The 72,089-nt window shown below is 42.9% G+C and overlaps 1 long non-coding RNA gene across 1 annotated transcript; it reads left to right on the plus strand.

Moving 5' to 3' along the window:
• The first annotated feature begins 28,637 nt into the window (after nucleotides 1–28,637).
• On the plus strand, nucleotides 28,638–52,097 carry LOC144584408 (uncharacterized). The gene is made up of 2 exons (XR_013538632.1): nucleotides 28,638–28,874; nucleotides 30,470–52,097. It is a non-coding gene; the product is annotated as an uncharacterized LOC144584408 (long non-coding RNA).
• The last annotated feature ends 19,992 nt before the right edge of the window (nucleotides 52,098–72,089 follow it).

Raw genomic sequence — 72,089 nt, forward strand, 5'->3', positions numbered from 1 at the left:
CAGACAGAAAACATGGTATGACCACAAAGCTAGAGAGAGGCACTTTGACCCAGGGGAGGAAGTGCTTTGGCTTAGGCCCTGCAGAGAGAATAAACTGCAGCTCAAATGGGCAGGACCATATAGGGTCATTTCCAAGATGTCAGACCTGAACTACCTTATAGAGCAGGAGGAGAACCAAGCAAGGAGGGTGGTTCATGTGAATGCCCTAAAACCCTACTACAGAGGGGAACAGAGGGTTTTATTTGCGATAAAAGCAGCTGAGAGTGAGGAAGCTGAATTACCCTTCTGGGAGGGTAGAGGGGAAGTAAAATACAACCCAGAGGAGGTAAAGATCAGTCCTGCACTCACCCAAGACCAGCAGCAAGAACTAAAAATGCTGCTTAGTAAATATCAACAGGTGTTTTCCAACAAGCCGGGGATAGTGAAGGGAGTGATGCATCGGATCCACACAGGGGATGCACCCCCGCAGGCAGTATCCCCATACCGAGTAACGGGACCCTATAGGGACAAGGTGCGGAAGGAGCTGGACGAGATGCTTAGGGAGAACATAATCGTCCCCTCTTCTAGTCCTTGGTCCTCTCCGATAGTCCTTGTGGACAAGCCTGATGGGAGCATTAGGTTTTGTGTCGATTACAGGAAATTAAACCGTGTAACCACTCCTGATGCCTACCCAATGCCCAGGCTAGACAACCTGATTGAAACCATAGGGGGTTGTCGGTTCATCTCATCATTGGACCTGGTAAAGGGATATTGGCAATTAAGAATTGATCCCAGGGATCAAGAAAAGACTGCCTTTTGCAGCCCTTTTGGTCTCTATGAGTTTCGAGTCCTGAGCTTTGGTCTCAGAAATGCACCAGCCACATTCCAAAGGCTGATGGACCAGACCTTGGCAGGGCTCAGTGACTTTACAGTGGCCTACATTGACGACATAGGGATCTTCAGTAATACCTGGGAAGATCACCTGATACACCTGGAGTTAGTGCTGCAGAGGTTAAGTGCAGCAGGGCTAACAGTAAAGGCCAGCAAGTGTCAGCTGGGTAGCCCAGAAATAAAATACTTGGGTCACGTGGTAGGGGGAGGAATGATAAAACCCCTAGAGGCCAAAATAGAAGCTGTTCGTGATTGGCCTAGACCCAACACCAAGAAAAAGGTCAAATCATTTCTTGGGTTGGTGGGCTACTACAGAAAGTTCATCCCGAGGTTTAGCGAGATTGCGGCTCCGCTGACCGATCTGACGAGGAAGAAGGCTGATGACCGCATCCCGTGGACCAGCGACTGTGAGGAGGCGTTCCAGAGGTTGAAGGAGGCGCTCGTCCAGTATCCAGTGCTGCGGGCTCCAGACTTCGACCGGGAGTTCATCATCTACACCGATGCGTCTAACAGCGGGGTAGGAGCAGTTCTGTGCCAGGAGGATGAGAATGGTGACCAGCATCCAGTGTCCTACCTGAGTAGGAAACTTCAAAAAGGTGAGAGACATTTGGCAACCGTGGAGAAGGAGTGTTTGGCCATAGTCTACGCGATCCAGAAGGCCAAGCCTTACATCTGGGGAAGACATTTTGTTCTGTGCACTGACCATTCACCACTGCAATGGTTAAAGACAAGGAAAACCCACAATAGCAAACTTATGAGGTGGGCTTTAAACTTGCAGGACTATGACTTTGAAGTGAAGGTGGTCAGAGGGTCAGTGAACTGTGTTGCTGACGCCTTGTCAAGAAGACCTGAAGAATGAAGACGGCGAAAGAAACATGGACTATGTATATATATTGATGACAAAAGTTAAATGTACCTATTTTTTGAACTTGGTTTGTATGAATAAAGGTAAATTGATGTAATGTATATGTTAAATGTTTAAATGCCTAATTGCTATGGTTAACTTAGAATGTAAGTATAAGTAAGTATGATATGGTATGTATAACTGTTGTTGTGTGTTTTATCCAGGTTGTTTTTTGGGAAAAAGCACCTTAGCTTTCCCCCTACAAAACAACTTATAAAGAGGGGAGGTGTTACATACAGCACTGATGTTACCTGTCTGTCATGGGTTTGGAGGGAAAGTTCCATCCTGTGGGGAGTGGAAGGCGGGACATCAGGAGGAGGGGCTGTACTATATATATATGTGATGCGTGTGTGGAGAAGAGGAGACGCTGGGATGTGAAGAAGCAGCAGCTGGGAAGAAGAAGCTGGTGTGGGAGTCTGTGTGTCAGACAGGGTACTACTGTGTGTCAGAGTACCAACCTGATAGGTTCAGGTGTCTGTTGGTTAGCCAGAACTGATAGGTTCAGGGTCTGTGCTTCAAGTTAAGGGTTCTGTGTGAACCAAACTGTATGCATGTATGAATGAGAATAAGCCACGTTACTTTATCTTATTCACCTGATCATTTTATTTTCCCTGTGTGTTGTATTTAAATAAACCTTATTCTTTTATTTGTTTGAAAATCCATCCCTGGTCTGTGTGACTTCTTACAGGGAATGGTTGGTGGCAGCTTAGTTAACGTGTGGCAGATCCCAGTAGGTCTGGGTTTGTCACAGCCCCAGCCTCTGTACAAGTTATCTCTTCTTTCTGTAGGGTCAGGTCTACCATAACAAGGTACAGTCAGCCAGCTATCTCATGTTATTTGCATTTTTTTACTGTGATGCATGGGTAGACATTTTGGTGGGAGTGTCCAGTTGGGCACTGGGGTCTATGAGCCTTGATCTGGGAGGGTGGGGGGGAGAGGTGTTCTCTGCTTCTCTGCTTCAGGCAGCAAAATATCTTGGGCCCGGTTTCTCTCTTTGATATAGTTTCTTGAGTCCAATTTATTCTTTCCCATTTTGTTTTTCACATCCCTGTTGACCCATGTCTTATGAGTCACACTCTGGCCTGCATTCAAAACCCAACATCCAGAATCCAAACAACCATCAGGCTTGACACGATGGGGGTCAACCGAAGAAGAAGCTACAGAAAGCTCTTTGAAAGCACTTTTGAAACACCCAAAAAAGTCATGCCGCCAGAGAAGAGTAAACGTCGCCTGCCACAAGAGAGCCTGATGATGAAAGCCACCAGCAATTAAAGAAATATTTAATACCAATTAACATGGCAAGTCTATAATATCTACTTATCTAAACTGCCTAGGAATTTTCTGCTTTTCACCCCCTCACCTACCCACTAATTTTCACCGAAAAACACAGGTCAGGATTCTGCTACCCCAATTAGACGTTTCGTCACTGCACAAAGGCGAAGCGGAGTGGTTATCACAAAAAATGAGAGAGGGGAAGAGAATGGGCAAATCTTAGACATTGTACGAAAACAACAGATTTTAGGGTATTTGATTTACCATTCAATTTGTTGCAGCTGCTGCTCGGGGGAAAGAGGAAACATGCCAAAGATGTGGGGATATTTAAACACACACACACACACACACACACACACAGAGTGGGGGGGGGAGAAGAGATGTGAGCAGATGAAGCTAGATTTTAAAGTGACGTTTTATAAAAATAAATCCATTGAGATCATTGTTCACCATTTCTCCCCTAGCTTTCACATACTGTACATACATGGTTAGGTCAGTCATCTATAGCACAACACAAACCAAAGAAGGGGATGAATGGCGGGGCCGGGGGGGGGGGAAGCTAGTTATGTTCCACTGTATGTAAGCTTCTTAAGCTGGCCACTTCCGTAGACTAACCCTTACTACCTCAGTCATTCTTAACCTGTTATTGGCCACGGCCATAAATGCAACGTAAAAGAAATACAGGCCCAATCAGGATTGTACAAATCGCATGGACCACCTTATAAGCTGGTGCGTGAAGTATTGTTTCCAGCCTGTGGGCCCCCTTCAAATGTGCCCAGGGTCCCTTAGAGGGCTGTATGGCCCCCATTGGGAATGGCTGAAGCTCATAGTTATTAAAGCTATCCTGGAAATTTTCATAGCGAGCGAGCGAGAGAGAGAGAAAGCAGGGCCACTGTGCGCTGCAAATTAGAACGAAGAGTACCACTACTAACGCTGAGCATGTAATGTCATAAAGGATCGTGTCTGATTATGCTGGAAAGGATGATTCACTGAGAGTGATCACCCTTTTGCTCCTTCCTGGCCCTAAGAAAGGGCCATTCCGTTGGACCAAAAAGATCTACCTTGGGCATGGAATACTGTGTGGCTGGCTTGCAATTTCCTGTATGTTGTTTGATAACCAGAGAATATCTCACACTGGGCCCTGCCCTTAATGGATCTAAAAAAAATGAGTTATATCTGTGTCTGAATGTACCCAGGATCCCATCCTGAACAAGAAGACTTCATGGCCCTTCCAGGTGATGGGGAGTCAATAGCCAGCCTCATGAATTTTAAGTGGCAGCTGGAGAAAGATGAATCCAGGGCATCCTTTATTACCTTCATCTCAGCAATGCACAACACATTTACCCTTGCATGGATTTCAACCAAATGCAAAAGTAGGAAGACTTTATGAATGCCAATGGCCAGAAACGAGTCAGAATTTCTCGTATCTAGAGGAAAACACATGGACATATGGAAGTTCACAAAACCAGAAATCCCTGAATTTGTAAATGCAAACTCATTTATTCTGACCATCTCCATTCTTTCCCAGAGTTTGGAAGCAGCCAATTACGTGCAAGAAGTGGCCAGCGATTCAGTCTATCATGCAACAGCTAAGGCATAACTAAAGTAGAGTATGAATAGTGTAGTGAGGCTTAGGTTTGCTTTTCTTCCTCATATAACTGTATCTTTTTTTAAAAAAAGTTGCTTTTATATTTAGGGGTGTAGGGCCTCACTAAACTGTGAAAGAAGTATATCATATGGTACATTTCTGGGCTCATGCTGGGCTTCGTAGTTGGCTGTCAATGTTTAAGGCCATGGGTTTTGAACCATAGACCAGATGATTGTAGCATCTTGGTTTCTGAAGTAGTTATTTGAATAACTTTTGATAACTAGTATAGTAATTTCTTGGCTAAGGTAAACCCTCCCTCCCCAAACAGAAGCAAGGGAACCATGTGGAAAGAGCTTTGTCGACTTCGCTATGGAAATGAAGGTACACTGTGTCTACTTACGGTAATCTGTGTTTTATGGCAGTTCCTGGCTGTCATAATGTCACAAGGAATCTGCTGGTAAGTACTAAGTCTTTGTTTTCAATTTGTCTCCAAGTTGTTGTCTAAATGAGGTGCCATGACGTCTCCACTGGCCTGCATGCTAAAGTCCCATCACTGAGGTTCCAACCTAGAATACTGGGTCCGCGCTTTCTTGGATAAGCTCTTGGCGATGTTGGAAGGGGAGAGACTGCTTTTCTTGATTACCAGATGCAAGCATGCAGCTTCCAGCCGTTGGAGCTGTCACCAGCCGGTCGGGCACCTGGGGCAAGCAGCACTATGTCCCACCTAGGCTTCCCTGAGGCATCATTTTGAGCCCTCATGAAAAAAAGAAGAGCAGAATGTAATATCTCCCCAAAAGAAAAAACTTCATGCTCTACACACAAACATGCACACACACGACAGACACACACACACATGGTGATAAGGGAGTAAATAGCACTGGGAAGTGTAGCCATTTATTTTTCATGAACTGGAGATGGGACTTTTTTTTTAAATGTGACCTACCAACATCTTTGGCTCTTCTGGAACCGATATGAAGACAAGAAGGTGGTTATCATTTTTGGGCACTTCACTTTTCCAAATTTTGAGGTGCAGTTCTTCAATCAATGTGTTAGGGTGAATAATGTACAAAAGGCATAGATGAAGAAAACTTGCTTGCAAAGTTGTAGACAGAAGGTGAAATATTATGCAAAAAGATACATTTGCATGCACAAAAATGCAGATAATTTTTTAATGCAGACTTAAAAATAATTCCGTGACTATAGAGAAGAAAGGGACATTGACTTCAATGGTACTTACTCTAAGTAGTAATAGAATGAAGAAATGTCTGAATAACTGACATTGCAATTCCAGGGGATGCCAGATTTGAAGCTAAAGAGATGGGGGGAAAATAACAAAATGGAGAGATTTGGAAATTGAAACGTCTTGCTTGTGGGTGAAACCTACCTTGGTGGTCCCCATCTTCACTGGAGCATTGGGAGCAACATTAAGAAATTTCACACAGTATTATAAGCAGTTTCAGATTCCAGAAATGACATCAACAAAGCTACAAAAATTGGTAATATTAGGAACAGCTTAGGCGCTACGTCAATATTCAACAGGCCCTTAGGTTTTTCGTTAGAACTCATATCTGTTATGTACTACCAGTCAATCTTTACTTTTGATTGACTGTGCTTGGTATTTTTAAATAAGATGAGTAAGAATAAGAACTCCTTTGCTGGTGAGAAGCTGGTAGGCCCACTCAGACCGCTCCACCTATATGCATGTATGAATGCACACACATGTGTGCAGGCAGGCAGACACACAGATGTGTTGTTGTTGTTGTTTAATCATGAAGTCGTGTCTGACTCTTCATAACCCCATGGACCAGAGCACGCCAGGCCCTCCTGTCTTCCACTTTCTCCTGGAGTTGGGTCAAATTCATGTTGGTCGCTTCAATGACCCTGTCCAACCATCTCATCCTCTGTCGTCCCCTTCTCCTCTTGCTTTCACACTTTCCCAACATCAGGGTCTTTTCCAGGGAGTATTCTCTTCTCATGAGATGGCCAAAGGATTGGAACCTCAGTTTCTGTCCTTCCAGTGAGCGCTCAGGCAGCGTAGATGTATAGGCAACCCATATAACTGTGGTAAGCTCTCTCTCTCTCTCTCTCTCTCTCTCTGTGTGTGTGTGTGTGTTTTGAAAGTTGTTTTTCCTGTAGCAAAAAAAAAACAACCCACACACACAGCAGAAGTATTGGGAAGACAGTAAATGGAAAAACTGGATAATTTATGTGACAGTATTATGAGGAGGCAAACTGGAAACAAAAATTTGACACTCAAGCACAGGAATGCTGCAGAAATTTAATTAGGTGGATACATTAGTCATCCTTGCATTAAAGAGTTCATACAGAACATACAAAAATGCATGCTGTGGCAGTAAAGAAATGTTTAAATCTTTCCTGTAAATACCACTTCGGTCATTACTGGGAAATTAAGTATCAGTGGGACCATTGGCCACGTCTGTGTATTTACAAAATACGGCTGATGTGAGATTAACAGGATTTACTAAGATTTTTATTCTTCCTTTCCTCACTGGGTTACCAAAGCCCATTTCAAAGGCAGAATGGTAAAAGGCATAAACATGGATTGCTGTGGTTGAGTGTCCAGCAACATTTAGAATTGATCAAAAATTAATCTAGAATTAATCATAGAGCCTTTGTCGTGCCACACAAAGAGATCTTGATTGGAATGGGACTGTGATCATTTTGAGAGGAGCAACAAAAATGACTTGGAAAGTAACTGCCCATGCAGATACAACACAATTGAATGTGCCTGATGGTGTACATTGATACAGATATGATTATAAGAACATAAGAACACATCAGGCCGAGGGCCCCTCTAGTCCACCTTCCTGTATCTCACAGCGGCCCCACCCAGAGGCCTCTGGGAGCCCACAAGACCTGTCTCCTGATACCCTTCCCCTGCATCTGGCATTTGGAGATACCTTCCTTCGAAGCCTGGAGATTGTACATAATGGGCCCCTCAGGTCGGAAGGCATCCAACATGTTATGGTTGGACAGGGTCACCGAAGCGACCAACATGACTTTGACCCAACTCCGGGAGGCAGTGGAAGACAGGAGGGCCTGGCGTGCTCTGGTCCATGGGGTCACGAAGAGTCGGACACGACTAAATGACTAAACAACAACAATCATGGCTTGTAACCTGCGATGGACTTTTCCTCCAAAAATCTGTCTAGTCCCCTTTTGAAGGCATCTAGACCAGATGCCCGCCCCCACATCCTGGTTTAGGTTTTCACTTGCATGCACAGGTAAGATTTAAACCTTCTATGGGCCCACAAAAGGTCCTGAAGGGTTCGCAATGAGCCTTTCACCTTTGCTTGAGCCACAGTAAACAACTGCCGTCAATCATCAACAGGAAGTGTTTGAAATGGTATTTGGGACTGATTTTAACTGGAGTCCTGGATTCCATTCCGTCTCTTTATTCTCATAAGCAACAACACAAGTGTGCAGGATCTGGGACACACCATGGGCAAGCCTCTGGTGGAACCCTTCATTGGGACATCCTGTGAGAAGATGCCCAAGGCTTTAAAAGAAGGGAAATTCCCCCTCCCATGCTCTTCGAGAGAACATGGTTTGTACCTCAGTACCTGAAGATGTAACATTTTCATGGCCATAAGGACACCTTAAATCAAGCATGTAGATACTTGTAAGAGCCTCGTGGCGCAGTAGTTAAAACGCTGTATTGCAGCTAAAACTGTGCTCACGACCTGGGGTTCAAATCCCAGGTAGCCGGCTCAAGGTTGACTCAGCCTTCCATCCTTCCGAGGTCGGTAAAATGAGTACCCAGCTTGCTGGGGGGGGGGGGGCAATGTGTAGCCTGTATAATTAAAAATTGTAAACCGCCCGGAGAGTGCTTGTAGCGCTATGGGGCGGTATATAAGTCCAATAAATAAATAAATAAATAAATAAATAAATAAATAAATAAATAAACTCATGCTAATTCCTTCCCCAGCAATGGTATGCATGCATTTTTCCTTCCCCACATCTCCTTATAATGTGTTTAGAGGTTTAAGTTACATTTTCTCCAAAGGTCCCAAGCAATCCTGACTCCACTGACTTCTCTTTGTAGACTTACCCTTTAGCCGTAAACTCAGTTTGTCCTTTTGCCAATCCTGCCATGTGTCGATGATTTACTGTTTCCTGACACACAAGACTCCACCAGATTCCAAAACTGCCCTTACTGTGTTTTGCTGACTTCTGTCCGGTTTGTTGACCCTTCTCAAACTGTTTCGCCTTCCCGAATGGAGGGCAACAGAAGCTTTGGTCTGCCAAGTCCAGCCTTTCTAGGCCAAAGCAGTTTGAAAATAATCTGGTCAGATTCAGAACCCCAGAAATTTGTAGTCTTCCAACAAAAACAGTATCGAAGCATCTGCGCATTATGTAATAGTGCCAATGCCAGTGAAATGAGGGAGCAACAAAGCTATTTCTGGCGCTGCCTTTTCCAATCAACTGCACACCCCCTTCCCAGGTTTCTCATATGTCTCCAAAACCCAGACATCGGGGTTTCTTCCCACCATTCTCTCCAACCCTTCCTTCTTCAGTGAAAAAAAAAATTGATCTGGAAACATGTGACTTCAGTTTGCTTCTAAAGAGTATTATCTAAATGCCCAGATGCTGTGCTATGTAGATGCACAGATTCCCTAGTACCTAAAATAATGCAAATATTTGAAAGCAAATGCTATTTAGATTTTTTAAATTGGAAATACTGTTTACTATCCCTGAAAAAAAATTTTTTTTTACACTTGTAGCCTGTGTAAAGGAGCATGATGTCTCTATTTATCTGTCAAGCCTTCTCCGTATACTGCACCTCCAGCAGCTGGATTGAGAAGAAGACTTACTTGAACACCATCGGTTCATCAACACACCTTCTTGTCCAGCTAATAATAATCAGGTCCCTTCAAGTCAATTCTGACTTACAGTCAGATTTTTCCAGGTTTTCCAGGTAAAGAATGTTCCGCAGTGGATTCCCATTTCCTTCTTCAGGGGGGCTACAGGAATAGAAAGAAAGTGCAACTGGAACAAGGTATCACTAATCACATTTGTCATATATGCCTGCTTAGCGTAAGACTGAAGTCCTTCCTTCGTTTCTGCATTGGTTGGACCTGCGCTATGCCTCGTTCTAAAACAAAAGTTCTCTGCTTATGCTACCAGGAAAGAGGAATGGCAAAATAGTCTTTTCACTGAACCTAATTGTGGAGAAACCATTATCCCTGAAAATAAGCACTCTTTCCACCTTGTATGACAGGGTGGGAAACCTTGGGAAAACTAGACACTTTGACTACAGTTTGCTGAAGACCTGGTTTGCTTTATTGACTCGGGAAACAAAGCGTCCGTCCCAATGCAGGCATGGGGAGTCCACATTCAGAGCTGACCCTTTGTAGGTCGAAATCTGGCAACAGAAAATGGCTTGATGGGGAAAAACACACACAGACACCATGCTGCTATTTTTGTGTGTGTTCTGTTTCCTCTGGAATCGGTGCCTCTGGAATCAGAACAGAGGAACTACCGAATGCGCCATTGGCTTTAGCAGTCGACGGTTACTGTTTTCAATGTGTGTTTAGGCCATCTGCATGCAAAGAGCATATTGTGCCCTGACACTGCTCTTGGACTGTACCCCATCAGGAGGCAGACAGAAGCACACCTGCGAATGCCTTATTCTCCAAAGGGTTAAATCCTGTACCTCTAGAATACTGTATGTACATTTATTTATTTATTTATTTATTTATTTATTTATTTATTTATTTATTTATTTATTTATTTATTTATTTATTTATTTATTCAGTACATGCAAGCAAGCAAGCAAGCAAGCAAGCAAGCAAGCAAGCAAGCAAGCATGCATGCATGCATGCATGCATACATACATACATACATACATACATACATACATACATACATACATACATACATACATACATACATACATACATACATACATACATACATAGGTAAAGGTCCCCCTTGACATTTAGTCCAGTCGTCTCTGATTCTAGGGCAAGGTGCTCATCCCCGTCTCCAAGCCATAGAGCCAACATTTGTCCGAAGACAGTTTCCGTGGTCACGTGGCCAGTGCGACTAGACACAGAATGCCGTTACCTTCCCACAAAGGTGGTCCCTATTTATCTACTCACATTTTTACATGCTTTTGAACTGCTAGGTTGGCAGGAGCTGGGACAAGTGACAGGAGCTCCCTCCGTTGCATGGATTCGATCTTACGACTGCTGGTCTTCTGACCTTGCAGCACAGAGGCTTCTGCAGTTTAACCCGCAGTACTACCATGTTTCCTCACCTACCTACCTACCTACCTACCTACCTACCTACCTACCTACCTACCTACCTACCTACCTACCTACCTACCTACCTACCTACCTACCTACCTACCTACCTACCTACCTACCTACCTACCTCTGGAAAATGGTTTCAAGTAATAAAAGAACACAATGAAAAAAGAAAGGAAGATCACATTTTTAAACAGAGCTACTTCTACCATTTTGTGGCAGCAAATTCTGGACATCCAGTCCACCATGCTGGCTGGGTGTGTGTGTGGATTCTGGGACCTGTAGTCTAAGATGTCCAAGGACTGAGAAGCGCTGGTACCTGATGCCACGTCTCCTGTTCTTTCCTGCTTTTAAGGGCTATGAAGGTTTTGAAAAGAGAGAGAGAGATGCTGCAGAGATCGAGATGGAACGAGAGAGACTTGGACAAGAACGAGCGGAGCTGCAGTTTTGCAGCAGCCCATTCAACTGCCTGCGATTAGCGCGCTGTGTAAACATCACTTAAAATGGTGTATCAGTGAGTAAGTGGTAATCCATTTGAAACAGACAACTATTTTACGCAGAGAAGAACGATTCCAGAGTCGTTTTAATGGCCCTGTCTGTAAACAATTTTCCGCTCTCTTCTGCGGGCTCCGGCTCTCCTTCCATCTCTCCCCCTTGGCACGTTGCCTCACCCTTCCCCACCAGCAGCTGCGCACACTTGAATAGTAAATCAAACACCCTCAAAACCATTGTCCTGAAATATTTCAGAGATTCCTCTCCCGGCTCATCCTGGATCCCGGCCAACAGGAAATGACACAGGAGCTGTAAAATTAGGAAAGCTGGCCTTCCCAACAACGGTGAGTGTGTCCCAAGGCCAAATATTATATATATTCTGCGCATGGTCCCCCCACCACCTCAGCATGCCGTTGTGTCAAACCAGGAGCATAACAAATCTGGATGCACTTTAATCTGTGCATCAACACATTGTTAATTTTCCTTTAGGATCCACAACATGTTCTCTTGCACAAGGGCTTGCCTTCGAAGCTGCAGATGATGGGCAGACTGTAATCTGGAACCAGGCAAATCTGTCTCAAGATGGGGAAAGAAATGGTCAGCTGTAAGTAAGATTTTAAGATTCCTGCCATCGTGGCAAGTTCAAACTACCTACCATTCGTCATCTCATCCACAGTAAGATAGATGTCTAAATTGTGGTTTCCTGTAATATTTGCTTGCACAGTTGCATGCTCATTGTGAAAGATGAAAGCGCCCAAGGGCTTAAGAGTAGAGCTTCTTTTCCTGGCCAAAAAAAAAAAAAAAAAAAAAGGATACTAAGGTCAATGTTTATGACCTGGAATAGATTCTTTAGCAACTGCAGCCTGGATGTCCTTAGGCCTAGGGTTCTTGGAAAATGGCCTGAACACTTTTCCTACCCTTGCTGTAGGTACATGGTGACCTCCACATAGCAAAAGAGTTGTATGCTATCCAGTGGGTATCTGAATATTGACCCTGCTCATTCATCCCTTAGCTGTGTGCACAGTAGCTATATAACAATATAACTGCATGTGAAGGAGTCATTCTGACTTATGGACACTCTTTCCAGGGGGTTCTAAGTATAGAGTACTCAGAAGTGGTTCATCATTTCCTTCGTTGGGGGATGCTGTGGGACTGTGCAACGTGCCCAATGTTACACAGGCTGGCTCTTCTCTTGGGACATACACACAGAATTAGATTCTTAGACTTTGGCTCTAACTCAGTGAGCTGTCTGGGAACCTTCAGTAAACAGAGAATCATACAACTGCAGACCTTGGAGGGACCCATAATGTCCAGAAGCCCTACTACCAGCAAAAGCAGGAAAAAAAAAACCACACCAGGGAGTAATAGGATTTCTGGATTTTCTGGACTAACAATACCATAGTTCTCCATTCTGGCAGTTCCACCTACAATCGTGCCCCGCTTAACGATTACCCTACATTATGACGAATCTGCTTCACGACGATGTTTTAAAATATATATATATATATATTTGCTTTGCAAAGATCGGTTCCCTGCTTCGGGAACCGATTCTTCGCATTATGACGATCAAAACAGCTGATCGTCGGGTTTTCAAAATGGCCACCGGGTGTTCAAAATGGCTCCCGCTGTGCTTAGGGATGGATTCCTCGCTATACAGGCACCGAAAATGGCTGCCGTATGGAGGATCTTTGCTGGACGGTGAGTTTTTAGCCCATTGGAATGCATTAACTGGGTTTTAATGCGTTTCAATAGGTTTTTTATTTTCGCTTCATGACGTTTTCGCTCTATAGCGATTTCGCTGGAATGAATTAACGTTGTTAAGTGAGGCACCACTGTATTTTGCAAACATCTGAATGTGATACACCTGGAGGACTGCATCAACTGGAAGGCTTGGAGCCTAGCCTAGTTCTGGTCAAGCATCCTGTTCTTGCCCCTGTACTACCTGGAAACTTCCCTTTCAAGCAGGAAGCTTGGGTGAAGCTAGGCCTAGCTCAGCCCCAAAGCCTTCTAGTCTAGGGCTTCTCTCAGGTGAGCCACGTTGAAATGTTCATAAGGCGTCTGTAAGAGAGGTGGAACTCACAGAATGGGAAATTATAGTATTTATAGTCCAGGAATTAAGAAAATCATATTCCTAACACCCCCTAGCAAAAGGATTTGTTTTTTTTTAGTTACAGCTCTCAGAATCTCCTAGTTAGAGGGGAGATTCTGGAAAATATAACACCAAAAGCAACTTTCTAGATTTTGACTGAAACTAACTGACCCTGATGTTAGGAAAGTGTGAAGGCAGGAGGAGAAGGGGACGACAGAGGACGAGATGGTTGTACAGTGTCATCGAAGCGACCAATGTGAATTTGACCAAACTCCAGGAGGCAGTGGAAGACTGGTGTGCTCTGGTCCATGGGGTCACAAAGAGTCGGACATGACTTAACAACTAAACAACACTAAAAAATGACATTTGGGTGCTTCTCTCTCTGACCTGTTTTCCTAAGTGGTGATTCTACATGGTCATTGAACATCTAGAGAAGAATCCTTATTGCTCATTTCAGTCACTCAGCAGACGGCCGCATAAGCAGAATGAAAATGGTAGAGCTTATGCTGGGAGGTACCGACTTCCTCCTTGGGGAAGCCCTTATTGTCATCATCAACAGTTGTGTTCATGATCCCTGGCTGTGTAATGGAGATTGGGAAAATATCTCCGTGCTCAGTGCTCCCTCCACCCTTGTGCAGCAACTAGAAGAAGATAACATGACTGTATTTGAATAAATGTAGATTGTTGTCTATGAAAAAAAATTAAAACGTCCCCTGAAAATAAGCCTTAATGCTTTTGACACTTTCTTTACAAAAACGTTACTTGTTACAGGTAGGTAAGGGGACGAGCGTATTGGTAAATATTACAAGAATTACTTTGGGATTAGGAAGATCAGTTTCATATTATTTTCTCTTGACCGCATGACATACAAGTCAATGTGGAAACAGCCCAGAGTCCACCCCTCCCTTCACTGAATTCTATAGTCGAGTGAGGAGCAAATGGCTAATCAGCAATTCTGATACACTCAAATCAGTACACTGTAATTCTTTGTGGCTTGCTAGGGTAGCTCTGCTGTAGCGGTGCCTCCTTCAAATCTGGACGGCCACAGCAAGAGATGCCTTAACAAGCTGCAAATAAGGACTCATTGCCAGTTTCTTCCTCTCTGTCTCTCTACTGACTCTTGTGTGGTCAGCTAAATGGAATTCACTGAGGGAAACCCGACTTCCTAGGTGTGAATTCACAGTGGATCAATTTATCTTTTATCTGCAGTGTGGTTGCACCCTAAATTATTTGTAACTCATTACTTCCTACCTTTGTCTCATTCCCCAAACAACCAGTGTAAAACTATGTTTTAGAACAGGTGTGTTCTGCATCTTCACCTGTACATATGCACCTGCTATGTACATATTCCTGAGATCCATCTGTGACACCATTGGTATACTAATATTAAAGACAGACTTGCGTGCAGAACTGTGTCTTGTCATGGCGCTGCAAGGTTAAAGTATATGGTCACTGAGTTCGTGAAAGCGTTGGTTTCTGCAAAAAGAAAACATTTCAACAACACTGGAAGCATTTTCTGAACGGAATGTGGAAACAGAGAAGAAATCACAAACAGTATGGACTCCATTTCATTCCCAGTGCAATTCATTATTCCGTTTTGCAAGATCTTTTTCATCCAAATGCATGGAAACCAGAACCGATCAATGCATGACAAGGAGTTTGAACTAGATTATCAGGTTACAAACTTTTCTCTCCAAAGCAAGGAGAGAGGGAGACAGGAAAGTCAGCGATCAAACTGGACCTTCGTAGTCTATGCAATAAATTACCGTATACAGCCTCATCAATCATTAACTCAGCTAAAACGTGTAAGTTTGTGACAAACAAAACCCAGACATTGTTGAGCGGTCCATTTACAATAAAAGGTTACATATTAAAACCCATGACAATCATAGGCTTTGACAAACAGCCTTTCCAAGAACGAAATCCAGCGGGTTTTGTCGTTCTCATAATATGTGCTGCCCATTTTCAGAAGAAATTGACACATTTAACAAGGACAGTGCCCGGGCTGTTATGAATGGGGTGGGCTTCTTATATGTGTGTCCCCAAAAAGAGTAGAACTTTGCTGGGTCTCATTGCACATCAGATGAGTCTACTCTTTCCTTTCAAAGCAGACACGAATCAAAAGAAAAGTAAAACCAATTGAAAGGGGAAATGTGGGCATTAATTTAACTGCTGGTAGGTTTTAGTACACTAACACAACACTAGTTGTGTGCCATCAAATTGATTCCAACTTATGGTGATCACCTGCAGGCTTTTCTAGGTATAGAGTACTCAGAAGTGATTTACCAATCCATTCCCTTCTTCTGGGGGAGCATCTGGGAGTACGAAGCTTGCCCAGGGCTACATTGGCTGGCTCTTTCAATCTCATAGAGCGACCCAGCCTTTAGTATGCTTGTTGTTGTTGCTGTTGTTTAGTCATTAAGTCATGTCCGACTCTTCGTGACCCCATGGACCACAGCACACCAGGCCCTCCTGTCTTCCACTGCCTCCCGGAGTTGGGTCAAATTCATGTTGGTAGCTTTGGTGACACTGTCCAACCATCTTGTCCTCTGTCATCCCCTTCTCCTCTTGCCTTCACTCTTTCCCAACATCAGGGTGTTTTCCAGGGAGTCTTCTCTTCTCATGAGACGGCCAAAGTATTGGAGCCTCAGCTTCAGGACAAACACTAAATAGATGAAGAAGGAAGTGGGATTATAGCCCTTGATGGTTGACCACAAAATTTTCTGCATGGTACAGTTCTCATGGTTCCAGCCTATGTCCCAAGGGTAATTGGCACATGATCTCAGAAGGGTGGGTTACACTATGGCCAGCACAAGGAACCAGTAGATTGTGCTCATCTCTAGTCATGTCTAACAGATGACACCTTCCAATAAAGAGCTATCTTCCAGTTTAGGAAAGAAACCTGCTCCTGGTAGAGATGAAAACAGGTTTGCCGATATGGATCACAGCTGCTTGCAGTTTTAGACTCTCCAGCTGGTGGTGCCTACAGGGACATCTACCATGAGCTTTTTAAAAAAATTTTCACAATTGTACACTGTAGTTGTAAACATCCTCCATATTCAGATAGTACAGTAGATAGCATGAATAATTTTCTTGGGAATTTTAATGTATACAGAAAACTTTGTTTATAACTGCTAAATTCAGAAGCAGATTGCAGAACGACAAACTTAGTAATGATTGTAATTCTCTGAAGTCAAATGAATTCTGCCTTATACAATACTTTTCAGGGTTTCCTAGGTATAAAGTACTAAGAGATTGTTTTCCATACTTTTCTTTTAAGAGTGCCACGGGGTTGTGCAGCTTACCCAAGGCTACATAGACTGGCTCTTCTTCTGGGACATCTAGCTCCCAACCTCTGGCTCTTCCAACTCATTGAGCTATCCAAGCAGATTAGAGCAACTCAAGTAGGAGTGAAGGAATGTTATCATCCAGAACCAGTGGAGACAGATGACTCTAATATCAGTGGGGTACTGAATCTGCCTGGGTTTTAGTTCATACTCTGAAGGAGCTGTTGAAAGTGGTACACCCTATCCTCAACATTGGGTTCAGCACCTAGAAATGTTTCACAGAGTAAAATCTGGAATGGATGCCCCATTGACTCCAGAGTCTCCAATCTCTACTATGACCAGAACCTAATTATTAATTATGAATTCAAAAACCTCTATGACACCTTCAAGGCATTAATCCATTTATTCCAGTAGCATCTCTTCTGATTTGCACTGCCTGTCCAACATCTCCACCGGGAAATCTTGCGCCTGCAATCTTTAATGGGAAATGATGTCAGGGATCGAACCCACCGCCATGAAAATCATGGACTTCAGCAGTGAGCCAAGGCCCTTTCCCAGAAGTACCATTCCTTGTAAGAACCATGTGCGTCCTAGCATCACAAATATGGTACTATCTTGTAACCCTTTTATGAACCAATCTACTTTTCCACAAGGCAGATTTCAGTTACAACAGATCTATCCATTTGCTGGGGACGAGACAGAAGAGCAAGAGATAAATATTATGGAGCTTTCAAGCACGGCTGTGCTCCCATGTATGGATGACTGAGCAATGGAAAACATGTGCCCATATGAAAAACATGGCAAGTACTTCCAGAGCACATCTGTTGAGCACCAGCTCTATCACAGATACCATACATATAAAAATCCTATAAATCCCATCCATTGCACATACGTTTTGTGATGTCCATCATCCTAAGATCAGACAGAAGAATTCCCAAATTGCTCATACCTAATGTGTTCAAGATGTAATGCCCGTGGGTTGTCTCATATTGCACATCATTTACCACGCATTTGTACAATTTTATTTACAGCATAACAGGCGAGTTATATAATGCATTTTTAAGACACAATGAATGGCTTGATGTACAGAAAGCACTGGTGGGGGAGAGTCAACATCATTGCGCTTTAACTTCCAGCACATGCCTCAGTTAGCTTTTCAGAGCAGAAGTAACAGAAATTTGTGGTTTGTTTTTTAGAACACGCATGAGTGAAAACGCCTAGGTAGAATGCTGCTGTAAAAATTAGATACCTTCTCCACTGACAGAGGGTGCAACTTGACAACCAATTAGTCCACTGTTTAGTCCTCTGTGGGTATGGACTGTTTTGCTCTTTTTCCTAGTGATCATATGATGTAATTGTTGGAGCAAACTAGCCTATCCCCAGAGTGTTCCTATCCATACATTTCTGGGTCCCTGTCAGGTTTTTTATTTTTACTTTTTTTGGTGGAGGAAATATTGCTTTATTTTGGTTTGTTTCCAACACATTCCATCACTGGAAATGAACTAAAGTGGAGCTTGCAGCTGTCAACTTTGAATTTCTCTGTATAGTGAATTGGCTTAAGAAGAAAGTCACTTCATGGTCTTGGGAAATCAAACACTTTCCCCTGCTCCTCCATAGAGGGACAAAGGAATTTAAACAAACAAACACGGTACACTGTATAATGCAGCACTGATGCACTTCATCACTTATAAAAAAATAAAAGAAGGTAGAGAACGACTGTGCTAGAGTTTCATTGGTTGTGGTTGTGACCCTTTCCTCCCCCATTTCCTATGAAGACTGTCATCACACAAAGGAGATGGCTGGAAAGTGTCACTGAAGTGACCAACATGAATTTGACCCAATTCCGGGAGGCAGTGGAAGACAGGAGGGCCTGGCGTGCTCTGGTCCATGGGGTCACCCATGACTCAACGACTAAACAACAACAATCACACAAACACCATGACTTTCTAAACATCAAGTCAGCTTGTCCCTCCACCCCCAGTCCTCATAGTTCTTTTCCTGACCAACTCATGAAATAGAAAAATAAAATTTAAAATTTTGTTGTTGTTGTTGTTGTTGACCTATTAGTTGGCCTGGTGGCTGGCTGGATACAGAAGTTGGGAGTTCAATTCTCCCACTGTGCCTCCTGAGGGAAGAGCCAGCCTGTGTAGCCTTGGGCATGCGGCACAGTTTGAGGATGCCTCCTAGAAGAAGGGAATGGGAAGCCACTTCTGAGTACTCTCTACCTGGAAAACCCCAAAAAGGGTGGCCGTAAGTCAGAATTGACTTAACGACACACGATTGGTTATTAGCCAGCCTAATAAAGATAATACAGTATATTAGTATTCGTTTTTGGGATATTCCTGTTTTACGTATTTCTCTGAAAGGAACTGGACTCTGCAGAGACAACTGGCAGGAAAACAGAAGTTAATGTCACCCTGCTGAGGAAATATTCATGTGATATTTCCAGCTTTCAAGGCCTGCCAAGCCGAGCTAAGTGGCAAACTGAAATGACTTAGAATTTTTTTCCCCTGCACAGTTTTACTTGAAACATTTATTCTCTTGATTAAGGAAAAACTAAATAGCAGTTAGGCTACAAATCCCCAGAGCGCCCATGGGTTTTTTCCTTTCTTTCTTTGGTCGTTTTTATTCTAAAAGCCCCAATATGACCTAATTTCCAAAACAAATAATTGCAAATAAGATTCTAAGTGTCACCCTTCCCACGGGGAATCTTATAAACATATGCAAGGATGTGTATGTTTTCATGATCAGACTGTGCCTGGAACTCGCTTTAGTTCATGCCGCTGAAAGGACAAGCAAACACAGGGGATAGTAAACACAGTTTAAATACCAAAAAAGAGAGAAAAGAATATAAGTTGCTTTGATCCCTGCTTTCCCCTCCACTTGTTGTTGTTCTCTCCTCAGCTCTCTCCTCAGCTTACTTCCGTGTATAAGATGACCCTCAATTTTTAGTCTAAATATTTTAGATAAAAGTATAGTCTTATACAGAGGGACGTGGTGGTGCTACGGGCTAAACCGCAGAAGCCTGTGCTGCAGGGTCAGAAGACCAAGCAGTCGTAAGATCGAATCCACGTGACGGAGGGAGCTCCCGTCGCTTGTCCCAGCTCCCGCCAACCTAGTGGTTTGAAAGCATGCAAATGCAAATAGATAAATAGGTACCACATCAGTCGGAAGGTCACAGCATTCCGTGTCTAAATCGCACTGGCCATGTGACCACGGAAGATTGTCTCCGGACAAAATGCTGGCTCTATGGCTTGGAAACGGGGATGAGGACCGCCCCCTAGAGTCGACCACGACTGGACAAAAATTGTCAAGGGGAACCTTTACCTTTACCTATAGTCTTATACAAGGAAAAAATACGGTAATTTCCTTTATAGGGCTTGGTCCCACTTCTGGAATAAACTAGGAAAGTGATTTTTAAAAAAATTGGTTTCAGGTCAAAGTCATGTCTGCCTTTCTGCCACTGTAGCTGGCTGGATAGCTCAGTGCGTTAGGTATGGTTGGGAGTTCAATTCCCTGCTTCACCTCCAGGGAGAAGAGCCAGCCTAGATGGCTTTGGGTAAGCTGTGAAGTCCCAAGATGCTCCCAGAAGAGGAGAATGGTAAACCACTTCTGAGTATTCCCTACCTGGAAAACCCTGAAAACGGTTGCCATAAGTCGGAACTGAATTGACAGGACATGTTAATTATTAGTTGGCGAGAGAGCTGAGTGAGAGACCTCACTGCCTGGAAATGTTTGGTCAGCATACAGTCAATCACCTCCAGGCAGCTTAAATAAAAATCTCCACACGCTGCTGGAAAGACGACAAAGAGGACATAAACTTTAGGTCCTTCAGAAGAGAATTCCAAACTCGGGCGCAGCCACCAAGGAGTCCTTGCTTGTTTCCTCACCATACAGACTTCTGATAGAAGTGGGAGCAAAAGAAGGCTATGGAAGACTTTGGATATTTTCCTTTCTTTTTCACATTCATCTCCTCTCTCGCACAAATGCCTTGGTCCGTCATCTTACTGGGCATCGCAAGACTCTTTTCATTGGCTCAGAAAGGCCAATTTGGATTTGATTAAAATAGTAAATCAGATCCTGTTCACCATGTCACTGGTGTCCATGTTTTCTTCTCTGCTGCTCATGGTTCTTGTTCCCTTTTTTTTCTGAAATTCACGGAGGGCAGGAGAATTGTACCATGACAAGTGTAATCTCTTGGGGAGGGTGGAATATGTATGTAGGGAGAAGAGGCCCACAATTTGTCTCTATGGATCCGCCAAGGGGCAATCAATCTCCTGCTTCCAGACTCCTCTCTCACCCAGCCCGGCTTGCCCAAATGTAAGGAAGGGAAATGCTATCAAGCCACCTCAATCGATGGAAACAAAATCCCGTAGTACCACCCTTAGAACTCTTCACTGCCCCCAGGAGTGGAGTGTACATGTCCTGATGTCTAATTTTGTGTTTGTATGTGTGTTGTACATTGCACTATTGAGTGTTTCTTGTCGTCATGGAAGGAACGTGCAATCAAAGTTGCCATGAGACAGTTGGTCTTGATTGTCATCAGCTGTAGCTCATTATTCTCTCAAGGATTCCTTGTGTCAATCGATAAGAAACAATGCGTAATCACTTGCCATTGATTGCAAATCAGTTTGCATAGACTGGCACAGGAGCCCTTGACAGGATAACGAGTGATGCCTTTTTGCCCGTTTTTAGGGCCCAAGTGGCCAATACACCACCACTTGACAATCCTTTCCCCTCCAGCTCAATACATGAAATGGAAAACATATGCTTCAAGAGAAGGAAGTGGTGTTCTATTGCAGAACTGGCAGTGGTACAGCAAGGCTGAGCCTGCCAGTTTTGGACCCAAAGATGTCTCCTTTGCTTTAAATTAATTGCTATTTGAAGGGGACATATTTGGCATAGCTTTCGATGCACCTGTCAAGCTGCTGTCTATCAAGCAGTCCTTCCATGTGTAAACATACCCCCTGGAGTTGAACCCGTTGGTGATGGTGGAGGAATCTAATGGTGCTTTTTAATATGGACAGGGTTTTCAGATTTTCTGAACTAAAATTTGATACGCCTCCATTCTAGGAGTTCTACCTAACTTAGAGGCACCTTGCAAATGCCTGACTGTGATATATCTGGGAGAAAAGGCTAAGTTAGAAGGCTTTGAGACTTAGCTAGGCCAAGCACCAGCCAAGGGTCCTGTTCCTGCCCCAGTGCTACCTGGGAGATATCGGGACACTTGAGCAGAGCTAGGCCTAGTTAAATCTTCTGATTGAGGCTTCCTCCCATGTGCATCTCATTCAGGTATTTGCAAGGTGCCTTTAAAGTAGGAAGAACTCCTAGCATGGAGAATTATGGTGCAGTGGTGCCTTGCTTAACGACATTAATTTGTTCCAGCGAATTCGCTGTAGAGTGAAAACATCGTAAAGCGAAATAAAAAAAGCCAATTGAAACGCATTGAAAACCGTTCAATGTGTTCCAATGGGCTGAAAAACTCACCGTCCAGCGAAGATCCTCCATAGGGGTGGCCATTTTCTGTGAATCCATCCAAAAACACAGCGGGGAGCCATTTTGAGCACCCAGTGGCCATTTTTAAAACCTGGCGATCAGCTGTTTTGATAGCTGTAATGCGAAGAATCGGTTCCGGAAGCAGGGGACCGATCTTCGCAAAGCGAAAAAACCCCATTTAAAACATTGTTTTTATTGTCATGAAGCGGATTTGTCATTAAACGGGGCACGACTGTATTGGTAGTTTAGAAATCCCAAATGGCCCATTGCTGCCCTTTATCCAGTTGTCATCCATTGATTTTCATTGTGGATTTTTTTTCACCATCACATCCCCTGTTGTTCTGTTCTGTTTTGTTCTCAAGTCAAACAGCACTGTCTTCTTTTGCTTCCCTGTGAGCTGCAGCAGGCACCAGAAGCACAGGCATCCATCCATCCATCCATCCATCCATCCATCCATCCATCCATCCATCCATCCATCCATCCATCCATCCATCCATCCATCCATCCATCCATCCATCCATCCATCCATCCATCCATCCATCTGATGCAAAGGGAGGGCAGTTTTGAAAGAGGGACTGATCTGGAGAGATATGAACCAGCAGCTACCTGAGGGGAGGAGATGTAGAGATTTAGGAAGCAATCTGACAGAGCCAATAGGGAGGGTCCTCGTTGGGAGGGTCCCTCATTGCTTTGACAACTCTCCACCCCCACTCCTGGTAGCACAATCACACCGGTCATCATACCTTTGTCATAAGAATCAGGAATTATTTTCAAGTAACTAGTTACTTCCAAATTCTGGCAAACATACCATTGAAACATGCCGGGAGCATCAGTCTTTACAAATGTTCAAGTTATGTGGGGAGTTTGCCTATTTTGGGGGGGGGGGTGTTTTGCCTAACTATTTGGCTCTAACTCCCAAATGCTTTGCACTAAATCCAGTGAAACACAAGCTTCATTTCAGGCTGCAGCTAAAAATAAAACTGAAGCCTAATATAATAATAAATCATTATATTAGGAATTCCGCCTCCCCCATAGCTAACCTTTATTCTGTGTTTCTGAGTGCCTTGGTCTAAAATGCCTCCCTTTTTTCCCCTGCTGTTGATCATGTCTCAATGTATTTAAGATAAATTGTATGTTTCATTCTTGCCGCAACCCCTTGTCTGCATTTTCCAAAAACAAAGGCAAGGAATAGGCCTCACATACATCTTAATGGCAATAATTTGTCCAAAGAAAACCAGTTTACATCTACTTCAGACTCTTTTTAATAGTACTCAACACAGAAGCATCATTAAGTACAAATACATCTCCCCAAATTAGTGGTAATCTTAATTCCTAGCTGCTTAATTGGACGAGTCTTCCCTGGAATTTGAGGAGGGGGGGAATACAAATTCTTGTTTCTTCCTCTAACGAGACATTTGCTCTCCATAATTTGGATTTGGATAAATTTGCTTTGGAATGCCAACTGAGACATATTGTGCTCTCACAGTGAATAACTGCTGGTGACATTGCTGTGAAATGTCACGGAAGCTTTTTCTTTCCTTTCAATGTTTCCAGTGTTCCTTCCTTCCTTTCCATTCAAGTTGTCCTTTCATTCTTCATGAGAAAAGCTGCTTGTGTCCTCACTTATTTATTCTTAAAATGTATAGTAATGACCATGCCGGGTAAAATCAATTTAAAACTAATGGTCATGTCAAGGAACAGCCAAAGTAGAAATCAGCAATGAAAGGCCGCGGCCAAATTTATATTGCAGAGCCCATATATAAACAAAATGGTGTTCTGCCCCCCAAAAATCACCTGCTAGCTGGTTAAGGGGCCATCACAGAATCATAGAATTATGATGTTGGAAGGGGCCTATAAGGTCATCAAGTCCAACCCCCTGCTTGATGTAGGAATACAAATCAAAGGATATCTGCCAGGTGGTAGCCTCCAATGTTGAAGTACGTGCTACCTCCTGAGATAATGGGTTCCATTGTCATGCTGCTCTAACAGTTAAGAAGTTTTTCCTGATATTCAGTTGAAATCTGGCTTCCGGCAACTTGAGCCCATTGTTGCACCTCCTGCACTCTGGGATGATTGAGAACAGATCCTGCCCCTCCTCTGTATGACCTTTCAAGTACTTGAAAAGTGTTATCATATCTCCCCTCAGTCTTCTTTTCTCAAGGCTAAACATGCCCAATTCTTTCAGTCTTTCCTCATAAGGCTTGGTTTCATAGACACATATTTATTTATTTATTTATTTATTTATTTATTTATTTATTTATTTATTTATTTGATTTTTACCCCGCCCCTCTAGACAACGTCTACTCGGGGCGGCTTACATCAGTTAAAACAAGTTAAAAAACATATAAAATGCCTTTATACTAATTAGTTCTAAACAAAAGGTTTCCAAGATGGTGGTATACAAAAGAAAGAAAAAAGTTAGAGAAAAAGAAAAGGAAAATGACTTAACTGACTTGGGGGTTAGGCCTGTTTAAACAACCAAGTTTTTAATTGGCTTTTGAAAACCCCCAGCGAGGGTGCCAGCCGGATTTCAGTGGGGAGTGTGTTCCACAGCCGAGGGGCGACCGCCGAGAAGACCCGGTTTCTAGTTTTTTCCTTCCGAGCCTCTCTCGGCGTCAGGCCCCTCAGCTGTCCCCGCTGGCTGTGTCGGGTGATTCGGGTAGATCTGGGCGGGAGGAGGCGATCTGCCAAATATTGACATTGACATAGACATTGAGAGAGGCTGCAACAGTTCCTTAGTTGTATTGTGGAGCATATCTGGACTACACCTTCATGTCAGTTTGATGGCAGCTCTTTGTCCTGATTCCACCCTAATGAATCCTGGGATTTTGTAGTCCACTGGGAGACTTAGAATTCTCTGCTTTAGTTAAGAGGAGGGCCCTGGAAGTCCTTCGCAGAGAGCTCCTTATGAGACAATACATCCCAGAGTACTGTAGGAAAACACCATGACATGAAACCATGACAGGAAATGGTATCAGGCGGGCATGCCTGTGCAGTGCGTCGTGCAGAGACATTGTTGTGTGCAATGCCATACCTTTCTACCAAATGTACCAAGAGACTGATTACATGAGCTTTTGATATGGGTATTTTAATGATGTCACGCCTGTCATGTGTAGCTTTGTTTACTGACGCTTAAATCAGATGGTCCCTAAGTATAATGAAATATAAAGAAGTCAAAGAAACCAACACAATGCCTCCATGAAAGGGTGACAGTTATAGATCTCAGCAGAGCAGTAGAATTTTCCATCGCTGGGCTCATTCTGCTGGCTTTACAGCTAAGGATGGAAATGAAAAGCGATGCCCTTGCATTGGGGTGGGGAAATATGAGCAGGGATCTCTCTCTCTTTCTTCCTCCCCTCAACACTGCTCCACAATAATAATAAAAAAGGAAAGGATGCAGCTAATAATTAAAGGTATTTGCTGGCTTTGTCAATTCTTCACTAGGTACGTCTATTAATGATACTCAGACAGTTAAAGAACAACCCGTTGTAATCAGTAATACTTGTATCAGCTCTTCTGCAAGTATCATTACAGAGCTGAAACATCCAGCTTGTGTATTGAATTTCTCAAGATTTTCTCCTACTAGTGGGAACAGGAAACAAGTGTGCCAGGAATTCATATCTGCTCCCCTTTCTCTTTGCTTTATTGACCGGAGGGATAGACAGAACGTTGCTTCTCCTAACCTGAGATCATAAATTTGTTTCAGTTTCTCCAAAGGAAAGCCTTTTTCCGTACAGATGTCCCTGAGTAAATCCACTCTTCCTTTAGGTGACAGTACATGGACTGGTTGCAGCAAATTCTGTGACCTTTAGTGGCCTTTCCATTACCATTCTCTTCATAAAAGTTACTTTCCAGGACTATTGCAAGTCTCAGAGTCCGTGGGAAACATGGCGCTGGCTGGCAGGCCAAACAACAAAATGTCTTGTTATACACATTTAGGATCAACGCTTTCAGTTTCATCAAGTTGCATGCCAAAGGGTGTTCGGCAATCCAGCAAAGTCCAAAGCCAAACAGAAGTTGTTCATGGAACCACAAGTCTCTCTTTTTGGTTCTGCTACAAAAAAAAACACACACAAAAAAAACCCCAACATAGTTAACTTCTTAAAACGTTTGGGCTTTTAAAAAGTAAGTAAAGTCAGTAAGTCAGTAAGAAAGAAAGAAATAACCACCCACCGACCCAACGAACGAATAAACGAACGAACAGAATGAATGGACAGATGGACAAACAAATGACCAAACAGATGTACGAACAAATGAACAAATGAACGAATGAACGAAAGAACGAAAGAAAATGTAACTTCTATAAGACACATTGCATGGAAACAAGTGGCTTAGAGTCATAACAAAGGTTTAGAGTCATAACAAAAGACTGAATTAAAATCTGTCCACTGTTTCAAGTGGGGGTGTGTGGAGAAAGAGCCCCAAATGTTTGCACTAGGATGCAAGCAGGGAGCATACTGACGTGTGTTTGAGGAGTTAATCCTGTGTGCTATGGAAAGGTAGCGACGCACCTGAGAGAGGTTGGAGAATTTCACACTTGGCAGCATAACTATTGCCTTTTTAAAAAAAAAAGCACTGGCAAATCCATTGTTTCTTGATAGTGTTCTTCCTGGCGTCCACCTTTCATTTTAAATATTTTGTAAGATGCCACGAGTCCCTTTATTGGGAGGAAGGTGGAGCAAAAATAAAAGGAATGAATGTTTCTAAGAGCATCCGAAGAGCTGCAAGATCAAAACTGGAAGGAGACTTGGTCTGACCTATCAGCATCTTATGCTTCTGTGCTCCAATGGGCTCGATCCGTCTCCTACATAAATAGACAATGTTCCCTGGAGACCATGTCCCAGATCCTCTCCAACACAGGGAGGTTCGGTCGGACATGTGTAGGAGGTCCATGACAATAGAAGACCAAGGAGAAGGAAACCTCACCCAAACCCCTCATATTACGTGTGAAAAATGACAGCTGCAGGTAAGACTGCCATAACCAAAATAAATAAAATAAGCTGAGTTGTTGGGCTGGTGCAGAACAGATTTTCCTGTGAAGCTTCCCTTGGTGTTTCAAGAGACTTAAGCCCCTTCAGAAAGAATGAGGCTGGTAGAATCTGAATGTCCCATACAGGATGAAGCATTTCCATAACAGGAGAAATATGACTTTCTGTCCCTCCCTGCTTCATAAAGGTAAGGGAAGATTCACAACTCTGGAAAGAGAGGGTTGTTCTCTGGTAGTGTGGATTCACGACTCCAAAGGTCAACAGGGAATTTGAGCGGCAAGTTTCAATTGTTCGACGAGGCGTGTGTGCTTCGCACGTCTCCCTTGGGAGGAGGGAAGGCGCCTCTTTTCTTGTGATTGGGGTTTTTTTTCTTCCAAAAACGGATGGCCAAGCAAACTTTCCATATTCTGTACTGCAGTTGGCACCAGGAATTCCCTGTTAGGGGGTTACAGAGATGCGGCATACACAGCCGCGATGCACAATGAACCGCCTGAGTTACGGGACTGTAAACGTGCCGCCGTTGGCAGGGGACAGTTATGAGATGAGCTTGTCAGCACTGCTGAAGATGAGGGCAATTTATATCTTGGTTGTCAGCTGTAGGCATGGGCTGGACAAGACAGCTTTATATCACCTTTGTTACATGTCTGTGCGCAGAGCTTAACTCAGCCAGCCTCTAGGTACAGGGCTAATAAACTATGATCAGGCCTGATAAGTTCCTCCCTGCTAGTATGTATGGAGGCCCTGTGTATTTATTTGTGACATTTGTATTCAGTTCTTCCTCTCCCATGCATGAGGCAGTGCACACCTGTCCTCCCACCATTGCTCTATCATCAGGCAGAGCAAAATGGTTGCCCAGACAGCAGGCGTTGCAAGGTGGGGACAAAGTGCTGGAGAAGGCAGCTATGTGCAAAGTGGTCCACCTTGTGCTCCTTAATCTGGGAGGTTATCTTCAGCTGTGGCAGAGGATGGTCTTGCTTCACTAAGGATGATGATTCAAATGCAGAATACAGAACAACCCTGCCAGGACTGAGTTTCATGGCTCATGGCCATTTGAATCTGGATCTTCCCAATCCCCAGCCATGTCAAAATAAGGAACACCCAAGGGGGTCAGCTTAACACCCATGTGGGTCAAATTCTGTTGTGGAGTTTTGAACTTCTGATTAAAATCCCCTGTTGAGACACAGAAAAATAGAGATCCACCGCCCTGGCGGCTGCAGGATCGGGGCCAGCCTGATCCAGGGAGTGGCCAAGCATTTGCAGGATCAGGCCCTGGCCTGTGTTGCAGCTGCTGGGCCACTCATGAGGCTCACCTGGAAACCTGGAGGGAAGGCCTATATAAGGAGGGGTTCTCCCTCCCAGAACTGGCCTCAGCAACCAAAGTCTTTTATTGTGCTGATGATCTTGCTGCTCATCAACTCCAGAGTATCTGAGTTCCAGTATTCCTACATCTCTGTGTCTTGATGCTACTGTTCTTGCCTCCTGTATCTCTGCATTTGGACTCCACCATTCCAGACCCTGCTTTTGCCTCTGTTGGCCTCCTGCAGCTCAGTGCCTTGTTCTGGCTCTGTTCTCCAGCCCGGTACTCCCACCTCTGCTTGGTCATGACCAACGGTGAAGTGAGTACCATTAGATGTGATACTCTGAATGATGGATTGGGTCTTTGGTGCCCTTGCCCCTGGTGAAAGCCTACCTGGGATATCTTGGACTGTGACCAATGACTTCAGGTTCCTCAGATAGTCCACCCTTTCTCATTAAGTGGCACTTTTAGTCTCAGTAACTCACTCTGAGACATTAGTAGTAGGGGGGAAAAAACCTACCTTTTCATTATTTATAGTTGAGAGCAAATTGCAAGAAAGTATAGAACCAACAAATAACTAACTTATTTGTTAATAGAAGGAGAAAGAGAAAAGGAGAAAAAGAACTCTCAGCAGGGAGGCGGGGCTCTCTTTGAATTCAGAGCCTAGGAGGAATGATTGGTTAGTGCTGGATAGATTGACAGTTATCCCAGCCCAGAAACACTGGTCCCAGTTAAACAAACTGTAGACTGTCTATGAGGCTGTAGAAACTGTAACAAATGTAGTGCCAGAGCTATCCAACCCCACCAGTAGACAGAGGTGGCAGAAAAGGAAGATGGTAGATAGGCCAGCATCCCTTGAGGATGCAGCTCAAGAATCCCAAAGTTTTGTTTGCTTTCTAGCACCACCCCCACAACCTGAAAACAGAAAGCTAGTAAGGGAGGCAGATGGGTTAGCCAAACGGGTTAGCTAAACTTTTCTCCCTACTTCTCTATTTACAGTGAGATTTATACCATTTCTTTTTAAAATCGTAAAGTATGAAAAAGTAATCCAGGACAGTACCATTTACTGTACTTGCTGAGAATACTATAATGTGATTTTGCTGTCTGTTGAAGACCTGGCCCATGATAGCTATAAATTAAAAACAGCAAAACAAACAAAGCACCAAACCTGCAAAAGAAACCGGGACTTTTTCATTTAAAAGCAAATTTCCCCAGAAATAACAAGTGTTTTCCCATATACATTATTGCTTTTTGGAATAAAAATAATAAATGGCCTCTCCAGTACTTTGAAAGAACATTTTATAGGTCTTCAGTGATAATACATTGGATGTAACTAACAATTATGTTATTTTTGTCCGTGCTAATCATGCCCGGGAAGCAACTGAATTTTTTTTCCCTCCCCGAAGCTAATAAGAAACATTTGCTGGAAATGTAGGGGAATTGTGGAGATAAAACAACTGGCGAGAAAGAGTATGTTTAAATACCATTTTTTTAAAAAGCAGTCCGGATCCAAGCAGGTGTGAGATAAAGCAATCTAAATAAACTGCTCTGTATGCAGTACATCACACAGCAGAGTTGTGTAAAAAATAAATAAGAATTGCATAAAAGAACTCTGCTCTTATCCAGAGGAAAAATTTTTTTAACAAAGCCATTCCTTGTGTTGCCTAATTAGTTCCAACAGCTGGGAAAACATTTCTCAAGTGGAAACTTCAAAAAAAAATAATAATAAAAGAAAGAAGTGAAAAGTTGTCCTATAAAAATGAAAAACAAAGATATAGTCAAATACACAAATGCCTTCAGGCAGTTTAATATGTAGTTTCTCCAACATTCCATAGGAACTCAATGCAAATGTCTAAGAAGTAACATTCAGATTTCCCCTTTTCTTTCCTTGTTCCTCTTTGTGTCTTGGTACAGTGTCCAATTTGATGATCCATTATAGGATCATCACATAGCTGGCTGGATAGCTCAGTGGTTTAAGTCTCTGGCTGCAGAACCAGAAGTTGAGAGTTCAATTCCTCATTGTGCCTCCAAGGGAGAAGAGCCAGCCTGGGTGGCCTTGGGCGAACTGCACAGTCCCAGGACACCCCCAGAAGGGATCCGAAGCTTGCACAGATGCTAGTGGCTTCTAAGAATGTCCATACAGTGTGGAGTTTGGAACTTCTCTGATGGTCAACCCAGTTGCCCTTCTTTTTCATAATTATACAAATGACTTGACTGTCCAGAGTCTACAATAGGTTCCCAAACTTTTTTGCCCAGTAGACCACTTGCTGACTTGTTTGTTTTTCGTAGACCCTCTGCAAAGCTTTGATGCAAGTCTAAATTTGCACACCCAGTTTTTTCCCTCTCTCTGACATGGACCCCCTGCAAGTCAAAATCGACCCCTGGGTTCAAAATAGACCAGTGGTTCTTAACCTTGGGTTACTCAGGTGTTTTTGGACTGCAACTCCCAGAAGCCTTCGCCACCAGCTGTGCTGGCTGGGGTTTCTGGGAGTTGCAGTTCAAAAACACCTGAGTAACCCAAGGTTAAGAGCCACTGATATAGACCACCTTGGAAACCTATGGCAGACCCTCCTTGTAAAGCTCATATGTTAATAAGCCATGGCAATTTTCATGCATTTGTCAGTCACTCTCAGGGTGTCACTTTGCTGTATGTGTGAGAAGTAGTTTAATCTGCTGTATTTTTCTGCTCATTGGAACCTTTGCCTGTCACGGATTGTCAATATAGCAACACCTCTTTATCAGAAGCTGACTAGTAAATCTTAATTCCATGGTGGAACAGAAGGGTCATCATGAGTAAATGAACATGCCCTATAACTCCACCGGATTTAAGTCACAACTTCTTCCCATAATGCCACGTTTCTTAGCTCTTCTGACTGTGCCTCTCCAAACAGCCCAGAGGTTTTGAGAATGCGTGTGTCTGAGTTAGCATCACTAAAGGCTTATGATGATGTTTACAAGGACTGTGGTAGAACATGGGGAGGTATGAGCGCTGCTCTGCAGTTGATTAATTTCTGTTAACCGCTGATGGACATGATAAACACCCTCTTACGTGTTACTAATAAAGCCAAAGAAAGCTAGCCAATAAATATGTAATGCTGTACACACACGGATCATGTTGGTTTCATTTAGAGCATCAGACAGCTTGTTCTTTTTTTTTTTCCTTCCCCCCTCCTCCTCTGGTGAGTGTTATAAATAGGCCCCCTTCTTATCTGATCCTCCTTTTAGTGTTTTTCATTAGGAAACCATAGTTAATTTTAGATAACAGTCACAGATAATCTCAAATTGGTGTGTAGCGTATGCCCCAGTTCTGGGGCAGGAGAGGGGAGGACATGTCATTTGGGAAAGGGTGTTCTTGGGCCACTTCCTTTTTCGATTTGTGACTCCAGGCTGAGAGCTTGTGCTCGTGTTAAACGAATTCGCTCGTGCTGTAGACGTTCAGTCTCCTCCTCAGAGAGCAGATCAAAAGTTCTTGTCTATTTGCTCTCTGCTCATTTGGTTACATATCCTGAACAAGGACGCTGGATTGTTAACCAAGGGCTGTGCCAAAAAGGGGGGCAGACTTTGAGGGCTTAATGAGTGTTTGCACTGATGAGGGAAACGGCAGTGACAGAGACAGTGTGGACTTAGTGGCCAAAGGAAGGATGGAGGAAGAAGTGAACTAAGAACATTTGGACTTGCTCTCCCATCGCACCCCAAGATTTCTGCTTGATTTCTTCAAGCAAATGTTAATTTAAATCAGTGGTTCCCAAATTTAGGTCCCGGGATATTCTTGGGCTGCAACTCCTAGAAATCCTGGCCAGAAGAGCTAGTGCTGAAGGCTTCTGGAAGTTGTAGTCCAAGAACATTTGGGAACCCAAAGTTGGGAATTACTGATTTAAAGATTTGTTTAGCAGCAAGATCTCTTTAGAATCATAAAGTTAAAAAAGTTTCCAAAGTTAATCAAGTACAACCCGAGGTCATCTAACCTCTGGTTGAAATCCAGTTACAGCAACTCTGCTGGTGATAGTCTCGTAACCTGGCACCGTTACTTTTTAATTTAAATTGAATTTAAAACTTCCCGTTTCCCTTTTTTCAGGTTCTGGTGTTCTCTAAGTAATCCTTCTGCTCTGAGGAGTTTTTTTTGGGAGTCTCGGGAGGGGGAGCTTTTACAGCTGGAAAATAATCGACCGCCATCGGGTTGGGGTCATCCCCTGCAATCTAGTGGTGATATCTGGATTTTGAATGCTCCCCCTGGCCACCCCCTCCCCAGCCTTCCAAGGGCTTCACCAGGGCAAAAGGAATCCCTAGGGAGCCTTGGAACCTGGAAGGGAAGGATGGGAAGGTCTGAATGTAATTAAAATGAAGACCAGTAGCACTGGCTGATGATATCATCAATAGCTGTGCTCTTATTGATGACATCATCACCAGTTGCGCCAACTAGATTGCAGCCATCATTCAAACACTTCCAACAGAGGAGCATCCACCAGCCTTGTAAGGCAGCCCATTCCACGGGTGAGCATCCTTTTTTTCTCTGCTTTCACTTCAAAGCAACCGTAGGGCTCCTGATCCAAACCCTGACCTGGAAAAGGAGTTTAGCTGTGGACCCAAGTTTTTTCCCGATATTCTCCTGCTTGCAGTCTTCATCCCTCACGTCTGCAGTTTGTGTTGCGAAATAGTTGCCCATTCAGTTACACTATGAATGGGAGACCTGAAGCCTTTCCTTTCTGGCTGCTGCACCCTTTGCTGGGCGCTGGGATCTGAGAACCCTATGCACCCTGACCCTGCCTATCCTTGATTGACACGAGTCACTACTTAGAAATATACGTTGCAGGCAGAGGACACTACAGCTAGTTCAGAACGGCAGTCATTGTGGTGATGGGCAATTTCCCCAATGGAGATGAGCATGAACTGCCGGTTCAGTGGTTTGTTGTTGCTGTTTAATCGTGTCCGACTCTTCGTGTCCCCATGGACCAGAGCACGCCAGGCCCTCCTGTCTTCCACTGCCTCCTGGAGTTTGGACAAATTCATGTTGGTTGCTTCAATGACACTATCCAGCCATCTCATCCTCTGTCATCCCCTTCTCCTCTTGCCTCCACACTTTCCCAACATCAGGGTCTTTTCCAGGGAGTCTTCTCTTCTCATGCGATGGCCAAATTACTGGAGCCTCAGTTTAGTGGTTTGTACCAGTTTGCTTATCTGCTGAACAGGTGTACAGTGCCACATATTCTCCGATGGACTCCTTGTTGAACATATCGGCCTGGCTTCCTGTCCTGCCTCCTCCAGGCACTGCCTCTAAGAGGGAGACCACTGGAAGAGACATGGTTTTGAAGCACTGAACACCTGTCCAGCTGATAAATGAACTGGCACAAATGGCCAAACCAGCAGTTCATCCCTATCTCTACTCCCTACCGTCACTTGCTGGGGTCCTGCTCTAGTGGCTACATTGGGAGTGGGGTTCTAGACAGGGCTGCACAGAAATCCATGAAGCAACACAAAGCTGCCTTATGACTGATATTACTTCCTGACTTTGCCCTTTCCTGTAATGTGGACTTTAGCTCTTAAATTCTGGACTTAGAGGACTTTTGTAAGATGGTCATGTGTATTTCTTGGTCTCTTTCCAAATATGGTCAGCTGGCCCTGTTTTGCTTGGGGTCTTGCTTGCTCTTCCTGCTTCGTGGGGGTCTTCAGTATTGTCACAATGTTCTCTCCTAATGGCACACATTTTCAGTATGCTAAAGGGAAGCATGACTTGGCTAAAATAGCAAGGCGTTTTGGGTCAGAGATGGGGGATTTTGTTAAGACATCTCCCCATTCCTTCCATAATTATTGGCCGAGCTAATTGGAGTCATGTTCACAGATAGACTTGGAACCTATTTGCTTAGAGAAAGCCAGTTGGCAAAGAATAAGGGCTCTTTGCTAAGAACCTGAACCTACTCACCAGAATAATTTCATATAGGGCTTTCTGCTTCTCTCAAAAATATTCAGCCGAAGAAGAACCCCACGGTGCCTCCTTCACAGGGGCTGGACATGATGATCTATAGGGTCCCTTCCAGCTTTGCAGTTCTAAGATGATAATGACGATGAGGTCAGGAGGTATAAGGAAGGACTCACCAGCAGGCTTGTAAGCAAAACCGACCAACCAACACAGTATAATAACAACGAAGAGATCTGTGAAGCTCTTTCCATCAAGAGGACATTGCCTTTAGTTCTTTCAGCTTCCCTGAAGGTTTCTCAGATGTTTTCTCATGGTGACCAAAGGTGGGGACACATATTGGAAATATTACTGTTTAGGAATACAAGTCTCAGATTCCAGCCAGGGATTCTTTTTTTGCTCCAGAAAAGGGTATTTCCAAGTGCTTGAGAAAGCAACATCCAATGGGAGCATGGCTAGTCAAGTCTATAATTATGCTTCAGGAGGCATGCTTGGACAGCATGGATCCCGAGATAATAAACAGTCATGTCAGTGGGTCTGGGATGGCGTCCTTGGGCGAGCATGTGTTCTTGGGAGAATGGACCAGGAAAGGGACCGATTAAAGTCGCAACAATAGTTACGGGAGTTGCCAAAACTTGAGGAACTCATTTTATCTAGAATGGTTGAGCTGAGCGTCCAGTTGGTGTCCTGTTGACATCTCCTTGTCTATCTGTGCGGATACTATGGGCCAAGGCAACCTCCAGCAGTCACTTCCACCTATTCTTTGGGAATGATCTGTAAACGACATCGTTGGTTAAGAGACTGTTGTTCCTCTTTTTTCCCTCCACATGCTTCTGTCTGTTTATCTTCCTTTTCTTTGTCACGTTTTCCTCCCATGTTCCCCTTTCCTTGCAGACCTTCAAAAAATGAGAAGGCTAGACTGCAGGAGAAGCATTTTGTGTGCAAACTTGTATGCACACTTTGAAATGTTGTGTAGAGGGACAACAGATACACAATGTGGTCCTGCCATCAAGGGGACTGTGGGAGTTGTTGTTCGGAAATGTAATTTCTCTGTGGTCTAGCTGAAAAGCCATCAAGGCTGGCACAAAGTCAAGACTATCTGAGAAGATGTGCACAAAATGAGAGGGCAGAGCTCATCACCACCATCGCCATCATTAGTTTAGAACTGCAGAGTTGGAAGAAGTGCTCTATGGCTCCTCAACACCAGTCCCTATCAAGGAGGCATAGTGGGGAATCGAACTTGCAACCTCTGACTCCAAAGCCAGTGACCTAAACCACCGAACTATCCCTCAATGGAATTTCCAGGCTCCATCCATTGCTTCCTCCCATTAAGGCTTCAATAGGCTTCTAGTGACAGTCACCAAGGAAACAGGGTGGCCACTCCTGCATGGTCAAGGGAGCAGAAATACATCCCCGATAAAGGGGGCAAAACATATAGTAAAGATAGCATAACATTTGCAAATGTTTTCTGTCTCAATCCCAAGACTGTGACCAGTGTTGCATGTCCATCCGACACTCAGCCTACCACCCCATGGGGAGCATCAAGAAACCCCCGATGGTTCTTCGCTTTCAAACCAGTGTTGGAATTTACAGCCCTCCACATTGAACTGGGGTGCAGAGAGTGTGGTCCCTTCAGTGTTGTTAACTGCAACTCCCATCAGCAGATCCACTCGTGAGGAATGCTTGGAGTGGTGGTGCACCCCCCAAAAGAGGATGCTGTTGAATAGAGAACTGGTTTCTAACAATCCTTTATGTATCGGACTGCTGTCTGGAAAGTACAGAGACAACTGGCAGATAGCTCAGTGGTTGAGGTCTCTGGCTGCAGAGTTAGAGGCTGAGAGTTCGATTCCCCACGATGCCTCCTTCACAGGGGCTGGACTTGATTATCTATAGGGTCCCTTCCAGCTTTGCAGTTCTAAGATGATAATGACGATGAGGTCAGGAGATACAAGGAAGGACTCACTAGCAGGCTTGTAAGCTGCTTTCTGGCTTGAGACAGTCTTCCCCATCCTGGTGACCTCCATATGTTTCCATCTGTTACAACCATAATACCCATCCAGTGTGGCCATTGGACAAGGATGGTGGGCAAAGGTTCCCCTTGACAATTTGTCCAGTCGTGTCCGATTCTAGGCATCGGTGCTCATCTCAGTTTCCAGCTCATAGAGCTAGCATTTGTCCGAAGACAATCTTCCATGGTCATGTGGCCAGAATGACTAGATCCAGAACGCTGTTACCTTCCCACCATGGTGGTACCTATTTATCTACTCGGTTAGGTTAGTAGTATGTATAGTGCTATATATACTACTTAGGTTGGCACTAGGAGTTGGGACAAGCAACGGGGGCTCACTCCGTTGTGTGGATTCGATCTTACAACTGCTGGTCTTCCGACCTTGCAGAACGGAGGCCTCTGCCGTTTAACCCACAGCACCACCACATCCCAGCCAAGGATGGTGGGAGTTGTAGCCTAAAACAGCTGGAGGTTACTTAGAAACAACAAGGGCTGCCTATCAAATGAAGGAAAGACACTTAAAGCTCTGTTGTCCAGAACATGTAGGAGAAAAAGAAATCACCCCTGGTCAAAATCCCTTTACAACTCTAGGCGATTGATTTCAGCCCTGCGTTTTCCTTTTGCCGCTGGAGTGTAATTGCACCATGCTAATGAAAATGGCAGAAATGTGTCCCGCTTCCCAAAGGCAGCCCAGTCCAAAGTGGTTTTGGCTTCCATGTGCTAAACAAGACACTGATTAGCTAGTAATCAGCCGGTGATTAGCAGAGACCACTGGGTCACTTGGAGTTCAGCCGGCACATTGTTTGCTTCAAGGCAATGGCATGCCTACTGGCCCAACCAGACAAGCCAATAGGGTTGCCCCTTGTGAGCACAAAAATCAGCATACCCTGTTTTGGAAAATCGGTCTTGCGCTCTAGGAAGAAAAATAATATTTAAAATACCTTACCACCATAACTATTGCTTCTCTTTAGAATGGGGATGCACAGCGATGCTGCATCGCATCCATTCATTCCCAGAAAGCTTTGTTTCACTAAAAAAAACCATTTTATTTTAAGATGGATGCAAATCCATCGAATTATAAGGGATGGTCATTTAACTGTTAAGGAAGAAGCCTAACACTTTAACAAAAAGTAGCAGCTACTTCATCATAACTATCTGGCACCAGATTTGTTGTAATGCACACATCCACATTCATGTATTTTTCATCACGGTGTATGGGTGTGAAAGCTAGATGCTTAAGAAAGCTGACAGGGGGGAAAATATGATTTGTTTGAAATACAGTGCTGGAGAGAGCTTTGCGGATACATGGGCTGCCAGAAAGGCAAACATGTGGATCCTAGATCAAATCAAGCCTTCACTATCTCTAGAGGCAAAAATGATGAAACTGAGACGGTCTTAATTTGGGCATATCGTGAAGGTAAGAAAGGCAATATTCCCTGGAAAAGACAATAATGCTGGGAAAGGTGGAAGGCAGCAGGAAAAGAGGAAGACCGAATATAAGATAGATTGACTGCCTAAAAGAAGCCACGAGCTTGACTTTGCAAGAGTTGAGCAGAGCTACTGAGAACAGTGCATTTCAGAGATCAATAATTCATAGGGTTGCCATAGGTTGAAGTTGACTGGATGGCACACAGTGTTGTCTCTCATGGAAGTTACTCATGTGGATGCGAAAAAATGGGCATCTCTCTACGGAAACAACTGTGCATGTAATTCTGAGACATATGCCTCTCAGTTTTCTCCTCAGTCTGTCCTGGACAGATTATTTATTTGTCCATGTAAGCTGCCAGTTCTGAGGTTACGGGGTACCCCAAGCTGTCCTAAGGTTTCAGCAATGTATGAAATTGCCACTGTTGTTCAGGAAAGAAGGTGATGCCCTCTATTGGAAGAGGCAATAGTGGCATCTCGCCGCCCTTCCCTGCAGTGGTGCCACAGATGGAAGAGGGAGGAGATGCAGGAAGAGATAGGAGATGCAGCAGTGTCACCTTCTTGACTTACAGGTTGCTTGTTGTATTGCTTGTTTTTTTATAACATTAGTCTGAAAGCATCCTCTCAGAGCCAGAGCAGATGGGACAATATTCAGAGAATTTACAGGACAAGTGATCTCTGTGATCAAGCCTCCCATTTGCCTTGAGTCTGAGAAGATTCTTCTGGAGTTAGGTGGTGTTATTTATTTATACGAATAAGCAGACAAACATTCAAAAAGTTGTCATGCCATACTTCCTCTAGGTCATCCGCCCGACCCACCAGATCCTCCCCAGATGGACTCCTCCACGGAGCCACCCTGAGGGAGGCCCAGAAATCTTCTCAGAGGGGCAGGGCCTTCTTGGAAGTGGCACCACATTTATGGAACCAACTCCCAGAGGAGCTGTACCTGAGCCTCCCTCCCTGTATTCATTCACGAGGCAGCTAAAAACATCTCAGTGAAAATTACCCCAGCTAGAATTCTGGTAGTTGTAGCCAGAAATGGGGCCACCATCTTTTGAGATTGCTCTAATTCCGGACTTCCTGAATCAAGAATGGGAATTGGACTAGATGGCTTCTGGCTTCAACAATAACATTTTTTTAATGGCAGAATGAAATCATACATAGATTTCTAGAAAGCAAAACACAGCAGCCCAGCAAACTATTAAAATAAACCATCTAAGCTACAGCGGTGGTTCCTAACCTTGCATCCTCAGATGTTCTTGGACTAAAACTCCCAGAATCCTTCAACATGAGCTGTGCTGGACAGGATTTCTGGGAGGTGTAGTTCAAGAACATCTGGGGGCCCAAGGCTGGAAACCACTTGGGCTAAAGGAGCTACAACTCCTTGGCAAATTTTTAAAAAAGGATTTCACCTGAGGGAAAGATGGCACCAGGTAAGTCTTTCTCAGGAGAATGTTCCAGAACCAGAGAGCTACAGCAGAGAAAGTGCTTTTTCCCCCTGTCAATGCTCACCTCATCTCAGAATAGAGAGGACCCAGAATAAAGGTCTTTTTGAGACCTTTATTCTGAACTCTAAGCTCTGGAGGAACAGCTTTCATGGTGCTAATCAGGTTCTGGGCCATTTTGAGAATGCTGTATCCAGCATGAAAAAGGTGGCCATAATTTTCTCCCCAAATATCTCCAAAAAGATGCAATGGAACAGTTACTGTAATAAAAGCAAAACAAAAAAGAAAGAGCCACTGTGCCAGCCATTGTGAGGCGTCTCACCAAATATTTTGAAACGTTCATCAAAATTCTCCCTTAACTATACAATTTTGAGCCAATTGCTCTTGTTTTTAAAAAGTTTCTCTCTCTCTTTGTTTTTTGGGGAAAAAACTGGCCACATGCTATTTTAAGCAACACAATCCATGTTTTTAAGTCACATCAGATACTCCACCTGAAACAGGAAAAGAGGAAATCCAATAGGTGATAAATACATATTCTCAGGAAACACAAATCTTTGTAGGAAGTACATCAGAGCCCCATGACTTCTATAAAGTTGGCAGCTTATTCAAGAACGACAGAGTTCAGGGCTGTAACTCTTGAATCAGTTGCCAAGGGTCCGGGATCTGTATCTCAGAGTAGCCAGCCACAAAAGTTTAAGAATGCTGCATATAGTAAGAAGGAAAGAGTTAGGCCTGGATTGGAATTCGAAGCTTAGAAAAAAGGTAGAAGCTGAAATCCTTACGGCTGAACAGAATGGAAGGATAAAACAGGTGTGGATGGATGATCCAGTTACAAAGAATCACCATCTTCAAACATGAGATATTTTAATTTTAAAACATACAGTATTTGGGTTAAGAGAAATTTGAGAGCATTAATATCAACTTTTCACTTTTTCCACATCCTCTCTCCCTCCCTAATGTAGGTGTGTTTATCTCACCAAGATTTTAAAGGCGGAGATGCTCCTTCTGATTCATTTGGGCTACCTTAGATCTTCCACACCCAGCTTTCGGCAAGTGTGGTAATTCCTGTGCAGTCCTGGCAAAGGGAGTGGGGATCTGACGAGTCGTCAAAACTACGTCCCATATTTGGTGATTTTCCAGTTCTCGCCATGCCAAGTTTCTACCTTGAGTCTCTCCCCCCCCAACTGCCAGTGAGATGCTCAGCATGCTTTGAAAAGAAGATCCTGCCTCATCTCCCCCTCCCCTTTAATCCTTTTTAACCAGTTGCTCTCTGTTGGAAATTATCAAACTGTCTGCACCTTAATGCCTTTTCTAAGTGAATTCTGCACTTCTAAAATGCCAAGGGGCACAGGAATGGGTAGAATCCCTTACAGTTTGGAGTTTCTTCTAGGGAGAAAAATGTTCAAGAAATCTTGTGAGATTCCCCATAAGATTCATTGTAGAAAAGATCTTGGGTGGAGAAATTTCCCTGAAATGAGAGAAGAGGGACTCTTACCTTCCATTTTGGGCTGAGATGAAAGAGAATTCAAGACTCGCATCTCTAAAAGGGAGAACTTTCTTTTAATTATGGAGGGAGGAGAAGGGGACAATAGAGGACGAGATGGCTGGATAGGGTCATCGAAGCGACCAACATGAATTTGACCCAACTCCAGGAGGCAGTGGAAGACAGGAGGGCCTGGCGTGCTCTGGTCTGTGGGGTCACGAAGAGTCAGACATGACTTAATGACTAAACATCAACAAGAATGTTATGTTCCTTACTGGCATCTTGGGACTGTGCATCTTGGCAAAGGCTACCCAGGCTGGCTCTTCTGGGAGGCAGAGTGTAGAACTCTTCCCAGCTTCTATCTCCATGGTTGGTTACTTAACTCAGGGTGAATCTATATTGATCATTGCTGTCCTACCTGGATCCTGTCCGAAGATGATGCTACTGTATCGGCTCTCATTTACTTCATCGCTGAGGACAGCACATTACCATGAGGGACATCACACCACATAAAGATGTGGACCTAGAGAAGATGCTTCTTCTTCACATAGCTGAGCAATGTTCCACTCCCTTTATTCTCTTATATTACCTAGATAATAAGAAGAGATGTTCATTCTTTACTTTCTGTAAAAGCCTTTAGGTATTTCATGTGCTTGGTAGGAACTCGTTCAACGAGTCCATCTTCTCGCGTCATAACCTAAGCTTCATCTGCTGAATGTTTTGGTCTTCCTTTCCCTTGTCTCTAAAAGGCATCAACTGGTGACAGACGTTTATTCAAAAACCAAATGTATCCGGCTGGAAGGCAAATTAATCAGGGACAGGGCTCCTAAGTGAGCCCAGGATAGCATGAACAAAAGCCAAAGTCCCCAACCAAGTACAGTGGTGCCTCACAAGACAAATGCCTCGTAGGACAAAAAAAACTCGCAAGACAAATAGTTTTGGCAATGGGGGGTGATGACTCGCAAGATGAATGTTCCTATGGCCGTGCTTCGCAAGACGAAGGTTTTCCGTTTTTTGTTCCTGCCTCATGTTTGCTGATTTTTAAATGTTTTCCTATGATGTTTAAAAAGTTTTTGATTGAAATTTTTAAAATCATCTGCCTAATATGTATGGCTTTAAAGAGCACTTAATAAACCCTTTGTAAATCAAATTTGACTTTGTTCTGATTTTTTTTTTGCCCATAGGAACGCATTAATTAGATTTAAATGCATTCCTATGGGAAAACGCATCTCGCAAGACAATTTTTTTGCAAGACAACATTAACAGCGGAACGAATTAAATTTGTCTTGCAAGGCACCACTGTATGGTGATTCTGGTCAGAGGTTTCTTGGAGGCATTGTCAAAAAAACAAAAACCAACGTAATATGGCCAAGCTCCAAAGAGTTCTGTGTACTTTGTGAACAGAAAGGTATACAGTTGTATCACCACAATGCATCCGTTTGGAAGCCAACTCAGAGCTTCTGGATTGGTCCTTAGCAATTTTTGACCCCAAAGCTGGGTTGTAACCTTCCTATTGACTGATGTTGGAAAACCAAAATTATTGTATTTATATTATTTATATGATGCCTTTCTCCCCATAGGGAACTCAAGGCGGCTCACAGCAGACAAAACAAAAACACTATATAAACATCATATTTTAAAAACGCAGTGAGACATATACTTGATTTAAAAATCAAGTTTAAAAATGGCTTGTTTATTTATGTTTCTTGTTGTTGGGTTTTCATTGTGTTTGATTATGCCATTATGTTGTTCTGGTTAGGTTTTAACATGCACACTGCTCAGAATAGTGTTGTGCACTAATGGGGTGGTATATAAATCTCAGAAATCAAATCAAATAAAAATAATTTTAAAACATTTACAAATTTGTAAGTTAGAAACCAGTCTTCCAAAGACAACTTATTGCATAAAGGTCAGCCCGAGGAGGATGATGGAAGGGGCCAACCTACTTTCCTGGGCTAGTCCATTCCAAAGCCTATGAGCAATCACTGAGAAAGCATTGGATTTGTGCCTTGTCTGATTCAGTTTGCGCTCTGGACAAAAGTCTGGGATCGGCATAGCATGGCTATACCAGCGTGGGGATTTTGGAAGCCGTAGTCCAAAAATAATTTTCTTCCCAAGCTCTGGAATGTCATCACCACGACTGAGATGGCTGAGCAAGGATCTAGCGCCATAACTAGAGATGAGCACAATCCACTGACCTGGAAGTTTGTGCCAGTCAATTCTTCAGCCAAACAGCTGCTCAGCACTTCACAACCCTGCTACTCTGCCAGGTGCCCACTCAGAGGTAACACCTGGGAGAGGGAGGTCCAGGAAGCGTTGAGCATCTGTTTGGCTGAAGGATGAGCTGGCATGAACTGCTGGTTCGGCATTTTATCCCTATCTCTAGTCACATCTGTTCAATGCCAGACCTCTGAGCTTTGGGGGTACATAAGCAACTCATAGAATCACGATGGTGTGATCCACCTGATGTGGTTGGGTTTGAGCACAAGCCAAAAGTAGCAAGCTTATCCAGTGGTGAGAAATAATGCAAACTGCAGTCCATGAATATTTGGAAGGCCACATTTTAGTATCATAGAATCAGAGTGTTAGCCGTGAGTGCTTTTATTTTGCTCCAGAAACCAAAGAATGTCTATTTGTATTGTGTAATTTACAAAAAGGGTCTGTAGCCTCTCTTTTTGGGGAGAGATTTAAAAAAAAAACCAGAATGAAGTGAATTGGTGCTGGAGAGACCATTACAGCGGCAATCACAGGGAAAGAGATTATTACTTCACCGAATGGAGCATATAAACTTAGATTAGAAAAGATCTCTGCCTTGTTTAATAGAGAAAATACATCTCTAGATTGGACAAGTCATTAACAACAGAAGCAATTTTAAAATGAAATAATAAAGCCTTCGTCATAAAGAAGCTTGAGAGAAACCAGGTCAACATATGTTTGCAAGGTGTAATTACAAGCTGTCTTGAAAGGAAGCAACATGTCTTTATTACTTTCAGAAACCCATTTAAAGGAAGGACGTCGCTCTAATTTCAGCCGAGTTGGGTGTGAAATCAACAAGATCACAGCAGGAGCAAGCTTCTGGCTTGAGTCCAGAGAAAGATGTTCAGCATTGTACTAAGCACGCCAATGACGCTTGATAACCTTCTCCAAAATCTATTACTGTTCAGAAACACAGAAAATACCCAGAGTTACAGTGGTGCCTCGCTAGACAGTTACCCCGCATGACAGTTTTTTTTGCTAGACATTGACTTTTTGCGATCGCTATAGTGATTTGCAAAACAGTGATTCCCATAGGGGAATTTCGCTGGACAATGTTTGGTCCCTGCTTCGCAAACCGATTTTTGCTTTCCTATGGCCGATCTTCGCTAGACAATGACAATTCTTCCCCATTGGAACACATTAAACAGGTTTCAATGCATTCCAATGGGGAAATGCTTTTCGCTAGACAATGATTTTGCTAAACAGTGATTTCAGTGGAACAGATTATCATCATCTAGTGCACTGGTTCTTAAACTTGGGTTTCTCAGGAGTTTTGGACTGCAACTCCCAGAAGCCTTCACCACCAGCTGTCCTGACTGGGGTTTCTGGGAGTTGCAGTTCAAAAGCATCCGAGTAACAAAGGTTAAGAACCACTGATCTAGCGAGGCACTACTGGATAAGAGAGAGAGAGAGAAATGCTATAAACATTTTATAGATGTTAGTAGGATGCCCAGATGACTCATGGTGACTTTTTTATCTTGGAAAACATTCAACTCACATGTGTGGGACACACCCAGATTGAAATAGGAAGGAAATGAACTTCGGCAACGGCTAAAACCCAGGGCCGAACACTTTGTGAAACAAAATTCATCCATTTTCTACTGTGGATGAACATAGGAGGAGAAATAGCTGCCATCTTGAATAGGCAAGTGTCTTCTTAACAGGCAGGTTTGATTTAAGGATGCCATGAAGGATGGAGACCTTAGACTCTCCTCTCACTCCTGTAAGATCTTGTGAAAAGAGGTAGGGTCTGGCCTTGTTGCAAAGATAATTTCCAGTCCAATGGCAGTAGCCATAAGGTATGTGCACCATTACCATTTCATGCACTTCGACAGTGGTGTAGCAGTGATTCGCTGGTACCCACCATGACCTCCTCCAAATCCAGCCCTCCTCTCATTTAGAAAGTTCAAAAATGCAGACCACTGGATCAGTATGTTTCAAAGGAACTAGGGTTTTTTTTTAGTAAAGTGAACGACTCTTAATTTTCTATTCAAATCATTCTTAAATACTTACAATATAGCAGACATCATTTACAACTTCCCTTTCCTGTGAAAATCCATCTCTCTACCCCTGTGAGAATTACATCAGATGAAACAGGGAGGCGAGGCGTGTGTCATATGGGATAGACCCCGCTATTCAAAAAGTCCTGGAACTTCAGCCCCATGAACTCTGGCTCCACTATATCACTGAGTAGGCCATTGCACATGGCACACTAGTCTAGATGAAGCACGGATTTCCCAGTGTCATTGGTGGAAAGGGGAAGTGTCCTGTACCTTTGTAGCTCTTAGTTGTGATAACTTTCAGTATGTTTGGTGGTCTGGAATTTGATAGAATTGCTTTGCCCCCCCCCCCTTATGATTATGGGTACAGACACCAGCATAACCAGCCAAAATTATATTCTGACACCAGGAAAAAAAAATAAATCAGGCTGTGTATATTCTCCCAATTAGGAAAGCATTGCTTAATTTCCTCCCCCTGCAGCAAAATTAATCACCCTTGTATGACAGATTGATTAGGTGGCATGCAAGGTCTATTTAACATAGCACACGTTGCTACAGTTTATCTTGGCCAATGCTAGCCATCTTGGGGGTGTGTGCAAAATGGCACCACAGAATAGAACCATAACTAGCAAATTTGGCACTAGGGTTCAGCCCCCTTGTTGGCTAAGCTTGGGTCTCGCGAGACTGGCATGTGCCAGGAGATGAGAGTGGAACAGGAAAGGATGCCTGGAGGTGAGTGTGCAGCATCTGTATGGGTTCTGTTGTGAGTCTCCCTCTTTTGTGCTGCCTTCTGTCCAAAGAGGAGGGGCAGGCACCACTATATACATCCATCTAATGAACGAATTCTTGCCCTTTCTCCAGCAACTACCAAAGGGTAGGCATGGATCTTTCCATTAACAGATTTCCTCACCCTCTAAATTTCAGTGTCCTGGCTCAGACCCCTGCCTGCCCTAGAGGAAACATAAATCAATGCAAACTAGATATGGGGGCTTTGTGTTCATCTCCCCAGGGAGATTAATATGAAGCCCGCCAGCACAGGTGTTCCAACAGTCCTTCCCCAACTCCCAGAACGAGCCTGGTCCATTTACTGGGCTCCTCAGTACGTGAGCGTCCAGTGGCAGTGCCAATCCTGGATGTAGTTCCACGGGCACTGCGACACCTCTCCCCGCAGCAAACCACTCCCGCGAAGAGGCAGGAAGACGAGTCTCCCCACTCAGCTGCTGAGTTGTTGGGCTTTGTATTTGTCTCCCTAGGGAAACAATGAAGCTCTCATGTCTGATGCAAACTTTTTAGCATTGTCAGACGGTGCGGGGGGGGGGGGGGAAGAGTCATCCAAATATAAAATGGAAACAAACCTTACAGCACTGGCAGTCAGAAAAGTACTTCTGGACGAAAATAAGAATGGAGAAAAACACAAATATTATGAAGACAGGCTTCAGAAGCTTCCTAAACTCTCAAGATGCCATCTCTCTCTCATCTCCTCCAACAGATCTAGAAACATGTGCTCTCTCTCTCTCTCTCTCTCTCTGTCTCTCTGTGCAGATACTAATATACAAATATTAGAAGGAAAAATGGCATAATTTGCAAAAGCTAATTGCCACTAATTAATGAGTCCCCACTTGGTTTTCTCATTGCGCACCAGCCAGGTGGCTTGGTGTGCAACTCATCAATTAGCAGCAATTAGCTGCTGCAAATTATGCCATTTTCCCCTTCTGCCAACATAATTTCAGAACAGGATTTTGGCTGAGAATCTTTATTGAATTACAGCGGGAGAGTTCTCACATGAAAATCTTTACAAGTTTAAAGCTGTTTAACTAATTTCATTTCTGTTACAAAGTCACATTTCCAAAGAAAGTTCTGCCACTGTCTTTTCACTCTCTCCTCTCTCTCTCTCTCTCTCTCTCTCTCAGGAAGATGATCAGGAGACTTATCTTTGCCTCAGACTCTTGGCTGGAATTTAATTTTTGCTGTTCCTGACTCACAAATGTCAATTCACCCGGTCATTACACTCATCCTTTCTGTTGAAGCTTCATCCACCAAAATGGTTGGGTTGAGCAAAAATAAGCTGGAATCTGTTCAGAGTTGGCAGTTAGTTCCCCGGGAAGGCCTCCTGGAACAGAAGACCTTCCCTTCAATGCCATCTGCAGTGGCCAACTGCCACAATGTTTTCCTTACTTGTGACTAGTTTTTGTCTCTGGGGGGGAGGCGACAGAAGGGATGGAGAAGCCAAAATTGGGTGGGGGTCAAAGCTATTTACACAGCCTGAGGCAAAGCACAGGGTGATATCCCTGCAGGAGTTTTGTGCCATGCACGACCAACCAACTGGCCTGGCAGTTGAATCCTTCTTCCATGCTGATGATGGAGTGGCGCCTTCCACTGCCTGAGGGCAGAAGTCTAGCCTAGGGGGAGAAGCTGGCCAAATAATACACCGTATCATTTCTTCTCCCATCTTTTGCTGCTATCCCATAGGACCTGTCCCTTGAAATGACCACTCTATCATCATCTTAAAATTGCAGAGCTGGAAGGCACCTATGAATCATTCAGTCAAGCCCCCATCAAGGAAGTACAGTGGGGAATCAAACTCTCGACTTCCAGCTCTTCAGCCAGATGCCTAAACCATGTCCCAGTGATTCTCAATGAAAAGCTAAAAAGATCACCAGACAATGCATCTGGTAGGGAAAGTCTTAGCTTTTAATATTCTTGGGATCAGACATTCTAAGACTTGAAGGGTACATTTGGTATGTCCCCGTGCCGGTTCTTAGCCTCCTGAATTACCGAAGAGCCACGTGGACTGTCAAAAATGGGAGGAAAGAAATGAAAGCAGAAGAAATAAACTGCAAGTGGCTGGGAACTCCATTTTAATTCTGGAAAAATTGTACTTTTAAAAAATGTTAAGCCACTGATGACCTATTTAAATGGTGAATCATTGTTCCCACAGGCATCCTGTAAAATGGCAGTTCCCTTTTATTTAGTAGGAAAAACTTCTTTTGGGGAGCAGGGAACTCTGATAGTGCCAGGAATGATGAAAACAGACACGATGGGCCCATATGGCTGTAGGATTGCACTTCACTCAGCCCTAGTGTAAGATTTAATTACGTTCTCTTGCTTTTTGAAGACATCTTTAAGTTCTGTCTTGCTGCAAGCAGCTGACAATTAAAAAATAAATAGCGATCTTAGGTGAGGCGAAAGGTACCTGTTTGAAAATTAACTAAATCCTTATTACAGAGAAGAAAGTACTTGTTTTTAGAGACTGTGCTGTCGTTTCACAGCGCATCCTTATATAAAAAATGTGTCAGGCGATAATCGCATCGGGTCTATCCGGCTTTATGGGGCCCAGAATTTAACTCTACTTAAAGAGTTGTGGTTTATCATATAAAGTGTATCATAGCTGGTTTATAATTACTTCTGAAGAAAATTGCCGGGCAACTTGAACAACAGCAGCGCTCAACGATGTACATTATTAAGGAAGATTAAGGAATTTCTCCCAGGAAAAAGAGACTTCTGAGTGACCTAATTGGAGTTTTTAACGTTCTCGGGGGAACTAACAGAAATTGGTTCATGCAAATTCTTTACCCTTTCAAAAGAAAGAGAGCAACACTGAACATTATCTTTAAATAATAATAATAATAATAAAAAGGAGCCGAGATCAAAAAGAAATCAGAAGAATAAAATAGAATCAGTAGGATTGGACAGATTCTTCTGGGTCATTTATTTTATCTCCCTCCCCAGTTCCTGCACATGTAGTTTCTACTTCACATCAGAAATTTGGTGATTCATTTACTACTTAAACTTGGTAACACTGGAAAGCATCCTTCATTTTGAAGTACACACATGCCCTCAGCCAACTGATTCTTGTGCTTAATAAATATCCAATGAAGAAAAGTGGATTATACTCTATTTGTTCACTGAAATCATACTGTGTGGGTGCTAGGACCAAGAGTAGCTAAAACAGTATCGTATTTGTAAAGCCTACTCAAGGGACTTTATGCTTAGCTTGCTCACAACGTCTCGTTGAATGCAATTTGGTGTTGTGTATGTTTTTTTTGGCATTGTATTCATTGATTTTTGTTGTATTGTATACTCATTATTACTAACTTAAATGCTGTCTTTTAATTGTTGCAAGCCGCTTTAGGTCCTTCTTAAGGAGAAAGGTGGGTTAAACATATTTTGAATAAATTAAGACAGTTTGCTGAATTTGAACCATGATGTCTCTCGATTTTATATAATATGGGAAAAGTAAAGAGTGAAAAAGCTCCTTGGCTCCACATTTCTTGTGGTATGTGATTTGATATAGTAAAACTATGAGATGCTCAAACAACTCTTGTGTTGAATCCCTTCGAGTCTTTTCAAAGGTAGGTGTTGATGATTTGATGATTTCAGGACAGTACCAACTGCTTGGGAGGTCTCCTAGCCAATATAGCAAGCACTGGAAACTAGGTAATGTTGGACTACAGCTCCCAAGAGCCTTAGCTAGCATAACCAAGATCTAGAAGTTGCTGGATCTTGAAAGTTGCAATCCAAAAACTTCTGGAACAACACATGTTCTCCATCCAGCCATTATTAAGTATGGAAAGAACTCCCTGTTGTCTCCACCAGGGGAGAATAGGAAAGAAAGGAGAGTGTAGGACTGGAGGGTCATACACTAGAGCCTTTGGGTCCTCAGATGTTCTTGGACTTCTCAGAAATCCTGGCCAGCACAGCTTGTGGCGAAGGCTTCTGGGCGTTTTAGTCCAAGAACATCTCAGACCCAAGTTTTAGAACCACTGCTCTAGAGTAAGGATGCTGAATCAGCCCACTGGGCACTGCATGCTACTCCTGGGAACTCTTCTGCTCTCAGTTCTTCTACTGTGGCAAGGATGAGGACATGTAGCCCTCTGGATATTGTTAAAAAGCAGCTTTCATCATATTTCACCGCTGACTTTGGAGTTTTATTTAATTTATTTATTTATTGTATTTATACCCCGCCTATCTAGACATTTTGACCAGTCTAGGCGGCTTGCAACATAAAGGATAGCAAGTTCAAGAAAAAATTATAACAATTAATTAATTAAATGATTCAGCAAGATGGGAAAAAATACAAAATAAACCAAATAAAGAGAAAAAGAATAAAAAAGGAAAGAGGACAGGAATTAACTGGAAGGGAAGGCCTGCCTATACATCCACATTTTTAGTTGGTTCTTAAAAGTACCCAGCGAGGGTGCAGCGCGAATCTCTGGAGGTAGGTTATTCCAGAGGTGAGGAGCCATCGCCGAGAAGGCCCGGTTTCTAGTTCTTTCCTTCCGGGCCTCCCTCGGCGTCAGGCTCCTCAGCCTCACCTCCTGGCTCACGTGGGTGACACAGGTAGAATTAGTTGGGAGTAAGCGTTCTGCCAAGTATCAAGGTCCTAAACCATTTAGGGCTTTATATGTTAATGTTCAATATACCGTATTTTTCTGTGTATAAGACGCCCCCATGTATAATGCCCCCACTTTTCTAACCCAAAATTAAGAAATCTAAGTGAGGCTTAGCAAGTGGAGGGGAAAGCAGAGATTAAAGCCCTGCAGGATCACTTTGATCCCTCCTTTCCCTCCCACTTATTTTTGTTCTTTCCTCGGCTTACTTCCGTGTATAAGACGACCTTCAATTTTTAGTCTAAAGATTTTAGACAAAAGTATAGTCTTATACATGGAAAAAATATGGTAATCTGAAGGACCATGGGTTGTCTGCCACTGCTCTCTAACATACCATTCCAACCAGTTACCTGTAATCAGTTCTCTGCTAGCGGTTCCTCGCTACTCAATGATGCAGGCTACTTTCTGTTCTAGGTCAGCTATTTGTACACTAAATCTCATGAGAACACCCTAAATGAGGTCCCGAAGCTAGTCAGGACCAAAGAAAAGCTCATGAATCTCCCTGTGGAGAAAGATGTGAAAGTTCAGCTGCACAGCTTATGTTGAAACGTCAAAGCGCAGGAAGTGCCAGTGACTTGCATGTCCTGTTTCTCCACAACACACAATGCCTGAAGCCACTCTAGGATGCAAAGCCTTGTAATCAGGCCATTTAAGAATCTAGATACGAGTTACGTAGCTGCTCAGAAACAGTAACATGATTGTATTCATGTAATTATCACAAAATGTTAATGGAGTACAAAGGTGGAGCAACCAAACTGTTTGTTTGCTTTGATCTCAGATGTTCTGCACCACCCATGGCCAATTTGCCTTAACTGACAGGACGATTGCAAAGCACATCACAAATGGAGGTGACCAGAACAAATGAAAGATAGGTAGATTTCTGAACAAAGCCTCAGGGAAGGAAATTAGCTGGAATATCTCTTTCTAAACAGGAGAGCTGGCGTGACTTTAGATTATAGATTTTATCACAGAAGACCATGATTGGCAATACAGAGGTACATTGGGGAGGAGGACAGTGTCCAGAACTTCAGCCGTGATAGGCAATTTGGGAGTTCTAGTTTTTCATCTCTAAGGAGGAATCATTGTGGATTTCAATCTTTATGAATTCAGGTACGAGCAGGTCTGATTTGTGTTTCCAGAAATACTTGGTGAATTAACCTTCGGAGTTCTCAGCTGCTTAAAGAAAGGAGCAACAATGTCTGCATAAACGGTGTATTTTAGGCACAATTTAAATTACTGCTTTCCGCAGCATGTATTATAAATGCATACTTTGTGCATATTCAGAGATACGTACACATTCAAACATGAATTTAGGGGCAAATTATTAGGAATGTAATTTAATGCAGAAGTGAAGGAGAACAGATTTATGAACAGAGATGGGCACGAACCGCCGAACTGGTTTGTCCTTTGGCTGAAAAGGTGTGGGGCACTTCCCAGACCCACTTCCTCCAGTGGGCACCCACTCAGAGGCAGCACTTGGAGGGGGCAGGGCAGGGAAGCACCGAGCACCTGCTTGGCCAAAGGACAAACCATCACAAAACACTGCTTTAGGAGTTTGTGCCCATCTCAACTTATAAATAAAGACACCGATGGGGCAGAAAAATACTAGTCCATCCATCCAAAATGAGAGAAAGAGAAACAACATTACAATAAAACGCAAGACACAATCACGAGTTGTCTGTTTTTCAGAGAAAACACACTCATACTAATCTTTTCAAAATGACAGTTGGATTTTTTTTTAACCAGATAGAATTCAGATTAAAAGAAAAACACACCCCTCTTAGAGTTCAATTTTAGGCAAGCCTGTTTCTTGCTTGGTTTGGCTTTGCAAAAGGCCTTTTGGATCTTACGGAATGCAAGATGAACAATCAAGTTGCGCTCAACTCTTAACTTCCAAGGGCAGTTGTTCAACCCTTAAGGTTTATTTGACACTTCATTTCTTACATCCATCATTGTGGCTACCCACAACAACTCCAGTTGGGTAAGAAATGTATAACAATAAGATTCTGGATAGGTTGGGGGGGGGAGAGAGAACTGGGCAATCAATGTATTTTGAAAGGACTGCGTAGAAGATATTGATTGATATATATAATTTCTATGCTGCCTTTCCCCCATAAAGGATCCCAAGGTGGTTCACAATCATTAAAATACAAAGAAATTTAAATATGTAATAGATTATTCATTGAAAAAAAAAAGAACCTGGACATAGTATAATATTAAAAAAGCATCATCCAAAATATGTTTAAATCCTTAAAAAAAAACACTGAAAAATATAATACTTAAGATTTTAGGGAGAGACCAGCTTAAATGCCTAATGCAGTTGAAAAGCCTGTTTTAAAAGATATATATATACGTATATATATTTGCACAGTGCTGGAAGGAGAAAAAGGAGGATCCAGAGAATTCGGCACCTGGTGTTAAGAAGCCACTACGTGTTCCTATATCTTGCCAGAAATGAAATATAGAAGTCTAGGTGAAAATAGTCCAGTATAATCGGGTTCAAGGAGGGCTTCTGGAACAATAGCTTTGCTATTGCCTCCTTTAGGGATTCCCCCATTCCATTTATCCCACATCTACTACATCTAAGGTAAAGGTAAAGGTTCCCCTTGACAATTTTTGTCCAGTCATGTCCGACTCTAGGGGGAGGTGCTCATCCCCGTTTCCAAGCCATAGAGCCAGCTTTTTTTTCTGAAGACAATCTTCTGTGGTCACATGGCCAGTGCGACTTAGACACGGAACGCTGTTACCTTCCCGCCGAGGTGGTCCCTATTTATCTACTCGCATTTGCATGCTTTCGAACCACTAGGTTGGCGGGAGCTGGGACAAGCGACGGGCGCTCACTCCGTCGCGTGGATTCGATCTTACGACTGCTGGTCTTCTGACCCTGCAGCACAGGCTTCTGCGGTCCAGCCCCCAGCGCCACCACGTCCCTCTACTACATCTACTTCCCCTTTTATAAGCCAGGAACGGCACGGATCCAGGACACTCGTGGTAGACTTCAGTACTCCAAGGATCCTGTCTACATCCTTGGGTTGTGCAGATGGAAGCGTATCCAATAATGCAGGGGCCAAAGATACATCCACAGAGCCTATATAACCTACAGCATCCACATCAGAGCTGAGCAGAGGGACTTTATCTGTGGAAATTCCTCGCAGTGTGCGGTCAAGTGGTCAGTTCTTGATGGCAAGCATGTAATAACCTTTTATTTACTTGACATACCTGTTAGGCCAGTGGGTCTAACAGGTGAACCTTGGGTCCCTAGGTGTTCTTGGATTAGCAATGAACCACAAACCATCACAACAAACCATCATTTGGGTTGTTGTGGGTTTCTCAAGCTTTTTGGATGTGTTCTGGAGGTTTTTCTTCCTAATGTTTTGCCAGTCTCTGTGGCCAGCATCTTCAGAGGACAGGAGCTAGAATTCTGTCTGTGTTCTGGTGTAATGTGTGGGACTGTTGAGTATTTGTAGCTGTTGAATCAGGGTTTTTTGTCATTTCCCATAATTTTCTTGGTTCATGCCCATCTCTAAGATATTCCTTAGACCCATAAGTATGCAGAACTCTTAGTCCAGTTTCTAAAGGAAGAGTCCCATACTGAATGTGGTCTCAATTGTTTTCAAGTTCTACAGTTGATTTTAATACGTAGCTGAATGAGTGGGGAAAGATCACCAAATGTTTGTGTCATTTCAGTATTATGTCCCTTTGTTCCTATGCTGGCTTGCCATAATTCTTCTTTCTCTTTCTTGTCTTTCTCTTAAGCCTGTTGCCTAACAGTAGTGTTTACTCCAGTTGACTTGGGTGACCCGTGTGATTTATGTGTGACTGTCAATTCTGACAGTGGGTTCTCAACTTTCCATATCTTATGTTCCATCAATTACTCTGTCAAAGGACCTGAGTCCTAGCATAATAGGAAAAACAAGCACTCCCCCCCCCCCCCCGAGATGGATAGTTCTGTTTATAAGCATTCTATGATTATTTTTAATCTTTGTCTTAAGCTGGTGGGTGAAGAAAGTGGGGGATTAGAGGAACCTCTGAAGCCCCTAAATGCAAAGCAGGAGGGCAGACACTTAAGCTTTCTGCCATTCCATCAGGTTCTTTCTCACATGACTATTCTTCCATGGGTTATGAGATGAGTCATCCAACAGATCTTGCAATGAAAAACTTGCTGGCCTTGAGGGGAAGGGTCACCCAGTTGCTCTTCTGCTTTTGTTGTTGTTTAGTCGTTAAGTCATGTCTGACTCTTCGTGACCCCATGGACCAGAGCACGCCAGGCCCTCCTGTCTTCCACTGCCTCCCAGAGTTGGGTCAAATTCATGTTGGTTGCTTCGGTGACCCTGTCCATCCATCTCATCCTCTGTTGTCCCTTTCTCCTCTTGCCTTCACACTTTCCCAACATCAGGGTCTTTTCCAGGGAGTCTTCTCTTCTCAGGAGATGGCCAAAAGGTTGGAGCCTCAGCTTCAGGATCTGTCCTTCCAGTGAGCACTCAGGCTTGATTTCCTTCAGAATTGATAGGTTTGTTCTCCTTGCAGTCCTGGGGACTCTCAAGAGTCTGCTCCAGCACCACAATTCAAAAGCATCAATTCTTTGGCAGTCAGTTTTCTTTATGGTCCAGCTCTCACTTCCATACATCACTTCTGCTTTACATCTGAGCAACTGAATACTGGACTAAATATCTAAAAGTACTACTAGGATATCAAGAGGCCTCAAGTAGGTCATTATGGCTGTTAGGTAAGAGTCAGTATATCACACAAACTGCAGTGAACTCCTGGCTATTGTGATGAAAATAATACTTTTTACCTACCATACTTCTGTATCCCACTAGAGCTACTGGTACACTGTATGATGGTCCCAAATCATGGTGTCATTGACAACGTCAGATAGGCCACTGCTATGTCCATTATCATTCTACAGCAAATGAGGCAGCAGCATAAAAAGAAGGATAGGGGTTCTGGCAGCAAGAAGAAGGCCATTATAATACAAAAATAGGTTGCTGGAAGATGGTCTTAATTAGGAGGTGAGTTTCAGCATTTAGTGAAACCAGCCTGGAAAGAGGTAAGTTATTTTGGCTGAGCCTGGAAGAAAGTTTTGTTCTGAATCTCTCTGGCTGTGGAGTGTGACCACATAGCAACAGACACCCGCCCTTTACCCATAAAATCATCTGTAATGGACGGTTCCCCACGTGAACCAATTACAATCTTCCCACCTCTTCCAGTAGCATCTGATCTCCTTCAAGGCATAAGGAGATTGAGAAAGTTATCCAGCTGAGGATCATTGCGGGCAGGAAGAAATGAAATGAAGCAGAGCATGTGGGCTGAAGAAGGAGCCACCAAGAATTCAGGGGAATGGAAGATAACAACCGAGGAGCAGAGAAGCTACTGCAGTTTCTCTGTGAAGACTTCTTACGGAGCGGACAAAACAGAAGCCATGTTTAAAAGAAGATATGTCGGAACTGAAGCCTTTGATCCGTTTGTGCAGAAATCTGCATAATGGAATGAACAATCCCAGTTTTTTTGGGGGAGGGGAATGTAGAATAGCTCCATGGTAGCATGCTGGATAGTTACTGTATTTTAGGATGGGAAGAAGAATTCCCTTTGCAGCTGGAGGAATATCATATAAAGTGTGAGCCTCAATATGGTAGTAGGTGTGGCCAGAGGCAATGATGAGCAAATATGGGTGCAGTCGCACCCTTAAACTCTCTCTTTTCTCTCTTTCTACTTTTTACCCCTCTCTCACACAGTTGCCTCTTCTTCTCCACCCAACTGGCTGTTTGGGGAGAAGCCCCCGGGGTTAAAACAGATCATCTCCTTAGGGAATTTGAGTTTAAGCTGAGGGCTGCATGAAACTAGACGCAAAGCTGTGTGTCATGGAGCTGTGGGAAAATGAAACCGTCCTTTTGTCAGTTTATTTAATACACTTCTCAGTCACTTTTCAAAAATGTAGTGTTCTGAAGGAAGATTTCAACTTGGTTTCTTCTAGATGTGTTTGTTGGGAGCTCCCATAATTTCCACCAAGCACAGAACCAACAAAGAGTTTTAGGCCAAGATGCCAGGTTGGGGAAATCTGCTCTGACCCACTCTAGTTTCTTGGTTGCATGCCAGAATAATGCTGGCTTGAGGGTCACCAAGCCAAAAAGACTGGTTTCTGATGTGGTTCAAACTGGTTCAAGACTGGTTCAAAGCAGCAGTCCAGTGAAGTCGTGGATTGACTGTGTTACGGAATTTACTTTCAGACATGCTTATGCCTGGCAATGTTTAGTAGAAGTAGTACCATTTTGTATTAGCTTGCCCTATTAGATATTAGGAAACTTTTAAGCCCTGACCTTTATTCACATAAGGAAGGGGATGTGTTGAATGTGTTTTTAAAAAGCGTTAAGGAAAACAAGAACAGGGTGACACAGAAAAGGTTATGGATGAGACAGCAAAGAGAGAAGCCCAAGCATAAGACAGAGGGCAGAAGTCAGCCATACCAACAAGATGAGCAACGCAGATAAGGTCAGTGATACGTGACCAGGAGGGTGTATACAGTAAATGCTATCTCACATCTGTAAAGTCTGGGACATGTTGTTCGGTATTCTCCTTATTCTGCAGAATAAAAAATTACATCGAGACCCCTGTAGAAAACAGAAAATGCTGGCTTCACATCCACCTGTAGACTCAACAAACCTTAAGAAGGGCCAATTATTTGTAGAGATCCATTCCCACTCCATACAGGACCAAGGAGGTGTCCTCACTGAACCCAGACCCATATTCAAGATGCTTGGCTTCTATCCAATTCAGACCAGCCTGTCCTGTTTTAATACTTCCTGAGTCCACAACCATTCCTGTTGTCTGATACGAAGTTCTGGACCAATTCATCTTGGATCTGGAATGACAGTGGATTCAAGGGGATTAAAAGGGGCTACCCCGGACATTGTGTTAGACTATAACTGTCAGAATTTCCTAGTCCACATTGCCAGCTGGTGTTGCAGTCCAAAAAAAGGGAAATATGTCCAGGATCTGCTTTGAAGAAACAGGAAAAGCTATATCCAATTAAGTGCTATTATGAATATTACAGAGATATTGTTTACTCCTTAGAGTTCAGGGTGAAACCCAGAATAGACCTGATTAATAAGAGCCATTCAAGATAATTCAGTAACTCTTTTAACCTGATGGATCTTTTCATCCATTAGGTTGGCTGGACACAGAGGATATAGAACATGGATGGACAGCATGGAAGAATTTGGAATCTGACTGCTCTCTGGAAGTTGTTGGACCCCAGCTCCTAATATTCTTCACCGTTGGCTGTGCTGGCTAAGGATGATGGGAGCTGGAGTCCAACAACATAAAGGGGAGGCTTTCTAATGTGGAAAGTTTGCTGGAATTCCCACGCTTGATAGAAACATGTAATTTCTCTCCCTTGGAACAAGATCTTCTGCATGGCAAGGACTGTAACAGATAGCCGTAGGGATCCCAAGTTCCTTAGTCTCTGGGAACAGATGACATTCCAACCGAGATGAAATTAACAAATACTGTATACAATTTGCCACTAGCAAAAATGTATGTGTGTCTACCTATAATATTGCCATTCCCAGCTTTTATACCTCCAAGGATGAAGTGCTGTATGATTATTTCTCATTTTCCAGAGGGAGAGGCATGCTAATCTGTTTTGCTTCTAATAATCCATAGGACAAGACAAGAAGAGAAAGTGAAATAGCCAAACATGTCTTTCAACATTTTTCATTGCACTGCTTTTGCATCCCTGTAATGGCTTTGTGCTAGTTCCTTTTTTGGCTGTTTTTCCCCCCAGATGGCCTTCAATCCAGGTGTGCACCAAGTCCTTGTTTATCAACTAAAATCAACCAAGATGAATCAGCCAAGGGTGATATGGGGGCAGTAAAATCTTAACCATTACACCATTCCAATGTGCAGAGCATAGAAATGTTGCTGTCTTGGACTAGAACACCCAAAATTTCCCTAGCCAACATTCTGGAAGCTAAAGTCCAGAAGATAACATTTCTAAGCTTGGCTTGGCTGATTCTCTGTTTCAATATATACTCCTTGATGCCTTCTTAAATTGTAATTTTATGTTACTTCCTTTGCTGCCAAGCCATGTATCCTGTTAAACCTATTGCCTGTATATTGTATTCCCATAAGAAGTAATACTCGCCAACTTTGCTGGGCAAGTAACCTATATTTCCTGCGATATACATGTTTGCTAAATTCTCAGACAATACAGATTTGTATCTTTAAGTTCTGTATTAATCCCAAGGACATGGAGCTCTCCTTCTCTTGTGAAAGATGTTGTCTTCTGCATTCCACGGATGATCTCCCCAAAAAATTCAAAATGGCCTCACCGGGTTTCCCCAACCTTTCCCATCCTGAGATACATTTGTGGGGAAACACAGCAATGAGAAGCTAATTAAGAAATAAAGATTTTGGTTCTCAGCACTTATGCTTTGCTTTCCTTACTAATAAAATATTTAAGCTAAATTGAATTTTAACTTAATTTGATGACGGTTTAACCTTAGCAGTCATCTGTTTGCTGGAGTTACTTCCAGTTTTTTTAAAAACAGCTCAAACATTGTTGGCCCTTCACCAGAAATGTTCTGGCATTCTTTTTTGTGACTGTGAATTTACAGTTCCAGACTCACCAGTGCGAGAGCTGAGGGAAAGCATTTTTACTATATATTTATATTTCGTTTGTAAGAAAACAGATGGAGAACAACTTATCTGCAATTGGGACTTGCTCAATCTAATTTATTTCTCGGGGTAAAGTAAAAGATAACAAGCCAAATTCCATAACGGTGTTGCTTGAAAACTATATATATATATATATATATATATATATATATATGAGATTACTGTCACGAAGAGAAGTAGTTTGGACTCACTAAGGCGTTTTTCATCAACCTCCTCCCCCCATCCCTTGGCAAGGTAAATGCTCCCTCCCCCCTTGCAAATATGCTGCTCCTAAATGTTGGACTTCAAATGTGAGTTACCCCACAAAGAGAACTACATTCAGCCTTCTCTTTGGTATTTGTTGCAAAAGGAATCAGTTCTTTTAAAAAGTGACATCTCTAGTTCCTTGCATTTCTTTGTGTTTCCACGGGAGGAAGAAAATGAGCACCTGACCAATATATTGCGAAACTGTTGATTGAAATGGAGAGCAGGAGAATGATCCTGACATGCCGTACTAAGTTTTGTCAGTGTTTCTCTTGATTCCTTCCAACTCATGCAGGAGGAAGTGCAGAGCCCATTGGAAGCCATGAGATACACAGCCTGCTTTAAGCCACTCTTATTTACCTGCATTTGTTTTCATGGTTCTCCTAAGGCAAATAGAAGCAGTTTCTGGCTACCTTGTCTACAACTCCTGTCAGTTGTAGCCTGTGGAAAAGAGCACATCTGTGTACATTTACAAAGCTCACATTTTCCAATGTATTCTTTTTTCCACCACAAATCCAGCCAAGAAGAATTTCCCTCTTCCATAGTCTTAGCAAGATCTGGAGAGCCCAAAACTGACCACCCCATTGGCCATGTTGGCTAGGGGAATCTGTGGGCCAAAATCTTAAAGAATACATTTTCTCACCTCAGATCCAGGCTTAGAGGCTTCTAGATGAGCCTAGAAATGTTCGGCCATTAAGCAACTCTCAGGGCCAAATTATAAGTGCTATAAGTGTTGCTCCTTCTTCAGTGTGACTAGAAGAAGGGATTTCTTGAGTGTGTAGAATGTCTGATTGTCTTAGAAGGAGCTTTGCACACCTCCTTTAATTTGCAAATTAGCCTCCTCTGTTTTATGGTCTTTGGATGTAAACATAGGTCTCGTTTGATTGCTTAACCTGGAAGCTGTTTCTCAATGATGCAAAGGGAATGCTAATGGATTTCCAGCTTCTAGTGATGGCCAAATTATAACCTGCAGTTTGGCCCTCGTTTTCATGAGCCTGTTTCTTAGATTAATCTCCTTTTCCCTACAACTCAGTGGCTGAAATCCTGTTGAAGTTTTCTGTGGATTTCCAGTGATATCACCAGCCATGGTCATACCACAGCCCCATTGGGAAACTAAAAGCTTCCCATTTCCCACCACTATACTCAAGGTTTCATCTTAAGAATCCTTTCGGAGCTGCAGAACAGGGTAGGGAATGACACACATGCCCCGTCTTGGTCCCATGGTGGTTTTCTGGCTTCAAATCATTCCTAACCTCAGTTCATGACTCCCAAAAACTTCCTAGCATGAAAGAGCCAGTAACTGATTCCAGTACTGAAAGCACAGTTTCTACTTATTTGCAATATATTTTCTTGGGAGCAAACAGAGACATCTCTTCTATATATTGGAGTGGTGTGATTGCAGGTCCTCTATGAACCCCCATCACTCTGAAAATGGATAACACTATTGTATATATATATGTCTACAGGAGGGACATGGTGGCACTGCGGGCTAAACCGCAGAAGCCTGCGCTGCAGGGTCAGAAGACCAAGCAGTCGTAAGATCGAATCCACGCAACAGAGTGAGCTCCCGTCGCATGTCCCAGCTCCTGCCAACCTAGCGGTTCGAAAGCATGCAAAATGCAAGTAGATAAATAGGGACCACCTCGGTGGGAAGGTAACAGCGTTCCGTGTCTAAGTCGCACTGGCCATGTGACCACGGAAGATTGTCTTTGGACAAATGCTGGCTCTATGGCTTGGAAACCGGGATGAGCACCGCCCCCTAGAGTCGAACACGACTGGACAAAAATTGTCAAGGGGAACCTTTAACCTTTAACCTTATATGTGTCTACAGAATATCAGTAAACAAATGAGGCTCTTTGGGCTTGGAAACCTCACCCTGAAGGAAGGTTGGCATGGGGTAAGACTACTCTTTGAATATATCACTTACCTTGAAAAGTCTATTGGGGTTACTATAAGTCAGATGTGGCTTGACAGTAATGAATGCCCACATACATGCTCTATAGAAAGGTATACAATGTGGTTAAGCTGACCTTGCATGTTTACCTATGTGCCAGCAATGTATCCCTCAAGGGAGAGAATGTTGTTTACATGTTACATAAACATCTGAACATGGGCAGACCATCTGGGTGGGAACTTTACTCCTTTCTGGACTGATGTGGGAGCAATCATGGAGCAATTCCAACTGCATGGCACCAAATTATGCGCCAAGAGTTCCCATCTGGATTGCACACTGTCAGCAAACTGGGCCGTTGCCAATCTGGTGCCTGCACCCACACTTTTTGCGCTGAACTGTATTCTTCTAGGACTATCTCCCTATTTCATCACAGCGTCAGCTTTTATTGGTGACTGAATTAATTTATCTCCTGTTGTGTGTTTTTTTTTTAGTGATAAACACATCACATTAGAATAATACAAACATTATTGTGCAAATTAACATTGTAGTCCAAATTAATAGTCTGCATTATATTTTCTGGGTTGTATGGAAAAAGGTCGTGTAGGAGGAGACGCATATAATGGGCCCTGATTAATCATACTTCATTAGTGCAGTCAGGAAGCCATAAAACAAAATTACATTTGTGAGTCAATTGCTCAAGGAAGCCAGGGCAGAGTTGTAGGATAAGAATGACTCTCTTTTTCACTGCCCTCCCCAAAATGACACCCCAAGAATACTCTGCAATTGACCGTAGAAGGAGATTGAAAGAGATTAAAGTGGCAATCCACCGTTCACTCACCTCCATACATGCTACATACACTCGGTCTCTTTCAATTCAGTGGTGTGAAAGCATTGGATTGTACAGCAATCCTATTTATCCCAAGATTTTTGTGTTCACTTTAAAGAACTCAACTGATTTGAATACCTCACTTGTAACCCATCCGTTCTGTTGCATTCAGGGCCCAAAATCATACACAATTCTTACAAGTAACTTCACATTTATGTTATTCTTTTTCCTGCCCAATCAGTGCTGTAGAAATGTGTTTCAAGACAATTCCCCCCTCCTGGCTGAATTCTGAAATTGTTTGGATTAAGTAGACTAATTCCCCAGAGATCTGAGCTAAGTCAAGATATTGCAGCTACAACTCTTTTTTTTTTTTTTTTTTAGTAGCTGGTGCTTAGCAATGGAAGAGATGTTGACGAGGACTTGATTTTTGAATGGGGAGATCACATGATTTATTGGCACCTTGGAATCAGCTTTGGGGATGCTGCTTTTTCCAGGATGCTCAGCTGAACTGCCTGCATTACATATACACAGGAGGGTCTGTGGTCTCAATAAAACAGAAATGGATAAGTTTGATTGGAGATTCCATTTTTTGCCCCAGACCCTGAGACTATCAAGGGGGAGAAAAAAAGGAATTCAGATGTGGCCAGAGGCCCACTCTTGGTTTTGAAAAAGAGGTATATGTTGGTGTGGAGAGGGAGCTTTTATCCTTTGAAAAGGTGAATCGATATCTGGGCCTTTTAGGAGCACCCATTTTCGGGTGGGAAAAAAGGGGGAAAGAGAAGGCCCTGGAACCATAAAATGAGGCATTGCTCATTGTACAGTTGAGTTCTTTTGTGGGCTGAGTTCTTTCTGCTATTGATAACTTATCCTAACTCTTCTTTTTAGCTCTCTTTGATGAAGCGGGATTAAATCATAACATGGAGGCCACAGTAAGGCCTGTGAAGTCTACATTCGTGCTGTAACAATTTATTCGTTGTGTTCTGGGGTCTAGTACGCGGTTGTCCCAGTTTACCTTGGAAACTAGTTTGCCTGGATTCTGATCCAAAATGGATTGGTAAGAAATGCCTCCCTGCCTCTCAATCCACTGCTGTATATCTGTACTGTATTTAGCGGTGGCTCTGTCTCACACCAGTCCCATTTCTGAGATTGCCAGTTGATGGAAGGGCCACCTACATTTGCTCCACTTTATCATGAAAATTAAGAATTGTGATGCTAATGCTCTTATTGCTCACAAGAAGTGATGGTGGTGAAAATCCTGCTAAGTGGCATCTGATTGGGTTTTATACCTCTTAACTTGGGGTTGCACAGACTTGATACTAGTGTAACCATTGGCATGTCTCAACACACACACACACACACACACACACACACACACACACACACACACACACAGATTTGCATAAAATTTGTGCATGTTAATACAAACAGTTGCAAATTTAGAAATAATTAACAATAATTAATTTAGATGGAAATGCAGGGCATATCCCTGTAATTAAGCAAACTATGAACCATGTGCCTTCTTAAGCTACTCTTGAGTGTCCACCATAGCTGGGCAATTTTGAGACCACTAATCTCCAGCCTTCTTTTTCTTTATCATCATTAAAACAGACAGCATCTTCAAACAGAGGAATGTCTTTTGCAAAATTGGTAGAAATTGATGGACCCTTCCAAATCAGATTAAAACTTCTTTCATCATCCAGCTTTATCTTTGCCCAGAGAAGAGAATCATTCCTTTTCTAGGCTACAACTTCAAGATTTCTGGTAACCGTAGTACAAAAAAAAATGTTCCCTCATCCTAGACATACATTCTTCTTGCTAATTTATCCACTTCTGCCATTTTATTTTAACATAAAAAACACTCTTTTAAAATGAAGGTCCTCCTGCCTCTCTCTCTCTCTCTCTCTCTGGTCACCTGGAAACCATCTTGACTCATCATAGGTGATCAGGACAAGCAGCCATTCTGGAGAAATGCATAGCTGTTTAACACAAGCTTTTATACACCATGTTAGACTTCACCTCAAAAAACTTTGTTCTGTCCTCTGGTGGTTATCCTGCAGAAAATCTCCAGCCGTTCTCCATCTGATGAATTGGGGGGGGGGGGTTGGTTTCGGTTCAGTGTTTATGGTCTGTGCATGTATGCTCTTGGTTTTCAAGATGTTTGTCTTTTTTCCCCTCCCTCCCTCCCTCTCTTTCTCTTTTTTTAAATGTGTCATCATGATATATGGGGCCTTGCACTCCTTGTGGTTTGTCAGGCAAGATCAGGCTGCATCTTGTCACATACAGAAACAAATGAAGGCAATATGACTGAGTTGCAGATACATATCTCGAGCCATTATAAAGTTAATAAAAAACTTTCTTTGATGGAAAGTGTATTTGATGTGTTCTCTCAATGTGCCTCGGATCATGTTCCCTCCTTCCCTGACAAGTTAAAATCTCCAAATCTTCCTTACTTCTATTTGAAACAACTGAACTGCTTGAAATCCATTTTACTGAAACATAACTGGTTTGAGTTTCTTTCTTTCTTTCTTTCTTTCTTTCTTTCTTTCTTTCTTTCTTTCTTTCTTTCTTTCTTTCTTTCTTTCTTTCTTTCTTTCTTTCTTTCTTTCTCTCTTCCCCCCCTCCAACAGCATTCATGCAAATGTTGTTAAGCAAACAAAACAAAGCAAAATTCTTATGCCGTTTATATTATAATAAAGCAGTATATTATAGATTTAACATGCATTAATATTAATGTGATTATCATGCCTTCTTATTTATAGCTGTATTAATTGACTTGGCAATAGGGAAAGGCAGGGTGAGAAAATGAATACATAAACCTGGATTAGACCGTCCTTTTGTGGCCTTTTAAAAAAAATAAAATAAGGGAAACTTTCCTCAGGAGTGAAAAAAGTTGGTCAAGATAGCATCAAGGGAAGAAAAACTGATCTGGCTGAACTTTACAATAGATAATTGTATATTCTATGTTGTATGGAGGAATTTGATAGGGGCAAGATTTCCTCTTTTTAGTAAAGCTTGCAAAATTTACCACTTGATATAGGCACTGATGATGCTATTAGGCAGATTCTAGTAATTCTGAAAAACTACTTTTGCAAGCCCTGTTCTCCAGAAAGTGGAAATGCTGAGCAATCCATGCGACAGATTTGCAACAGAAAAATGGGGGATGGGTAAGAAATTAGTGTCAGTTGTTGTTATATATATCTGCAAACTTCTTTGCATTCAGAATATATTACAAAGAACATGAGAATGTCCACCTTTGAGTCCTGGTACATTCAGCCAAGCTAAGGCTTCTGATTCAGGACTGCCACTTTTTACTTGGAAGATGCTGCCCATCTTTAACATCACCATGGCAAGCAGGTACATTATTATTTACTTTATTACGATCAACAGATCAGATGTGCAAGCAGGTAACATATAGTTCTCTCTGCTGGAAATGGCTACACCTGTTGAACTTTGCCAATGCCAATGAAGGGAGATTGTTTTTCAGTCCCTTTTTCAAAAAGTTTACTAGAATTAGACCACTGCTGTGCTAAACATGTTTTGTACAATATGAACAGGAATTTAAACTCGGAATTAAACATTCACCGTTTTCCTCTCTTCCTTTCTCATGGACAGGAGGAAAAGTTGGGGAGCTTCGCTCCTGCTTTTGCTTAATGGTGGCTAGATGTGTTGTCTGGAACAGTTACTTTATCTATGGTTAGTTTTAAGCAAGCCAACATCTCACCATGATTTCTGAAGCTGACATGTTTGAAGAAAGCATAGTAACAATGAAATACACCTCTGAGTCTAAATGGATAGTCCGTGGTTGATGAGAAGCGGAAGTGGAAACTTCACATTGCTTCCCCCTGGGAGAAAATGGTATACTAAACTATGGCATACTGGATTATGGGTTGGTGTGATCTGCAAAAGTTAATTCAGTGACTTCAGTTGTCCCCAAAATAGCTTCAACATTTTAGATTGCTCCTTTCCCTACCCATGGAGACTGGAACTACCAAGCTTACTTGGATGCAGCTGATAATGTGCAAAAACAAGGCTACTTTCTCAGCAGAACAGAAAGGATCTTGCCCGCTTGGTGGCTCCAAGTCTTACATAAGGTCCTGTTCATCTGAATGAGTCTACTCTAGTAAGGACTAAACATAAATTAAGTCACAAGACTGGAGCTTCATCTGAGACCTCATAGGAAGAGTATGACTCAACTCCATAGCCCCAGGAACATATTTCCAAGACCATACAGTTGCTCTTTATTGCTATCTCTGACCTGTGCATGGGGTTTGACCCACAAACATGTGAAAGAATGTTACAAGGCCACAGTGAGACCTCTTAATGTTAGAGACAAAGCATACACCCTGGACAGGTACGTCAGTGAAGTACATGCTGGTAAGGATCCAGAAGAACAAGTGTATCGCACCATGTAGCCATAAATTCTTATTTGTTCTGTATCAGAAACTATTAGGGAGCTGATCATAATAATTTCATCTTCATATGTAAACCTACAAATCCTGAAGACCTCGTTAACAATCGTGCAGAACTTAGCAATGAATCTTGTAATCTGCACTCACTCAGTTACATTTGTTGTTGTTGTTTAGTCATTAAGTCATGTCCGACTCTTTGTGATCCCATGGACCAGAGCATGCCAGGCCCTCCTGTCTTCCACTGCCTCCCGGAGTTGGGTCAAATTCATGTTGGTAGCTTTGATGACACTTTCCATCCATCCTCTCCTCTGTCGCCCCCTTCTCCTCTTGTCTGCACACTTTCCCAACATCAGGGGCTTTTCCAGGGAGATTTATCTTCTCATGAGATGGCCAAAGTATTGGAGCCTTGGCTTCAGGATCCGTCCTTCCAGTGAGCGGGTTGATTTCCATCAGAATGGATAGGTTTGTTCTCCTTGCAGTCCAGGGGACTCTCAAGAGTCTTCTCCAGCACCACAATTCAAAAGCATCAATTTTTCATTGGTCAGCCTTCTTTATGGTCCAGCTCTCACCTCCATACATAGCTACTGGAAAAATCATAGCTTTGACTATGCAGACCTTTGTCGGGAAGGTGATGTCTCTGCCTTTTAAGATGCTATCTAGGTTTGTCATCGCTTTCATCCCAAGAAGCAGGCATCTTTTAATTTCATGGCTGCTGTCACCATCTGTCACTGCCTCCATATCTTCCCCTTCTGTTTGCCGGGAGGTGATGGGACCAGTGGCCATGATCTTAGTTTTTTTGATGTTGATCTTCAGACCATTTTTGTGCTCTCCTCTTTCACCCTCATTAAGAGGTTCTTTAATTACTCCACATTTCCTGCCATCAGAGTGGTATCATCTGCATATCTGAGGTTGTTGATATTTCTTCTGGCAATTTTAATTCTGGCTTGGGATTCCTCCAGTCCAGCCATTCGCAGGATGTATTCTGCATACAAGCTAAATAATCAGGGGGTGATGTCTGGTGATGTCTATGTGTAGAGTCGCCTCTAGTGTAGTTGAAAAAGAGTGTGATGACCAACTTGTTCTCTTGACAAAACTTTATTAGTTTTTGCCCTGCTTTGTTTAGAATTCCAGGGCCAAACTTTCCTGTTGTTCCTTTTATCTCTTGACTCCATGCTTTAGCATTCCAATCCCCTAGAATAAGAACATCTTTCTTTGGTGTCAGTTGTAGAAGATGTTGCAAGTTTTCATAGAAGTGGTCAATTTCAGCCTCTTCAGCATCGGTGGTTGGTGCATAAACTTGGATTACTGTGATGTTGAAAGGTCTGCCTTGGATTTGTACTGAAATCATTCTATCCCTTTTGAGATTGTATCCCAGTAGAGCTTTTCCCATTCTTTTACAATTACATTAGTTCAGTTACATTATACCTTGCTTAAATGGCAGGATGGAGGAAAGGAACAAAACCACTTTCTGGACCATACCTCCTAGTATCCTTTAGCCAGCAAGCTGGAAAATTCTGGGAACTGTACTCTGAAAATTACTTCCTTGGTCTGTGAAAGGGAAGCTGTGTCTTGCAATGTTTTGTTAATGCATTAGCATAATCACATGCATGCATTACCATAATCTGTTTTCCCCAGAGGAATTTAGGCTGCAACTCTGGAACGTATCTGGAAATTCATCCCATTTAACTGTGTGGGTAGCTATTGGGTAGGTTATTTGATTTGATTTATTTATATGTCACCTTTCTCCCAGGACTGAGACCTCAGGTGGCTTCTACTATAAAACTCCCCATGCCTAGGGAAGGAGGTTAAAACTGGAAGAATTCAAAATCATTCAGAGCACTTAAAAATTTTATCTAATACCACTGCAAAAGGCAACGTTGAAAAAGTGTGTGAAAACCTCTTGCTTAGCCTAATAAGTCACAAGTAGAGTAGGCCCATTTGAATAAATGGAACCTACAGAGGATATTGGTCACCAAATCTTCACTGATTCAATGGGTCTACTGCAGAGTGACTTAACATGCTATACAGCAGGATTTCAGCCATTATTTCTCACCACAGATAGGAGCCAGAATTTAAGGGGTATAGGAGACATTAGGAACATATGCAGAAAAATGTACCCATTTTGCCCCCACTCCCGCCCCGGTATCTTTCTCAAATTCTTCCAACTTCCAACTCTTCCAGGTGTTTTGCTTGAACTGGATGATTCGGACTCATGTCAAGTTTCCCTTTAGGCAAAATTTAGCGGCAATTGTGAGGAGTTATCGTTGCCAAGAAGACCTGGTTTCCAGTGGTGAACCTTCTCCCACAGAATGCTGTCTTTAATCTCTAGAGATGCAGTTGGGCCTATAGCCAAAAACTGTGTGGCAAGAGAGGTCTAAGAGTTTATGGGATGGAACACAGCAAGAACCTAAACACAGATGACCTTGATATGTTCCCCCTGTTGGATTTCATATTCATGAAACATACTTTTTTGTAAAATTCAAAAACACATAACCAAGGGTTTTGCTGATTTCAGCAGCATCGTTTTCCTGACATTTCAGGGCCAAAATCGTGAAAACATAGTCTAGACCATTGTGATGTTGTGTCCTTGAGATGACATTGAGATAGAAAACACAATAATGAAGAGTTTTCCAGGTTTTTTGGGGGCTCTTTGGCTGTGTTCTGAAGGTTGTTCTTCCTAACGTTTTGCCAGTCTCTGTGGCTGGCATCTTCAGAGGACAGCACTTTGTGCTCTGGTGTAGTTGGCTTGGGAGTGCAGTATTTATGTCTGTGAGATAGGCTTTTGTCTTTTCCTGTAGATGGGTGATTAGTGTGTATTATTGTGGGTGTATTGTTGTGCTAAGGAGAAGAGATTATCTGTCACTGTGGTTGATGGGTGTCATTAGCTGGTCTTTTGTGTGTAGTCATCCCCTGTCCTTGTGGTTGGGTAGAGTTCGTTGACCTTTTGCATGCTGTATTGTTTTCCAGGTTGCTGCTGTTCTCCACAGGGCTCCTATCTTGCATGACTTTGCCTATAGTACACGACACTTGGGAAGATCTCCACAAGACCTACCAGATCCTACACTACTGGTAGGTCTTGTGGAGGATTTACCACTACTGTCTCACAAGAAAATGTCCCTTCCCTTGGATCTCTTCTCATGGATTTTCTTAGGCTTCTGCTACAAGAAAATCCGTGAGTTGCAGTCCTAGTGCTCCACTCTTATTCTTGCTCCAATAGTTCCAAGGGTATGCAGTCCTCTTGTTCCTGAATTTCTGACTTGTGCTCCATAAAGCTGGTCCCATGTTCAATGGCCAAAATGTTGGCAGTTGTCTGTGTGGCCCTGGGTGCAAGGATAGGAAATGTCCCTCTCTCCTCAACTGTCAAGCATAATTGCTTCCATTCCAGAAGGAAGACAGGTTTAAGTTTTAAGCAAGACTTCTCTCTCCACTCCATTTTATTCTATCTGACACATCGGAGCCTCAGTTTTGTGACGGACTTGTAGCCTATGGCATCAGGCAGGGGAGATGAAATTTAGAGCAAATAAGCCAAATAATAATAATAAAAAAATAAGTGTACGAAACATTGAATTGACAGCTTGCTGAGGTAGCTTTTTGTCAGAGTCGCTCAGGCCTACTCATCACACATTGATGTACCGTTGTTGACATAGCTTTGTTGCAACGTGATGGAATGAACACACCATCCACTGTTCCTTAATAGCCCATGATTTGCTGTTTCCGGGATGGAGGTGCCAGAACAGATACAACAATAACAGGTGTTACAACAAACACCGGCCCATGGAAAATCATGACATTACTTCGCTTATTAAATATTGACATGTCCTCTTGTACAGAAGAACTTGAAGTGATCTTTCATCCAAGAACGTAAAGGTTACAACATCTGTAGACCGAATAAAGGTGCTCTTGGGCCACCAGTTTCCGAACCTTCTCCTTCCCTTTCTCATTTTTAAGGAACCCTCATGCTCCCCTAGCTCTTGTTTATTATCATTCAACTTTCATTTAATAAATAATTACATTTGTGATTGAAAATTGAAAATAAATTGTACTTGGGAAATCTAGATTTCTAGTAACAATGTGTGTTGCAAAAACTTGCTTAAGCTGTTAAAAGCATGCTTCATTTTCTCTCCAAATATCTTTTACAAAGGGTACAGGTGGAAATAACGAGGGTCTCGCCCCATGGGGCCAGACTGTACACTCACCATGCCACTGATGATGTGAGCTCAATGGAGCCTTCCTATAACACCTTTGTCCACAATAGATTAACCACTTCTGGCAGGAGGTGGGATGACAAGCCTCTCTGCTGGGTCGGAGAGTGGCTAGTCCATTGCGGAGAACAGCGCAATAGGAAGCCTCCCTGGAGCTGGCATCCATGGTGAAATGGTGAGTGGACAGTCCAGTCCCATTGGGGCCAGACCCTTGTTATTTTCACCTCTAGGGAGATATTTGTATATGAATGCAAACACCCCCATCTCTATAAATAACCAAGGTACAAGTGATCACCTACCCATTTCCATTAAGATATCAATACAGGCTACTTCAAGTTCAAAAATCAGCTTATCCCAACCCAAGAGATTGCTTTCTATGCAAAGATGGTCCAAAGGGTCAGCCAAAGTTGTTGTACATCCTGCTGGAATTTCCTAATACACCCAGTTTGGGGATCACTGTGTCCTTGGCTCCAAGGAAACAAATATACATTCTTGAGTCATAGATTTTAGAATGGAGACAAACATGATTGACAGAGAGGGACTCTTCCCTTCCCCATGCAGATTGACCAGCAGCATTTTGACTATTCAACATTGGACCAGCTCCATAGAAAAGAGGTCAAAAATCTCCAGGAACAAGGGATCAATGGAAAACAAGACAAAAGAATCTACATTAATGACCTGTCTAAAATTTTCTCTCTGCCTTTTTGCCAGATCTATCTGCATGACGTTATGCTTCTCTGTTGGGATGATAGAAATGACGTGTACTATCCTAAATATTTCAGTGGGGGCTTTACTGTGAAATATGACTCATGCTCTGCCAAATTCACACATAGAAAAGGTTTCAGAACCTTAGCCCACGAGGAGTCTTCTACATCTATTAGTTTTCTTAGAACAACAGGATCTCTAATTGCGTGAAGTTGAGAAGGTTTAGCACCTTTTTAAAAAAGAGATCTTATCTGATCAAGAGGTCTAGAAATCTTAAGAGCTTGCATACATTTTGTTTCTTTTTGATTATCTCGAAAAAGGAATTACCACAAAATGGATTCTGGATTCTTAACAGCAGCTTTTAAAAATGACTCCCTCTCCTTCAACATAACCCATATCTACACTAGACATTTTTGTCAGTATTAATATCATGAAACAATTGGGATTAGATCGAGGAGCTGGCTTCCACTTACATAAAGTTCCCTCCACATGATATCTGAGGTATTTCTCCATTCTACTACCTCACAGCTCAGCTCATTCACTGGGACCCCCGGGGAGCTTTTGTGAATCAAAATCAACTTCAGAAAAAAGTGGGTTTTGATCCATGGACACTCATGATGAAATAAATCTGTCAGTCTTAAATGCTACAATATTCTGCTTT

This window comes from Pogona vitticeps, chromosome 10, assembly GCF_051106095.1.
Source record: "Pogona vitticeps strain Pit_001003342236 chromosome 10, PviZW2.1, whole genome shotgun sequence".
Classification (NCBI taxonomy): domain Eukaryota; kingdom Metazoa; phylum Chordata; class Lepidosauria; order Squamata; family Agamidae; genus Pogona; species Pogona vitticeps.